Source organism: Cydia splendana, chromosome 7 (assembly GCF_910591565.1).
Source record: "Cydia splendana chromosome 7, ilCydSple1.2, whole genome shotgun sequence".
NCBI lineage: Eukaryota > Metazoa > Arthropoda > Insecta > Lepidoptera > Tortricidae > Cydia > Cydia splendana.
Genome location: NC_085966.1, coordinates 12,964,857 through 13,036,945, shown reverse-complemented (window position 1 = coordinate 13,036,945; position 72,089 = coordinate 12,964,857). Strand labels below are relative to the sequence as shown.

The following is a 72,089-nucleotide window of genomic DNA, read 5'->3' as shown; positions in this document are numbered from 1 at the left end:
TCTTGAAAACCAAGGTTTGTCAAACTACTATTAGTGTCTCGTGTGCTCGTAATTCTAGTAAGTCATCATGGGCAATGCAAATGATAATAATCGACCGAAACCATATAAACACCCAACACCCGTCAACCTTTTACGAAAAGTTTTTAAAGAAATTCAATAAGCTACTTAGGTCAGGCAACGAATGCTCCAAAAGTTGTAGAGGGAAATGCTCGGAACACAATTTTTGACTCCGTAACTCGGTTTGACAAGTTAGGAGGTGAACATATCAAAAGTCCCCGGCCGTAGCCCTTGAGCGGGGGGGAGAGAGGGGGCTTTGAAGGTCCCATTTTCCCGTTTTTCGATTATATTTCGGAAACTATGCATCTCAGCGACATGGCCACTTATACAAAATGAAAGTTAATTTAATTTGTTACAAGTTTATTCAGTCAATTTTTTCGATATGTTGAATCGTTTTTGAGATATCCGCTCTTGAAAGTTTATTTAGGGCTCTCAATTTTATCTTGATATATCTATATCAGTGAAGGTGCTAGGCCGTGTTTGGTATCGTTTTCGTATAAATCTGGGGTGCTGAATCCATTTAAGATATCACATTGACACCATTCCACAAAATAAAAATAAATCTTTTTAGGGTTCCGTACCTCAAAAGGAAAAAACGGAACCCTTATAGGATCACTCGTGCGTCTGTATGTATGTCCGTCTGAATACACAAAATAGTTCTTTACCTATAGATGACAGGAAAACCTATTAGAAATGTGCAGTCAAGCGCGAGTCGGACTTAATGTACGGAACCCTTAATACGCGAGTCCGACTCGCACTTGGCCGGTTTTTTTGAAACTCTTTTTGACGCTTAACCGCTGAACCGATTTCGTTGAAATTTGGTATAGAAATAGTTTGCGTCCCGGAACAGGACATAGGATAGATCTTATAACCAAAATCATCTTTTGAAGGTGTGAAAAGTGGCGTGGAAATTTGTACGGGAAATCAATAACCGCTGAACCGATTTATATGAAATTTGGGATGGTCTACATCTTTGATTTAGTTAAAAATTATGAAAAAACATGACTTCAAACCTAAACTTAAACAGTATTAACTTCAAGAAGTCAATTCTGAATTCCCCCTACACCTCATTTCACACCTTTAAAGGATGATTTTTGAGATAACTTATTATATCCTGTCTCGGGACTCAAAATATATGTGTACCAAATTTAAATTAAAACTGTTCAGCAGTTTAAGCGTGAAGAGGAGTTTAAAAGAAAGTATTTTAATAAGTTTATATGTTTTTACTTCGGAATGGTGTCAATGTGATACCTTAACTAAATTTGGTACTGCGGATTTATACGAAAACGATACCAAACATGGCCTCGTAGCTTTACTGTTGTAGAAGTCAAAATAAAATTGAGAGCCCTAAATTCTTATTACTTGGCCAAACTTGTGTAGAAGGAAAAGGTAAAATAAAAGTCTTCGGCAGGAATATATTTAAGACACAAATATATTTTTTTTTGCGTTACTATTTCATTCATCAAATATAAACATACCTTGATTATACTATTCTAGTGAGATCCTCATAGATAAACAAAAACATTTACTTAAAAAATTACAAGGTCGAAATGTCACGGAACTTGTGAGAGTAATATGTGAAAAATAAAAACTTTTATGACAAAAAAAATCTGGACACAATTTAAGAATCACCCAATTGCGTCGAGGAATCATCTGTATTTTTGCTTGTTTCATTACCTCCTCGCTTCTTTTTTGTCCTTTGTATTCTGTAGCAATTTGTTAGATCTGAAAATAAAGATAACTTGCGTCGTCACGGATGTCGATTTATAGGTTTTAGGGAGTGCAGAATTCGAAAACGATGATAATTTTATAATCCAAGATGGCGGCTACGTATTTTGTCATAAAATTGGAATCCAAAATAGTCATCATTTTCGAAATCTGCGCCCCCTAAAACCTATAAAACGATATCCATGACGACTTTTATGACATAGTGCATTGCCGCCATTTTGAAATTGAAAATGTTATCATTTTCGAAATCTGCGCCCCCTAAAACCTATAAAACGACATCCATGACGACTTTTATGACATAGTGCATGGCCGCCATCTTGGAATCCAAAATAGTCATCATTTTCGAAATCTGCGCCCCCTAAAACCTATAAAACGATATCCATGACGACTTTTATGACATAGTGCATTGCCGCCATTTTTAAATTGAAAATCTTATCATTTTCGAAATCTGCGCCCCCCAAAACCTATAAAACGACACCCATGACGACTTTTATGACATAGTGCATGGCCGCCATTTTGGATTCCAAAATGGTCATCATTTTCGAAAGCGGGGCCCCCTAAAACCTATAAAACGACATACATGACGACTTTTATGACATAGTGCATGGCCGCCATCTTGGAATCCAAAATGGTTATCATTTTCGAAATCTGCGCCCCCTAAAACCTATAAAACGACACCCATGACGACTTTTATGGCATAGTGCATGGCCGCCATTTTGGATTCCAAAATGGTCATCATTTTCAAAATTGGGGCCCCCTAAAACGTATAAAACGACATCCATGACGACTTTTATGACACAGTGCATGGCCGCCATTTCGGATTCCAAAATGGTCATTATTTTCGAAATCGGCACTCTAAAACCTATATATCGACACCCATCTCGACTTTTATGACAAAGTGTTTTGCTACCATCTGCATGCAAGACATTTCTATTATTTTTACGTACAAAAATGGCCCCCTGTCAACTTTCAATCGAGATTTAATCGATAATTTATTCGATTAATATTCAGATTAATTCAATTTCAATCTATGTTAGGTCGACTAAACTAATCGCGATTAAAATTTGAGAATTAACTTTTTTTATTCCATTAATTAGTCGAATAAACAGTTAACACATTCAACACCAAGAACCCGACTGTCGGGTACACTGTTCGTAGCGACTACGCGCTACATACGACGAAACCGTGGCTACGCGCTACGAGCGTAACCCGTAGCACTTAGTGGTATTGAATGTGTTAATCGATTAATGCCCATCTCTGACCACGGCATTTTTACACTTTGAGAATATCTGAAAACAAATCAACACAAGGAGCCATTTTGCAAATCCAGTAACATACCAGTAACTTTGTTATTACTTTTGACAGCGCGTGTCATGTGTCAACACAGAGTCGACACAAAGTCGAAACATTGCAACTACTTTGTGACTGCAATATTTCTCAGCCTTAAACCATATTTATACATCATAATTAACAAGTTTCGTAGTATGTAAAGCGTTATTTCTGTTATTTAAGTATATTATACGCATCGAAGTACTAAAAATGCTTCAAATAATATAGTTATGAACACAGGCACTGAGAAGTAAACAATTTCATTTCCGGCTAAACTAAAACAATGTGGTGGCGCGTTGATTATATTACACTTAGTTTATCAAATCACTCGAGCAGTTTAATTCCCCATAATAATTTAAGTCCTATTGTAATATAAATGCAAACAATATATAATTACGTCTTGTAATCCGTATTAGAGATGACGTATTAATGTCACTTATTTTTATTTAAGTATTTTTCCATCTGACAGTTTCCATTTGACAGGAACAAAATGAACGAATGAACGAATGATTTTGGCATAAAGTAGTCGCAAACCCGAAACAATGTGTGCACACGGCGACCACACTTTATGTCACTTTGTGTCATGTGTCGACCCTTCCCCATTTCTGGTAACTGTGTCGACACGGCGACGACTCTGCGACTGGAATTGTGACCGAAACAGACGGTGTCGACACAAGATGTGTCAACACCGCGTCGTAACGGCGACTGGAAATGGTTGTATGGGGGCGGACTGGTAATCAGTGGGCCCCTTAAGTAAGTGTCATACAAGGTTGCTCAGTTGCAGCATGTCAAAGGTAAATCGCAATAAATAACACACGGATTAATTAAATAAATTTAATGTACTGATAAATTACTAATTGAGCGAAGAAAATGCAAAATACTCACGTAATTATTTGTTAGGTACTTGTTTATTAACAGTATCATGGGCATAGTTTATCTAAAACGTATTATTGTGAAGTAAAAAATAAAATAAAAAATAAAAAACTCTGGATAGTGGTGACAATGCAACCTGAGGGCCTGCCGCGAAAATCGAAATTTCGTTATCGGCTTCTATATCGCTCTTACATATTCGAGCGACAAAGAGACGCATGCCTACATATATTCAGACCATCATTAAATACCTTATCTATGTTGCTGAGGCGGTTGGTAAGAAGTTTATGGTCAGCTACGGACTGGAGCCGATTTTTAGGGTTCCGTAGCCAAATGGCAAAAAACGGAACCCTTATGGATTCGTCATGTCTGTCTTTCTGTCTGTCTGTCTGTCCGTCCGTCCGTATGTCACAGCCACTCTTTTCCGAAACTATAAGAACTATACTGTTGAAACTTGGTAAGTAGATGTATTCTGTAAACCGCATTAAGATTTTCACACATAAATAGAAAAAAAACAATAAATTTTGGGGGTTCCCCATACTTAGAACTAAAACGCATATTTTTTTGCATCAAACCCATACGTGTGGGATTTCTATGGATAGGTCTGCCAAGGGGGCCATCTAATAGGGGTTAACTTCATCAGTAACCGAAATTTTTTTTTAATTATTTTATTCGCTGTACATTTAAATAACAAGTTTTTAAAACGATAATCGTTTTTATTCTTTTAATTTTCTTTCCTAAGCAGTTTTGGGTTATAAAATTACTAATATTTATATCGTCAAAAATATTTTGATAAAATATTAATAATACTTAGGTACTTACTTAATTCGATTTGGCGATTTCGTAGAAAAAATGTGACGTCACACTAGGGGAGGGTTTGCCAAATGTGACCAAATGTGACAAGGGGGGGGAGGTGTCAAAAAACCTAGAAATTCGTGTGACGTAATTAATGGATGACCCCTAATATAATTTTTTTCTAAACTGAATAGTTTGTGCGAGAGACACTACCAAACAGTGTTGGCCGAAAGTTAATCCAAATTGAAAATGCTGGCCAATAACCATTATAAATTGAACCGTAAACTGTAATCGTCCGTTACGGTTTAAGGTTCAATTTATAATGGTTAATGGCCAACATTTTCAATTCGCATTAACTTTCGGCCAACACTGCTACCAAAGCGGTAAAACGTGTCCCCCCCCCCCCTGTAACTTCTAAAATACGAGAATGATAAAACTAAAAAAAATATATGATGTACATTAACCATGCAAACTTCCACCGAAAATTGGTTTGAACGAGATCTAGTAAGTATTTTTTTTAATACGTCATAAATCGTAAACCGCAATTTTATTATGTTACTTGCTGCTACGGAACCCTTCATGGGCGAGTCCGACTCGCACTTGGCCGCTTTTTTAATTTAGGGCGCTCGATTTCGTGCGACTCCCTTCAATACTAGGCATTTTCTAGATTCCCGATTTCCATCACTCGGATTTCAAAAATAGTATTTCGCCGTTTTTCACAGATTTTCGAGTGACGTAATCGAGCGCTTGAAATTAAAAACTCAGCCGCCTGGTTAACGACTTTGTTTCATTAAGCTGGTTTGTATTATGTCAAATACTTAAATCAAAATGTAAAAGATATAATTGACTAGTTTTAGTCCTAACATCAGCTATCTTTTACTAGAAAATCACCACACAACTTCTTTACCAACCGTCTGAGATAAGCAATAGACATACTAAATTCGTAGGTACCCACAATTAACGTAATTTTAAAATCTGAATAAGAACACTTGGAACATCTACTGAATGAGCCTTTTTCAACATTGCAAGTTATGAAGCAACTGTAACTTAACTTAACATTAACCTATAGATAATCGCTATATCCTCTGCGTGACCGCACCGTCTTCCCCGGTGTAGTGGTGATGATACCATGAATCCGTCGGACGCGGGCTTCGTCAGCGTGCAGCCGTCGGTCGTCGATACGTGAAACGTCTGCATAGCCCGTGAACACTTGGACAGTACATGACTGAATGAGCCTTCTTCAACTTTGCAAGTTATCTAGCAGTTCTTAACCTAACATAACCTATAAATGCTATATCCTCGGCGTGACCCGCACCCAGCCTTCCGGTATAGTGGTGATGATGCCCTGAATCCGTCGGGCGGGCTTCGTCAGCGGGCGGCCGTCGGCCGTTGATACGTCGAACGCCTGCATGAAGCTCGCGAACACTTGGAACATGCACTGCCGCGCGTACGTCTCTCCGGCGCACATCCGTCGACCTGGGATAAACGCACGTTTAAGGCATAGATATAATCAAAATATAATATACTTAAAGATGACGTCTAAGCGAGCTGTCACTGTTACCACTTTTGTTTAGTGTACGATTAACAATGTGACTCCACCTTGCTGTAGCCATGTCGATAAAGTCATATCGATAAACTATCGACATTTCTTGCAATTTTAATTTTACTTCATAGGTTTAACGATAACTAAAATGAACAAAAACGCTTTTATTCTTTATTGTGGTTATCAGATCACAATTTTATCGTCACGCCCCAGCAGGGAACGAAGGGAAAGTTCAGATATTTAATTAAAATATTTAAATACCTAATAAAATATGTTTTCCGCAAAAATTTAATTATTTTATTATATTATAATATAGATGGTCAAGCAAATCTTGTCAGTAGAAAAAGGCGCGAAATTCAAATTTTCTATGAGACGATATTCCTTCGCGCCTACATTTTTCAAAATTGCCGCCTTTTTCTACTGACAAGATCTGCTTGACCAACTTTATATTAATTATCCATTAGCATTTCAATTATGTTTATATGTTTAACGAAGATATTGAAGCTTCAATTAATCGCTATTTCGTTCCGCTGTGCATGTAGCGTTTATTGATATATAAGCTAGTGATCGTTATCAACGTGCAGTTTTCGTAGCAAAGGGTATGGTTGGCAGAAAAATCAAATACATTTGAATATTCACTTTTGTTCTTAACTGTAAAATAAATACTTATCTTAGGATTACACCTCTAGATATAACTCTTTACGGTACAAAACCTTTTCCGCCCTAATATTTAAAACAATGTACGTCAAATGACATTAAATGTCATAAAAATACAACTATAGTTGCGTGCAATATTTTAGAGACTTAAATTAACCTTCCTGTTACTTCTGCTAACGTAGAAAGGTCATTTAGCTATTTAAAATGGATTTTTTCCAATTGACGTGAACAACTGACAGCCAAATCTGTTGAGCAAGTTTTAGTCGTTTATTCAGTGTAATTTGGATAAGTGATTATAAATATATATATAAATCTCATATTTGTGAAATATATAATGTTTAAAATACTTGCGTATTTGTTTTTTGTCAACCATACTTTGCTACCAATACAGCACGTTGATAACGATCACTATATAATTATAACATTATTAAAATCGACTTTTCACATCCCTAAAAGAGCACACATATACGTTTTTACGCACACATACACAACTTGGAACCACCTAAAACGGTAACACCTTGATTTGAAGTCCATCTTGTTAACAGTATGGTTGTCCTTTTTTGACGAACGGCATTTTTAAAAGAGCGAGGAGAGAGAAACGATACTAGTTGCTGCGCCGTCAAAGAGAACAGACAACGTTGGGGCCTTGGTTTAAGGATTTTAAATGATTAAACACACATTTAGGTTGCCTATTTGTCAGAAAGCCTGCCCTGACACGCATATTAGCCGTAACAGCCATTAGAAAATTTAATACCTAAATATTGTTTACCGTATTCACGCGCAACAGATTCCTAATTCAAAATGGCATTCAATTAGGTACTGTTACGACTGTTAGTCTGTGTGAAAAGAGAAAAGTCATGGAATGTATTGGTTCCCTTATATTCCACGACTCTTCTCTTTCCGCACAGACTCTATGCGAGGTGGAGTAGACTCTACTCATAGATGGATGCTGTTAAGCAATAATGTGTCAACCCACATAATTTTTAGGGTTCCGTACCCAAAGGGTAAAACGGGACCCTATTACTAAGACTTCGCTGTCCGTCCGTCCGTCCGTCCGTCTGTCACCAGGCTGTATCTCACGAACCGTGATAGCTAGACAGTTGAAATTTTCACAGATGATGTATTTCTGTTGCCGCTATAACAACAAATACTAAAAACAGAATAAAATAAAGATTTAAATGGGGCTCCCATACAACAAACGTGATTTTTGACCAAAGTTAAGCAACGTCGGGAGTGGTCAGTATTTGGATGGGTGACCGTTTTTTTTTTTGCTTTTTTTTTTGTTTTTTTTTTTTTTGCATTATGGTACGGAACCCTTCGTGCGCGAGTCCGACTCGCACTTGCCCGGTTTTTTCAATAAGATGTCAACTCAAAAAATTGACGCTTAAAGTTGACATTTTATTGCAAAATGGATGTGGGATGACACATTATTGCTTAACAGCATCCAGATACCGTGAGTAGGTTACTCAGTAGAGTGATCTATCCCCATCTATGCAAACCTTTGACAGTTGCCAACCCCATTGGCAACGTCACGGCCTAGAATTATATATGTAATTCGTAGAATAGAATCTGAATAACATTTATTTAAAAATCTAATTAACAAAATGTAATACTTAAAAAATAATAATTTGAAGGTTGTAAAAGTTGTCATAAGCTCATAATATAGTAACCACATCATATTGTGTCAATTTCTTGAGTTAAATAGGCCCCCAGATCTTTTAAAATTACGCTCTATTGTGTCTGGTCAATTTTGACGGAATCACTGCATCTAAGAGTCTAGGAACTGGGACACATACAGTATGTATACATTTTTACACGTAAGGTAGGAAACCGCGTAGTAAGTAATTGACATGTAATTGAAAAAAAAAGTGGAACGTGAATCGAACGATTCAGAGGGGCTACCGCGAAAACTGAAATTCGCAAATTGCGGGGATCTTTCTCTTTTACTCCAATGAGGGCGTAATTAGAGTGACAGAGAAAAATGCCCGCAATTTGCGAACTTCGATTTTCGCGGTTATAGCCCAGATACCTACAATATAAGATTATTCAGTCTAAAAGTATTTTGCCCATCCTTGCGTAATAGTGGTTAACCATGTACTTTACTGAGACTGAGATATTCATTAAGATGATCCTGTCAGTTAAATTGTATTTAATTAAGATTCTACTGATATTTACGTCATAAGGAAAAAAATTGCAGCTTAGACTTGAAACTGGGACAAGGATTACCTATCAATTTGTATAGCAATAATTAAATTAAATTATATGTAATCTACTAATCTACATAAGAGTGGCATGTTTGCATAAGAGTGGCATATAACTATAATAGATGCACCAGATGATATCAAAACTTGAAATGCACCTTGGCATACAAAGGTGAGCACCGAGCTTAAATAAAATGCACATTAATTAATAGAGTCAGGTGTTACATTGCATAAATCCATTAATTAACACAAACATATTACTTTCTAATAAATAAATAATAATAATGTGTCGCAGTTTAGCAAGGTAATATTTATGTCTTACGAAATTTAAATGCACATTATCTAACCTCAAATCTAAAATGTAGAATTTAGCTTGCATTTGTGTTACTATACCAGGGTGTCCCATAAGTGACACTGGAGGTAGACCACGCCAAAAGGACCCAAACCAACTTAACATGACCCCAGTAAAAGTGGCACGGTTTTCGAGTTATTGCCAAATTAAGGCCTATTTATATACCTATATATATGATATAGTTTTAAGCTGTAGAATATAGTTTTAAGAATAATTTGCATGCTGTCATGAGATAGCGGATTAAGGTGGATCATTACTAACCTAAAGTTAAGACCTGTAACTAACCCTTTTTCTGCAAATAAATATGAATCTGAATCTGAATCTGAAGGTTTTTCATGAATTTTGACCGATTTTAACATTGTTAGTGCCAGTGTGCACTCGGAAAGGTCTCGAAGTTAGTTTTTTTTTATGTGTACGGCATCATGAATAGTTAATTAAGATAACAAAATAGGTATTTTATCGATAAACAATGTAAAATACAAAAAAATACTGGTTTAATCTTGAATTAAATTCACAGCGAAACATCAGTTTCGAATTTGACCACCTGTTGTGAAAAAAAAAATACTAGAAAAGTAATGAGCAAATTGTATGTGAACACGTTTGTATGGAAAAAATTCAAACTCTAGCTAGAAGAAGCGGCACCCCCTCATTTTGTTACATTTATTATGTAGACAAAATACGCCAAGTTTTGTAATCTTATCTCAACTACAAGGGGGTGCTCAAACACTTTGAAAATTTTCAAAGTTGTATGAAATCGAAAAAAATCAAGTTATTATTTTTTAGACTTTTATGTAAGTAGTAGTTTTCACATTATTTGAAAATGTGATTTAAAAGTTATTAAGTAAAAAAACATTTTTATTTCTATTTTTTATGATTTTATAGGTGAAATTCTTACATTTAAAAAATTATGTAAAATAAAAATAAAAATGTTTTTCTACTTCAAAACTTATTAATCACATGTGCAAATAGTGTTAATCCAGATACTTAAATAAAATTCTGAATAATAAATACTTTTTTTTTTGGTTTCATACAACTTTGATAAATTTCAAAGTGGTTGAGCATCCCCTTGTAGTTGAGATAAAATTACGAAACTTGGTGTATTTTACCAGCATAATAAGTGTAGGTAACAAAATAAGGGGGTGCCCCGCCGAAAAAAAAAAAAAGATTTTTGAACCACCCTAATACCAATTCAATTATTCATTGTAATAATATGTAATGTATCCACTGAGATAAAGTGTTCTAAGTTAGTTAAACTCGTGTGTACTTTAGCTTAGTGAATTTTCCATTTTTAGTAGAAAGCCCTTACTAGTATGTAGGTACACTTACACCCAAATAAAAGCGGAATCAATATGAGTAAGTCGTAAGTAGTCGTATTCCTACAGATCTTCTAATTCATTGAATTTCCCAAGAATTAACGTAACCCAACGTAGCAACTATCTATATACCGTTTATCTTACCGTAACCGAAGAGCAGGAGGTACCTAAGTACTTTGTAATGAATGACTCTTACTTATTCTTTTTTTGAAACATCCCACTACGCTCGGCACGGCACGTATTCAATGACAGACATGACCAACAGCAAATGGGCCCTATAAACGAAGAGTTATTATTTATAAAAGATGTGTAAGTAAGTAAAACCTAAAAAAAATCGTGCCCCCAATTTTGACACCTGAATTAGGTAGATATCGACGCTGGAAAGGAGAAATTGGATAAGCGACACGCAGCTAACTTTACAGAGGAGCCCAAAAACTGCAACCCTTTGTAAAATAAAATCATTAAAATTCATTATGATGACGAATTTCTTAAATAAGAAACTTTATATGGTTATAGTGATGTATTCTACATTATCCTATTATTATTTTACCTTCAAATGAGTTATGTTAGAATTTAGTGTCGCTTAAGCAAAATGATCGTAAAAATAAATTTTGGTAAATTTATCTTACCAACATGTTTCACAAGAAATTATTCAGGTAAAAAAGTCCAAGCTTAATTTGTCGTCAGAATTGATCGAGTAAAAACTACCTTATTGTAAAATATGCTTATTTTATAGTCAAGCAAAAGAGTATATACGTAAAATTTTACATGAAACAAATCAAGATAAATTATCGAATCACTTTTTAAGGAGCAATTTCAAACTCGATAAGCAGCTTATGCGACACATTCAACCTATGATACATCTACATTCTATGAGTTTTATAGTTATCGAACACAAGGAAATGGTTGTCATACCTACGCATGATAAAATATACCCTTTAAGTAATTTGTATAGCTTTATTTCAAATAAGAAGTTATGTAACGAGTCTTAAGATAACAAGTGCCAACTTAATTACAAGGTACCAGTAAGAATGGGAAATTTGTATTTGAAACCAAAATAGGAATAAAATATTATCTCGTGTATAGCTTAAATTAAACTATGTAATGTTATTTCATTTATTTATTTCCCTAACCTGGCATTTTCTGATAGTATGAAAAATAATAAGAAAAAGAAAGTAAGTAAAAAATGTACTAGGTAACTTCCAACAAAATTTAGGTAAAATGGAATAAACGACAAAAGTTTTATATCTTAAATTAGGTAAATGATCATAAACGCCAATAGTTCACATTTGACAGTCAAGTAAATTTATCTATATGACATTAAAACCTATTATTCGGCCAAGTAAAAATAGTTAACCGACAGTGAAAGGTTAGTTGTCATAAGGCAAAATTATCCAAGTTTAGGTTAAGCTGAACTGGCAAATAAGTAAAAAACTCTAAGGTTCATTACATTGAATAACTTTTCATCTAATCTCCACTTTTCAAAAAAATGTTGAAAACCAAGTCGTTTAGTAACTTAAATGTACCAGTGATTCTCCAAATCACCGACTGGATAAGCGACACTAAAATCGTCAGATTGGTACGAAACCTAGTCCATTCGATGCAGAAAAATTTGGCGATTCCAACGATGTATATAACTCAATATCTCTGAAAATGTCGCTTATCCAATTTCTCCTTTCCAGCGTCGATATGTAGATAGCTATTAATAACATAATTATGGCTGTTTAGTGTTCAAATACAACTTTATTTAAATATTTAGTTATTTAAACTTTATTGCGCAAAATGTATACAACAATGTACAAATGGCGGACTTAATGCCAAATGGCATTCTCTACCAGTCAACCATAGGGCCAAACAGAGATACCTACCATTGGTGCAGAGAGAGAAATATATTGAGTGAATAAAAAAAAGCAAACTATAATTATAAACTAGATAAATAAATAAAAGACTAATCCCAATAAAGCCTAGTATACCCTCTGGGTTGAAAGGTCAGATGGCAGTCGCTTTCGTAAAAACTAGTGCCTACGCCAATTCTTGGGATTAGTTGCCAAGCGGACCCCAGGCTCCCATGAGCCGTGGCAAAATGCCGGGACAGCGCGAGGAAGATGATGATGATGATGAAATAAAATATAGGTATATAAAGTACCACATATTTATGAAATACATATCGACGCTGGAAAGGAGAAATTGGATAAGCGACATTTTCAGAGATATTGAGTTATATACATCGTTGGAATCGCCAAATTTTTCTGCATCGAATGGACTAGGTTTCGTACCAATCTGACGATTTTAGTGTCGCTTATCCAGTCGGTGATTTGGAGAATCACTGGTACATTTAAGTTACTAAACGACTTGGTTTTCAACATTTTTTTGAAAAGTGGAGATTAGATGAAAAGTTATTCAATGTAATGAACCTTAGAGTTTTTTACTTATTTGCCAGTTCAGCTTAACCTAAACTTGGATAATTTTGCCTTATGACAACTAACCTTTCACTGTCGGTTAACTATTTTTACTTGGCCGAATAATAGGTTTTAATGTCATATAGATAAATTTACTTGACTGTCAAATGTGAACTATTGGCGTTTATGATCATTTACCTAATTTCAGATATAAAACTTTTGTCGTTTATTCCATTTTACCTAAATTTTGTTGGAAGTTACCTAGTACATTTTTTACTTACTTTCTTTTTCTTATTATTTTTCATACTATCAGAAAATGCCAGGTTAGGGAAATAAATAAATGAAATAACATTACATAGTTTAATTTAAGCTATACACGAGATAATATTTTATTCCTATTTTGGTTTCAAATACAAATTTCCCATTCTTACTGGTACCTTGTAATTAAGTTGGCACTTGTTATCTTAAGACTCGTTACATAACTTCTTATTTGAAATAAAGCTATACAAATTACTTAAAGGGTATATTTTATCATGCGTAGGTATGACAACCATTTCCTTGTGGTCGATAACTATAAAACTCATAGAATGTAGATGTATCATAGGTTGAATGTGTCGCATAAGCTGCTTATCGAGTTTGAAATTGCTCCTTAAAAAGTGATTCGATAATTTATCTTGATTTGTTTCATGTAAAATTTTACGTATATACTCTTTTGCTTGACTATAAAATAAGCATATTTTACAATAAGGTAGTTTTTACTCGATCAATTCTGACGACAAATTAAGCTTGGACTTTTTTACCTGAATAATTTCTTGTGAAACATGTTGGTAAGATAAATTTACCAAAATTTATTTTTACGATCATTTTGCTTAAGCGACACTAAATTCTAACATAACTCATTTGAAGGTAAAATAATAATAGGATAATGTAGAATACATCACTATAACCATATAAAGTTTCTTATTTAAGAAATTCGTCATCATAATGAATTTTAATGATTTTATTTTACAAAGGGTTGCAGTTTTTGGGCTCCTCTGTAAAGTTAGCTGCGTGTCGCTTATCCAATTTCTCCTTTCCAGCGTCGATATATATGATTCGGTTAAGTTGTGTTCTAATGTATGGGGAAGACAAACAAATTATAGCCAGTCTTTTATGAATGTAGTATGATACCTTTGGGTATGGTGCTTTACCCACGCCAGCGTCCCCTTCCCTTCCCCTGCCGCAACCCCCCCTTTTTGCATGAAATATGTCCCGGTTGACGGTTTTTATTAATTTTTGAGAAAAGTATTAGAATTAGGAATAAAGTGTCAAGGTAAGAAATAATCCTTAATAAATTCTAAACAAAAAAGGTTATATGCAACTTTTTGGTAAGACTCACCATATTCATGTATTTTTTAGTTTTAGTTAGTTCAATATAACATAGTACGTGATAGTACTGAAAGAAATCTTATACGGAGAATAAGCTTGCAAGGTTATTCTCCGTGTAGGATTTCTTTCAGTACTATTTACGTACAATGTTATATTGAACTTCAACAAGTTTTTCAACGGTTAAATTTTGTCGAAGTTCATCTAGCCATAACATGAATATGGTGCGTCATATCAAAAAAATGAATAAACCTTTTTTGTTAAGAATTGAATAGGGATTATTTCTTTCATTGACACTTTTTTCCTATATTGTATACTTTCGCCAAAAAATTAAAAAAACTGAACCGGGACATATTTCATGCAAAAAGGGGTGGTTGCGGCAGGGGGAGGGAAGGGGACGCTAGCGTGCGTAAAGCACCATACCCAAAGGTATCGTACTACGTTCATAAAAGGCTGGCTATAATTAGTTTTTCAAAAAACACAATTTGACCGAATCAATAACTATAAATATAATAGTGATGGATATTATTCAAACTCTTGTTTTAGCAAATGCTTACGTAACATCCGGTTGAAAGAACACTTACTTGGAACTTGTCTAACTAGGTACTACCTACTACTACCTAGGTACTTGTACTAACTTTGGGTACAGCGTCACCTTCAGCTGCTGTTAATTTCGAGGCACGATTTTTTCTTCGACCATAAGTACACCTCTTCTACAATCAGTAACTCTTCAGTATCACTTAATGCGACGATTTCGTCACAATCACCACCGAACATTGAGAAAGAAAATGCCGTAGAATTACCTGCTCCAAAAGGCAATGACTTGTCGCTGGCGACATCGAGGCGGCCATTTTTGATAAACCGCTCCGGTCTAAAAACTTCTGGGTCGCCCCATAAGTCCTTGTCTATGTGTAGACTCGTTAGATTCACTCCCACTGCAGTGTTCTGTGGAAATGGTTGCGAGGTTATCGTTAATCATCAGAGAAAATTAAGCAATAAAACATACGTAATGGCATGTAAATACGTAATAAAAGTGAATGTTTGGATATTATATGTTTTTAGTCAACGCAAATGTAGCGTGAGGAAACCGGACTAATCCCAATAACGCCTAGTTTACCCTCTGGGTTGGAAGGTCAGATGGCAGTCGCTTTCGTAAAAACTAGTGCCTACGTCAATTCTTGCGATTAGTCGCCAAAGGGGAGCCGTGGCAAAAAATGCCGGGACAACGCGAGCAAGAAGAGATCAACGCAAATGTGGCTGTCTGCACAGTACGACGACGCACCAGCACCATATCGGATATCCGTGTAGATGTGGTGTGGATTCTGTGATATAAACACTAAAAATCCGACCATGCTAAGTATGCATACGAAGTGTTACCTCAAATATGGCGATATGTATCACTGCTAAGCCAAGTCAGGGCTTAGCGTAATCGGAGCGGCTAAGGCGCTCACAAATATCTGAACACGCCTCTATTGTCAGGGCGTTGGAGTGTGTGTTCAGATATTGTGAACACCTTGGCCGCTCCGATATATCTGATGGCGACTGTAGGTACCTAGCTAAGTATATAAGTACCTCCGCAATATGGTAGCCGTCCAGCGTGGTGTCGACGACGCATCGGTGCGGTACTGCGAGTGGTACTGTTGTCTCAAACCGCAGCATTTCGCGCAGGCTCGCTTCTGTATACGGCATGCTGTGAATAATTAAATTTCCTAATAATGACCTATTAAATAAAAACCAAATTAGTAAAAGGAGCGAAATCTATTATAGTAGAACAGTTGTAGACTCCTTCAATAACGCCTACGTCCTTACGTAGGCGTTATTGAAGGAGTGAAGTGCGCTGTTAATGATTTGAATTATTTTATGAAATATTCTAGGTATTGTAGCGCCACCTATTTAAGGTTTTTGACGGACAATTTTTGCTACATGGAGATTGTTTTCCTTAACTTTACCTTCCATATTTGAGTAGGTACTTATTAGGGATGTACCGACTAGTCGCCGACTAGTCGGGAAAGCCGAATATCCGGCCACATTTGTAGTCGGCGATTAGTCGGCGACTAGTCGGCAAAAATGGCCGATTAGTCGGCACTTTATTACTGAAAGAAAAACAGAAAAAATAAATCAACAGTCATTATTTACCATATGTATTATGTTTATTTTACTAAAATACCTATTCAGGGTGCAAACGAAAATTATTGTTCATATAATTGACCGTTTCATCGTTATCGTATGTTGGTGGGCTGGTGTTTTCCTCTACAGGTCGATCTCAACTGATTCTCGTGTAATTTCATGTGCAAGTTCGATTTTTTTTTTATTATTATTCAGTTTTTGTTTTTTTTTAAATGGTGGAGCCATGAGGAACTTTTAACGTTATTGCAAAATTTAGGGACTTAGACAGGGCACGTTTTACGTACAGACGCTGACCACAGGGGATAGGTTCTTAACTGGCGACTACGTACGGGAAATAGGGCTTTAGAAATACCTCCTACAAGCTGTACTGACGGTCTGCACAGGGTAGCAAAATAAAAGAACTAAAGACAGAAATTGAACGAGGATTCTTGTGATAGGTCTTTGAACCTGATGTAGAGAACACCTTTTAGCCAAGCTAATATGACGAATAGCGCAACCAAAGGAGCAAAACTATTGTTTTTCACCTGATGATACGAAACTAATGATCTGGCCGACTAGCCGACTAGTCGGCCGACTAATCGGCCATTCGAGCGCCGATTAGTCGGCTAGTCGGCTAGTCGGCCAAATCAATAGTCGGTACATCACTAGTACTTATACTATACTTTATCAAAGCGCGTTCCACTATTTTAGCGATTCGCGCGCGAAAAATACGGGAGCGATATACTACCTATTCCGATATTTATAATATTTATATTCATATTCCAAAAGTTATTATTTTCTATAATGTTAATATCCAGAGAGGAAAATGGGGACCACGTTTGTATGGAGATGCGGTCACGTGACGTCATCCCATCCGGCGGGCCCCTTTCCTCTTAACGCACGAACAAATTTAACCAAGGGTAATTGCAGTCGTTGACTGGTTAGGTAATCTATTTTTAGAACAAATTTCACCATAAAATTGCGGTCGTTGACCTGTTAATCCCTTTTGGTTGGTCTATTATTCCTATTTTACAAGCTCTTTTACTCTTATTTAACTTGCAATTTTTGTTTGTTTAGGTATCTTAGGTAAGTATGTTAGTCCAGGTCAAATCTTGCGAGCTAAATTAGACCCATTTCCCATTATTCAATTGATCCGAAACTTCACATAAATAGGTGACAATGACAATGCAATATTATGGTACCATCTAGCTAATCTGATGAAGTGATGATGGAGACAGGAGGTGGTAATGGAAACTCTGTGGTAAAACAACGCAACCAAATGTTTGGGTTTGTTAGACTAGTATAAGTTGCCGAAAGAAAAGTACAATCAGCGATTTAAAAGCAAGCTTTTACAAGTATCAAAAATGAATTTTTTGACAAAAAACTTATTTAGCTTTAGACAAAAGACCACCGCCGCTAAATTCAAGGTTCACAACATGTCATATCTGCGAGACTTTATTACTTACTTTATACAGATAAATTACCTACTTTACAATGAAAATATAAAGAAAACCTCATCCCCAGCGGGCTCAGCACGGTTCCATTTTTATCGACTATCACTATGCGCGTCCCTTTCGCACTTACATACTTGTTAGAACGTGACAGGCATGGTGACAAGGGATGAAAACGCGACCGTGCTAAGCCGCCAGGTGTTAAGAGCGGGTATTGTGTGGGATTATTACATCACCTTGACATGGGTTATGATGTATGAATATTATGTTTGTCGTTACTTGTCTGTTTACAGGTAGGTAAATAGGTAATCGTAATTTACCGTCTATTAGCTTAACTGTTTCGCTTACTTAACATCAAAGAAAGTACCTACTATCTACTAATTAACCATTCAAATACACGCAATAGGTATGTGAGTATGTCGCTTTGCAAAATTTTGTTCTAGTTCTATTCGCTAAGGCGTTGCAAAAATGTCTCGGTCGCAAAATGTGCTCCTTATCAAAAGGTCTGTGATTTAGGAATACGTAGATAAAAATCGAATCGAAAATTTTACAACATAAACCTAAACTAAGTACCTAAACAAGAAAAACCATTTTGCAATAAGTACCTATTAAGTGATTCACAAATCAGACGACAAAATAATTGTAGCTAAGTATATACTAGACAATTTTGTAGAGAAAATTGGCCAAAGCAAGCCAAAAGCCATACATAACCAAAAAGGCTACATACTTTTTCCTGTCGTCCAGATTGGGCATGCGATCGCAGCCGACGACTCGGTCGATCTCCTCGTGGATCTTATCCTGGATCTCAGGATGCAGGAACATTTGTTCAACCAGGAGCTGGATAACGGACTCGCCGGCCGTCGCGCTCGGGAACATGTAGTCCGTGCAGATCAGGATCAATTGATCCACTGAAATGTAAAGGTTGGTATAGATAAGCTGGATTTTTAACTGTCCGAATTTTAGGAAAAGCTCTTAAGGTCTCTGCCCACTACACCGTATCATACCATGACCGTAGTAGGAACGTGTCAGGCAAAAAAATATTCTTTGTATTAAAAAGTATGAGACTAAGCCCACTCTAGCCCGTTCCGTCACCGACCATACCCGTCCCATACCATGCACGGACCGTCAAAAATTGTCGGCGAGGTTAACCCTTTGCTCACTAAAGATGTTTAGAAACGCGCACGGTACAGTTTTCGAGCGTTCCAATAGATAAAGACTATGGCACGTTATTACGCGTGTCGTTAAAATTCGGACACCTTGAAAAATTTCAACTATAATAAGTACTGGAACGAAGTCCTTTTCAGATTAAGGGGCGTATTCAGAATTGTGGACACCAGTGTTGCGTACGAACGTTACTGTTTTGAATTTTGTTTGACACCATTTGCTAATGCTATGCCATGATACCATGACATGGAATACCATCGGACCAAAAATCTGCTTCGTGCAAGTAAAAATCTGGTGGTATGTATGTTCAAAAGTGAAGTGATTTCAATAACGATGCGTCGCGCTCGGCGCATATACCTACGCATTTGCAAGGTGGCACGTGAGCAAGTGCGACTAACTGATACGAGTAGCTATGCCAAATTCACACGTTTCTGGCCCCGTTAGTTATCTTGACACGTTTTTATACCATGCTTCATAAAAAATTGGCTAAAGTGTAAACAAACCAAATTATAAGTTACCTATCTTATCTACTCCGTAATTATGCACTTTTAAAGTATGGACATTGGCCTATCAACAATATATTACCTAATATACATTGTAATTACTTACATTTGTTTATACTGTTTATAGTTTATACATCTGTTAATTATTCAAATTGGAGTGAAAACATTTCGTTCAAAAATATTAGCCTACCTATTTGCAAAAGCTAACCAAGCCATATTGCTTTACCTTTTTCATAGACACCATACTATAGAATAGAATTAAGTGAGTATGTTACCCATTGAAGGATGATTATACGCTAATTAAATTATAGAGATATTGTATAGCAGGTATTTATTTGCCAGAATGCAGGTTATGAATAGTTACCTATAGTGTGAATCAAACGATCTGATCTAGTTTACTCAAAGAGTCTTAAGAATACAATACCATTGAGTGGTAAACCACAAATTAGGATAATCACCTCGTAGTAAAAGCAGATTATAACCGCCTTGAAATGTTAGTATAGATTAACGACTCTATTTCTTTAAACAATAGACTACAAAATACACTAACTAAATAATGGCTAACCTAACTTTTTTTGCATTTAACAACCATCGACACTCAAAAAGAACACACTCAGTAGAAAAACAGCTATGAGATATCATAAAATTCCATTATATTTTCGGCTCTATAGTCTTACCATAAGGATAAAAATGCTTTGAAGGTAAGAATAACATTCACACGTTTTGCATTTAGAGATAACAGATGTGCCGCCAGGGTCGTACTCGCATTGTTGCAATTGATAAGCACGTGGTTTATCTGTTTATGTCGGAATGTTATTTAGTGGTATTTTTTTCTGACCTATACCTAACTACAATTGTAATAAAAGAGCGAGCGAGACACCAATAAAAAAAAATACCTGGCCTGTTATCAAATTGTGGGACACATTATGATATGATTGTAGTTTTAAATCTTAGTGTCTAACTGGCTTTCGCTCGTTCAGTACATGTGTTCTTATTCAATTCCTACTGATCTTTTACGCAACTTGGCTAAGTTTTACCGGACATTCCCTGCTTTCGATTGGATTTTGTACCTTGTGATTTTAACGACTCTGGCTACGTTTTACTGGACTTGATAATAATTATGTGGCGACCGTGGGTCAATGCGAGTGCAAGTGGACATTAACTAATATGTATTATAATTTATTATTAATAATTATACATTTTTATCTTTCTACACATTTTATTTAACACCAGAATACGTCCCTGTCGTGGCTAAGGTGCATGTGACTTTCCAAAAGATTGAATATGATATTATCTTTTTAGACCATTTTAACCCCATTTAACAAGAAATAAGGTTTAGAATTCAATATACATGCAATGTACTTCTAACTTATTTTGTAAGTAAATTGGTTGGCGCCTACGAGAACAAAAGCAGATAATAGGATTGTAATAGAACAATGCCATTGTTAGTACAGGTAAGTGAACAAGATCAGTTCAAAAAATTTTACCTATACCTACAAGTTGGGTACATTATGTTCCAAGTACATACCTAAATTCCGCCTCATAATGGCATGAAAACGGTACTTTGAAAATTGGTTTGTTTAGTCGACGTCTAAGTCCCTGCGTCTAACCTATTATTACATTTTTGCACGTTACTTACTCCTTTATTAACTGTCGATATCTATTCTCGTGATTCCACGCGGAAAGCAAGAAACGCCGTTTTATGTTACGAGCAAATGTTATATGTGTGTCATGTGGGATTCTATTTCATTTGATTACCTATCGCGGGTCATGATCCCTAATGAAAAATCGATAAAAATGGTATTAATTAACACCTTTCTCCATGGGCCCAAATATGAAAATCGCTCGGCCCCTTGGTTTCGGCTACCAACATAAAGCTTTCAAAGTTTTCTATGGAATAGCTGATGTTTTTTCGCGATTTTGTGGTTGGTCTCATTGGAACAGTTGTCCAGTATAACCGTCTTTATAACGCCCCTTAATTTCCCGGTAGAACCGTCACGTCCCGAAGTTGCTTTCCTAATAGCTTCCTAGGTACTTACCAGAGAACGTAGTGCGTTCGGTGTCTCGAATCTCCTCCTTCATTTTTCTGATGTACATGTCTAAGAAGTGCCGGTTCTGGTTATCATCATGCGTCGCCATCGCGTGCTCAATTAGTTTCTAGAACAGATATAATTTACTTTTGAAATTTAGCTTAGGTCTCAATATTAGCTAGAGGTAGGTATAAACAGCAATTACGCTCTCTTGTTAAACAAATAACTATAGTTTGGCCCAGGACTGTCTCATTTCAAACATAGACGTTGGTGCCCCAACTTAAGTAATTGTATAGAAAAATGGATATTACCTACTTATGTTAGGGAACCGACTGTACGAGCACCCAAAAAAAACCGGACAAGTGCGAGTCAGACTCGCCCACCGAGGGTTTCGTACTTTTTAGTATTTGTTGTTATAGCGGCAACAGAAATACATCATCTGTGAAAAGTTCAACTGTCTAGCTATCACGGTTCGTGAGATACAGCCTGGTGACAGACGGTCCGTCCGTAAGACGGACAGCGGAGTCTTAGTAATAGGGTCCCGTTTTACCCTTTGGGTACGGAACCCTAAAAAAGGATGCGTATAGTTTTCCTGGTTCTTACTGACTGACAAGTTGTATTTGCCACACTATACCTATTGCATAGCTACGTACCCTGAAAAAGTCAGTTAGATACTTGTTCCCTTCATACAAGTCTTGATAGCCGCTCCATTTGGGGAATAGTTCCTTGAGCCACGGCGTTAAGGAAATAGCTCCGCCGAGGTCGTTGCTGCCGCGCTGGAACCTGTCAATACAACGAGTCATACAGTTCATCTATGATACATATACTTGGTCAAGCGAATCATGTCAGTAGCAAACCGCGGCAAATTTGAAAAATCACGGGTTAGCAACACTGTTCATGTTCACTGTTCAACAATGGACTATGGTGGTTTTCACCGCACGCCGCTCCAGCACAAACAATGCACTGTCTCGCTTAGACATCGAAGCGGCGTGATCCTCATCAGTGTCATTAACCGCGTATGCCATAAACGTGGTGTGTTTCCATTTGTCCCCGCCGGGCACAGAAGGGAATAGGTGCTTCATGTACTTACCTAATTCATTCCCTCTTGTCCCCGCCTCATGTCGACGACGGTCACGTGGGGCGGGGAGAAATGGGAATACACCTTTGACGTAACACGGTTAGGTAATGCGATAGCTATATTAACTCACCTGAGGGTATTTCTGGCCAAGTCCCAGAGCGCAGGGTAGTCTTCACGGGGCAGGGTTATTCCGCTGAACACGTGCAGCATACCGTTGATAAAAGGCACGGAGAGATAGTGCGGCAGGTAAACCAGGTCACCGTTCACAAGTTTCTGGAATTTTAAATAATACCAAGTGGTAAAAAAATAACCAGCGGGCTCAGCACGGTTCCATTTTTATCGACAATCACTATGCGCGTCCCTTTCGCACTTACATACTTGTTAGAACGTGACAGGCATGGTGACAAGGGATAAAAACGCGACCGTGCTAAGCCGCCAGGCCAGTCAAATTTGGATATTTCTTGGAATTAATTCCCAGCAAGATGGAAATCGTCTTAATACCTTCATTTGGTTCTAAATTAGTGTAATCCGAGTTTGCTTCATTCCAAGAGTTGTGGAATAAAAATTGCTCTTTTTCAGTTTTTTGCTTGTAGTTCAAAAACGATACGTTCGACGACGGAAAATTTGCTCTAATTATGATAAAAATTGACATTTGAGGATCCGAAAGATACCAATATGAATTCGTAACTAGTCAAAGATTGTATAAATGGCCGCCATCACTTTGAATTTCTTTTTTTTGGTAGAATCGTGTTAAAATCCGAATTTTTTTTTCACCAGTTTTTGATTCATAACAACCTTGCTGGTAGTAATTGTAATTTGTAATTGATGGTGGGTTCCTTCTACATCGAGTGGTTTTGTCAATCCAAGGTAAAATTTAGGTACTTATCTCTATCTCCCAAGGCTCCCAAAATTTATCCACACCTCCAGGGATGGAGCAAACTCGGATTATACGGTAATGATTTCCTGCTTGGTGGGAATTAATTCCTCAAAACGCTTTTGGGTCATTCTCGCATTTCGTGCAAATCGGTATTATTTGCAATTTACCAAAAATTAGTGTCCGACCGAAACATGTTTTTTTGCCGAAACCGAAACCGAAACCGAATGTTCGGCTTTGGCTCTAGTTTCGGCCGAAACCGAAACCGAAACCGAACCTTTTGTAGACTTGTTAAAATCGTTAAAAAAATGTCATAAAACCGCTTTTGCACACATATTATGGAACTGTCAACACCCAATGTCCTTGAAATTGACGTTACTTAAGCAGTTTTTTAAGAAAATTACTAGAGTTAGACCAAGATAATTCTGCAACGATTTTGACAACACACGCAGTGCAAGTGTTATTTTAAACGTCAAAACTTCTATGAAATTATGACGTATAAATAACATTTGCACTAGTTGCACTGCGTATGCTATCAAAATAATTGCAGAATTTTCTTAGTCTAACTCTATTCATTCACCAGTCAAGTTAACATGTAGATACAGGGTCAACCAAAACAAAAACGCGAGCGCAGCGAGCGCGAAATTTTTTGTTAAAATATCGCAAGGCCGAGTACCGATCTTCACCTGGGCCTAAAAGTCCGAAGTACCCCAGTGAGGCGAACTTTCATGCGAAGTCAAAGCCGTGCTTCAGGCTTCAGGATAAGTAGTTGAGCACAAACTCCTACCAACGTCCATTGTATTAAAAAGCGAGATATTTCCTTGAGCGCTGGTGGCCTAGCGGTAAGAGCGTGCGACTTTCAATCCGAAGGTCGCAGGTATAAACCCCGGCTCGTACCAATGAGTTTTTCGGAACTTATAGGTATACGAAATATCATTTGATATTTACTATTTGCTTTTCGGTGAAGGAAAAACATCGTGAGGAAGCCGGACTAGTAGTAGTAGTAGTACTAGTAGTAGTAGTAGAGTAAGAGTTTACTACTACTAGTCCCGATAAGGCCTAGTTTACTCTCTGGGTTCGAGGGTCAGTCTGATGGCAGTGGCTTTCGTAAAAACTAGTGCCTACGCCAATTCTTGGGATTAGTTGTCAATTGGACCCCAGGCTCCCATGAGCCGTGGCAAAAAATCCGGGATTACGCGAGGAAGATGATGAGTTTTCTTATTATTCCTTTGCCCAGGCCCAGTAACATGCGACAGTGCTATTTCATTTACTCCGATACAATTAGACAGTGTGCGCGTTATATGTATTAACAGCCTCTTAAGACTGCGTCTAGTGGCGCCCTCATTAGTGGAATTGTTTTGATAATAAACCAATTAATTACTGTACCTATACATGAATCAGTATATTATGTAGGTACATATTAATATTGTTGTCCTACTTATTCCCCAACTTTTCGTCTTTGTCACATAGTTTAGTTTCATAGTACGAAGTACCATTTTGTAAGTTTCGGCCCGGCCGAAAGGTTCGGCCGTTTTTTGGCCGAAACCGAAACTACAGCCGAAACATGATTTTGTGGCCGAAACTGGCCGAAACCGAACCTTCGGTCGGACACTACCAAAAATGTGATGGTGTTTTCGAATATCTGTTAATGCAAGGTTGTAACATAGGACCTAAAGTATATTGGCCCGCCATGGACAATTCTAAAAAGGTGGTTATTTTCTTTAAATATACAATTAACCCCCACTATTTTCATTCCTCTCTGCATGTATAGCGTGAAGTTAAACTTTGACCTCCATTTGAACCTTAAGATACTAAAAATAGAAAACTTGTTGTTGGTTCAGTAAACAAGTAATTTATTTATGTTTTATATCCTATAATATTATACGCTAAGAAATTAACAATAAAACTATACAGCCTTATAAGTGATGGTCCAAGCAATTTCTTCATTACCGACGCGAGAAATGGATTAGCTATATTTTGCTATATAGCAAGGGTATATAGCACTTCCCGCGGATACAACACATTGTTCGTCAGTCAGCTGGCCGCGTGCTACCACAGCGGTCGTCCGTATGTTGCTTTTGACGAAAATACCTACGCTCTCTCGTGTCGGGAAGGACTGTGGTTCAGATAAATCTTCATCGCCATCTAGTGATTTATACAGTAAGTACCAAGTGTACATTATTAAAATTATACCTAATTGATGTGTTTTAGGGTTGCCTTTCGTGTGGCTTATTCTGTGAAATCAAGGTCTGATATCAACCGACCTAGGCGACGAAAACTTCCAAAACTTCATTCATATCTGTTTCATTCATTTCTTTTCCTTCCAATTTTGCCAGGGAAGGTAATGAACGAATTTAGAAGGTAATGATAGTGTATTTGAGGCAGTGCATTTAATGGAAAGAGGGTTAAGTTATTATAAATAGAATGTTGGTATAAGCATTTAAAACTGTATGTAATAATATATAGGGGAGCCCAACGTGATTTTTTGGATTTAACTAGAGCGCAGTAGATTAACATAATCTGCCGCTCTACATATAATACCAGACCGCACTCAAGGACTGTGCTGAGAAATTTGACACGTTACTAAGAGACTAAGTGAGTTGGAATCATCTGATACCTGTCGACGATAAGGTAGAGAACGGGGCAAATGTTTGGAATAAAGGGCAGAAACTACAGAAACATAAACACAGGCCGATAAGCAATAATAGTGCCTCCGCCGTCAAAAGCGACAATTCCCAATCCGTGCGTGATAAATCTCAGAAAACTGATACCAGCAGTAAAAAGCGGTGTAAAATCCCTCTCAGGGCGGTGGACTATCGCAAGTTCATCCATCTGTGGAATATAGCTTGAGGATCGGAGGACATACAGGCATATCTGCTGTTATTCATGGTGCACTGTCGATGAACTTAAGCTCAAAGGGGACTCCAAGACTTTCAAAATAGGAGTACCCTCGACAATGTATGAATCCTGTTTATTTCCAACTATGTAGCCCAATAATCGTGGTCATGTCGTAAATCCAACGTCAATGGGAGTCAGACAAAAACCAACCAGTAATACTTAGTTCGGAATCCTGATTTGAAACCTTCACTGGATCTAATTTACCAAAATGTAAGGGGTCTTAACACCAAAGTAAGTTTTTCGGGCTTCTATGCTGTTGGTCCAGACTACTTAGGTACCTGCATATATCTTAAAGGGGTGTTTAGAGCATTTGAATGGTCCAATACACTCCATGCTTCATCTGGTACGTAGGTACCACCACCAATCTCCACCAGTACATATCCTCACCATTGGAAGATTTCACGGGTAAGACCGATCCCAAAGTCAAGGTATTCTTTTCTTTCAGCTTTAGCAAAGCTTTTTGAGTCCATACTCCATGGCACGTTGTCGAAACAAGTGAAACCATTATTCCTGTGCAACACTCAGCATGGTTTCAGAGCGAAACGGTCTGTGAAAACTAACCTGACCTTGGTTGACACCATCTCAGAGCATCTGGATATGGGTATCCTGATAGACGTCCTGTATTATGATTTCCGAAAAGCCTTCAATCGTGTGGGTAACGATGTACTCCTACACAAACTAGACGCTATTGGGTTCAATCCACATTTGCTTAACATTTTTGCCAGTTATCTGCGTGATCAACCGCAGTACGCAACGACCAGCATGGCCACTTCGTACCAGATCCGTACCATACTCGTTCTGGTGACAGCCAAGATTCAATCTTGGGGCCTTTCCTATTTGGAATAATGGTCATTGACCTGCCCTCGGTTATCCATAACGCTCGTTGTCTACTCTACGCCGACGATATTAAATTGGTATATTGAGTTGAGAAGGAGGAGAATTGTAAGTTGCTGCAGGAGGATGTTTCATTTCTGTTCCAATGGAGTCGGGATAACAAACTGATTTTCAATGCGGCTAAGTGTCAAGTGTGTAGTTTTAATCAAGCCCTATTTCCTACACTTGCTCAATTTTTTCCTGGACCTGAGCCAATAGACTCTTAGATCAATAGACTCTTGTAATAACAAGAGTCGTCTCAGTAAAGGATCTTGCGGTCATATTCGATACGCGGCTAACATTTCACGACCATATCAAAGCACTTGGTACTGTAGCTTCAGTAGATTAGGCTTTGTCACTAGCAACGTCAGAGAATTCCATGAACCTTGCCCCATAAAAGTTTTTTACAATGTTCTGGTCAGAAGCAAGTCGGAGGTGTCAGCATTAGCCTGGATCCCTTACGAGTCAACGTACATTCTACTATTGGAAAAGGTCCAAAAGAATTTCCTTAGGATGTATTACCAAAAAATATTTATTTTAGGAACCCTGGGCTTCATTTCTTTGGAGGTGAGGCACAACTTAAGCCTATACTACTTTTAGCTTGTTGGGCTTTTCGTGGAGACTCTGGCTGCCTTGAACTAGTAGAGAGGCTTGTAAGACTTTTTGTACCGGACATTAGAAATATAACCCTTAGGCTTCATATTCATATTCTTTATTTGTATCGATCATACATTGTCACTGATGCGTAATTTACATTATTATTATACAATAGGTATGTCAGAAATATATACAATTAAAAGTAGGTATCATTGTAAACATTGGGAAATAATAATTAAATTGACAATAAAATAGTTGTACCCCGTTCCAATACGTTGGAATAATAATAATAGCTTTCCATTAAACATTCGTTAGCCTTCTAGGAATTCCTTGACCGAATAAAACGCCTTTTGGATCAGGAAATACTTGAGTTTTTTTTATAAAAATGAGATCTGAAGCAACATCCTTTATATCGGTCGGTAACCTGTTATAGATGCGTGGACCTATAATTTGGAAGAAGTTACCTGTTTTTGCAAGTCTGTGTCTAGGTATTACTAGTACCTGCGTTCGTCTTGACGACTCACGCGTAGTAGAGGTGGAAAAGTGTCTCCTACTCCGCCGGGTTAGTTTTCCTACCTCGAATATAAAGAGCGAGGGAACCGTTAGGACGCGTTCGTCGGGCGGTACTCGGCACATAGACCGGACGACTTATTTTGGATTATAAAAGGGCGATCACGGTCTGCAGCTAAACCCCAAAGATCGGTTCCATAGGTTGCATAGGTTTCTTCTCCTGGTGCATCTCCTGTTGACTCATGAGTGCTTGAGATTTTGTGAGTTTATGGAGCTACGGTGGATGGATTGGCAGTCGAGTGTATTTGGATGTTAATTTTAAATTAAAGTATGTAGTTTCTCAGTGTGTTGGTGACAAGACTGATGTAGTGCTGTGTAATCATTAAATAAATAAACAATACGAAATACGTCTTCAATCACGTAAATTGTGCATGACAATCGCTACAAGCTAGGTGGTAAATCATAAGTCGCGATTGTCAAGCCGGAGTATTTGTTAAGTCGGCTTGATCGTCTGCACAGCGCTTAAGACACGTGATTTTAATGTTGTTCATTATATTAATGGTGTTAATTTTCGTTAACTAAAGTTTTTTTATTGCGATTTCATAAGTTTGTTTCATTACCCTCCACTGATAAAATTACCATCCATGCCCATTTCATTACCAGCGCGTAGTTCATTACCATCAGTCTTATTAAATGAAAAGGAATAAGGTTACGAAGGTGCCTTTAGCATAAAAGTGTCAATAAATGAATCCACAATGCATGAAAACCCAAAAATTTACCATTTAAAAGAAAATTTACAAATCGAGAGAACATCACCGATTTGCACGAAATGAGAGAACGACCCTTTTTTGGATTTAATTTGACTGGCCTAACAGTGATTTGCCGTCGAAATCTATCACCACCAAACTGAATAACTTTCAGTTAAGTAAATTGAATGCCAACATCTTCAGATTTTCAAAGTAGTTTTGTAGGCATTATGTTACGATAGGTCATCATATATACATAGGCGAAAGTATTATGTCAAAAATTATAGCAAAAATATAATTCAAATATTTTTTTCATGAGAGTAATAGCGCCCTCTTGACAATGATCATCTGGTCAGGCTTTACCTATTCATGAATTATTCTCTCAGCACCTTGGAAGCATTTCACTTGAGTTGAATTTATATAAAAGTTACATTTTGAGGACGCTGAATGTGCGTCTCCTAGGTCAATGAGGTCTGGGTCGCCGACGTTAAAAACGCAAATGTAAATACTTATAAACGTGCGCAACCTACTGTTTATATTTAATAAATGTTGTTAAACCGATAAGTTATCTAAATTAGTTCATTAAAAACATAAAAATATTAACTATCTTTGATAGTAGGTACCTATATAAGTGAAGTCAACTTTAGCGAGTTAATAACCTACTCCCCGATCTGTTTGCCTACCTGCTTACCTACCTATACATACTTGCTTCTTGCTTATTATTATATTTTTTTGCAATTTTGGTAACTTTGCTAATATCGGCTAATGATCGATCTCTTCAACCTTATGTTAAACTTGTTAAAGCAGCAGTGGTGACTTGCCTATAATAAGCGCCAAGTTGGGTAGGGTAAGGTAGTCTAAGTACATAAGAGCTTTGAACAACGTCAGTTACCTACTTACCTTGTAGAACGTAGGTATATAACTACGAGTAAAGACTGTAGAGTAGAGTGTAGATACACGATAAATTCTGGCCATGCATGATATGGTATTTTTTTAATGAAAGTGTATTTTCAAGCAGCCCTTTTTAATTTGTTGATATCAAATACCTTCATACTTAATAAAAATAAAAACTTTTTTATCACCATCAAAATAAATATCAAGTTCAAAATAACGAGCGCATGTTATTTGCCTTCGAACGTTACCGTTTGGCGAGGCTTGTTGTAAAATGTTTAGCAAAAGTATTCAAAATAAACTTAGTTACCTTCTCATCGTCGTTCCTCGGGCCGTTGATCCTCATATCGATCATCTCCTTGATCTCATGGGTGATGGCATCTTCGAGCTCGACGCAGCGCCGCCCGAACCCAAAATCGCGCATGTAGCGCAGGGAGAACCTCCGCTGAGTATGCCAGAAGTAACCGTCTGTGGAGAATATGCCTGCAATCAAACATACAAGGATTCTAGTACCTCTACTGCAGAGTTCTGTCAAAGCGGGGACACTCCTCCTTTCGGGCTTTCTCGGCTCGCTCCGTTCGGCTCAGCATTGCTCCGAGCACAGAATAAATAATAGTACTAGGTACAGAAGACTCGCTCTCTAACAAAACGCGTCTGTTACAATCAGGACAGGTATGGCCGCTAGGTGGCGACAGCGCCACGCGCGGCTTATGGCTAGCCACCAAAATTGGTGTGGAACGGATGTACTTTTAGCTACCTATAGCAAAGCGACGAAATCGCGGAGTGAGCCACGCCTGCTCCGAGCAATTAAGTATTAGGGTTGGCACAACTTGACGTCCCTTTGCGTGCACGACCACAGATAAGATAATGATTTGAATTTGGGTTCGTCTTTGACGTCTCGAAAAACGTGTCTCGTTTTAATTTTAAACTAATTAACACAAAAGTTATGGCCAGAAAACCAGTATTTTAGCTTAAAATTGTTCAACTTTGATGCCAAATATCTCGAAGAGAATGAACTTTGAACTAAATATGGGATACTATATTGCTTAAAACCGTTGCTGTTAATATGATAAGCTACAAAAAAAAATAGAAAACGAAGGGATTCAGATCGAAGGTCATTGGCGTGGGGAGCCCCTTAACAAGTTACACACCTAAACCTTCCGCAAGAATCACTTTATTGATAGGTTAAAATCATATGAAAATTCGTTTAGTAGTTTTTGAGTTATGGAGTTGTTTTATAAGATGTTGGGTAATTTTTGACGTTTTCCCCTGGAATTTGCAGATGCTAGGTTGTGCGACAGTCGTGCACGTAGCGAATAAGGAGTTGACTTGAGTTGAGGTGATTGAAAATCAGGATAAACGCGTAAAGATTAACGCTGATGGCGCTGCAATCGTTAAAAATATGTCTTTCGATATGCCAAACCCGAAGAAACGTTATGACACAGACTACAGTTTTTTCTTTGGTGGAACTAGGAACCATTATAATCTGTTAATTTTTAACCTTAGGCCCCATTCGCACGACAGCTTAAAAAGCGTTGCGTTAAAACCCGACGTTGGCGCTTTTTTACCGTTTCCAATATTTGTGTTCATATGAACGCTTAAAAATCACTTGCGAGTCGTACTGCCACGTACGCATCTCAGCAAAGCCATACTTTATTTGCTATTACGACGTATTATTTGAATATAGCTTGAATATTTCAGGAATTTGTAAGCAAAAGTTGACATTTTTAAGGTGAAACTAATAATAATCTTGACGATTGACACCAAAAATTGACACTTGACAGCCAACTGACAGCAGCGCCGGCGCTTTTTTAACGCTTGTGAGAACAGATACACGGAGTTCCGTATGCTCTATTCAATTTGACGCCAACGCTCAACGCCGAAAATCGAACAGTGCTCGATAAAAAAGCGCCGCGCTTAAAAACCGCCTTCGTGTGAATACATACATGGTTATCCATTTGCGTCATTCAAACGCTTTTTTAACGCGCGTTGAAAAAGCTGCCGTGCGAACGGGGCCTTATTATTTAGGTAGACTATGGAGTTGACTGAAAGCTGGCCGCTCTCAAACTGTAAGATCTCAACTACTGCAACTAACTGTCCGTGATGAGGACTTTATAAATTACTTAAAAGCCCATTTCTTCGTGAACTAAATATGTAACGTAAGCGTAAGGTACTTAGTTGGATCTTTAGAATAAGTATCCACTACCATGGACTAATCACTGTTTGTATAAGAATCAGGCAATCTGTGTAAGAATCCACTTATAATGCTAGCTCAGATCATATGATCAGAGTTAGCATCGAAATTCGCGCGGGACAAAAAATGCCCAATACCTATCTTGTGCTTGTGACCAATACGTGAAACGTTACGAATGTCGAGATACTAACCCAGCTGTTTCCAGAAAGCCCGCAGCCTCCCAAGAATGATGTCCAGACGCCCATCGAACTCCTCTCTGTTGAGGACTTCTTTGACCAGGGCTGGGCCGTTGGCGATCACCGCCTGGAAAGGCCCCAGGTAACAGCCGACCAGCCGCGTCTTGTACCGGCGGCCAAGCTTGATGAAGGCTCCTGCTAAGTTGTTCGGAGATATGGCGTAGATCAGGAAATACGCTCCATACACTGGGAGGCTTGGCGGGCCTGTGGTAGATGCAGATAAAAATGATAAGATAATATAAGAGGTTCATAACATAACAATCGAATTTATAAAGAGGACAGTTTTTTATTGACTTTTTCCCTTGGTTGACTTTTTTTCAATCCATCAGTACAAATCGAAAAGTTTATCTGATATTAGCTTAAATATATTTAATACACTTTCTTCTATATTATAGAGGATTTCTTCCCTAGGTGTACCCAAGTACCTATTCTACTTTCTGTGTCTTTATTCTCCTATTACATATTCACGTTTTATTTACGATTGTATTTAATCCTACATCACTGTTCAACTTTTAAGGTTTTTTAAATATTTTTTCTCAAAAATGGACGGCAAAGTCGACTTTGCCGTTTAAAAAATAGGTTGCGAAGCGCGTAGTTTATGGTCAGTCAAAAATTAAAAAGTTAAAAACATTGCAGTCTCGATTTTGGGACTGCAATGTTGCATACAAATTCCATTATTTGTCGAGTTCCAAACTTTTTAAAAGTTGAAATGGCCATATCAAATGAAGGCACAGGCCCATTAAACAGCCAAACAGATGATTAGTACCGCGACTATTTAGCTGTCTCAAATAGGTTGGCGTATTTTCGGCAGAAAAATACAGTTCTATTTTTTTTATTAAAAAAATAAAAAGGCGGCAAAGCTAATTTTTTCAATTGTTTCTACTTTTTTCTGTGAAAATATATACGTAAGAACGTTGCTTTTGTAAAATATTTCTATGATATTTATATTTGTTGCACCATTTTTGAGAAAAGCACTATATATGACTCGGCTGGAAGGCTACTTGCTGGCTTCGGATTCAATTAAACGGACTCCCAAGGTCGTCCGTTTAAAACGAATCCTCAGCCTGCAAGTAGCTACTTCCGAGCCTCGACAATAATGTACTATTTACGTTTTATTACGAGAACACCTTTTAGGTAGTATTATTCACTTGTTTGTTTTTTTAGCGATACGTAAAACCATAATGTAACGCATTTTGTTTTTATTAAATAACACGTTGTATAAAACTAGTTTGAATTTAAATATCGTTACAAAATAATACGGTCAACAATTGAATGAGTTTCCTGTGTGGGGGCAGATGTCAACAAACAGTAAATTTTATCCCACCAAAAACATTTCATGTAAAGTGTTGCCAAGACTAGGCAACCATTCCCAAAATTACGTTACGATTGGTTTACTTTAGGAGGAGGAAAATGTTTCTTCGCCTAAGCTTCAGTTGTCCTTTTCGCACTAATTTTAGTAGCCATCCCCGTCAGCGTGACAGAGATATTTACCTAAAATTCTCAAATCTGAGAAGGGGCTCAGCTAATATATCCTCTTAAGCTATATTTTGGTGGTGATTGACTATTTTTGGGTGACTCTGGACACTCTGGTGTATCTGGTGATCAGTTAAATACCAGCCAAATAAAAATACTGCAGGCTCTCTATTGGGATGTAAATCGTATTACATGCAATATTTTGGGAAAGGTTAATTATGCCTAACGTTACATTTGACTAAATAATTTAAGGGCGCTCGCGTTTAAACTTGAATTGAATGAAGAGAAGATGGTAGCGGTAGAGCCTAGAATGCAGATTGTGAAGCCCATTAAACTACCTACATAAAGTGTTCTTAGATTATCTTACCGGGTGGAAAATTATCAGGCTTCTTAAACGCGCTTTTGTACATATAAAACAGAACGAGCGGGAATAGCACAGCGGCCACGATTTCCGCGAACATCTTGAGGCGCGCGCGGTGCGACTTTGAGTCTGCTCGACTGATTACTTGTGAACTATCTCGCATTTATCAAAATTATCTGTATCAAGTCGTTACCGTAAAATGGGGTGAGTAGGGTCAAAACTGAAATTCAAACCTCGATAACATTTTATTTTTACATATGAAAACTGAATGGTGTATATAATAAGTGTTCCGGACGTTTGTATTTTAGTTTTTATTTTATTTTGGGTAGTTCCATTTCATAACTTTGACGATAAAGAGGAAACCCCACCTCACCACGTAGTGCCTCGTATTTGGGGTGAGAGGGGTTTTCATACAAAGGTGATTTTGGAAGATTGTTGGATCGTTTTTTTAGTGTTCCGTACTAAACTTTGTTCACGGAACATTTATGGGATCACTTCGGTCTTGAAAATCAGTTAAATGCGTTTTTCTCAGATACCGTTTGACGTAGATACCTAAAATTTGGAACAGTTATAGCAATTATCACCACTCATATTATAAATAAGTCAAAACTGCTTATTTCTTATTTAAGGGGCAAATTTAGGGGGTTGAGAGGGGTAGGATAAATTCTTTTTTATTTGTAAGAATCGTGTGGGGTACCATTAGAAAGCTTGCAAAAAATTGAGTCGATGGACTGATTTTGACTTCATTTTAGAGTGCAATAGTTTCCATAAAAAATGCATTTAAAGTTGCAAGTTTTTATACAAAAATTTTCACCTCTGTCCTGGCGATTTTCGCGAAAACTATAGCTAACAGGCAGCTGACCAGGGGGCCTAGCCAAAACGCATTTCGAAAAAAGATATCGCTAACGAATCGATAAAAAATGTATGGGAATGACAGGTACCGTAGATGAGTCTGTCGAAAAATATTAACGAATACAAAATGTTAGCCAAGTTGCAATGTTGTAACGAAACGCAAAACTTTCGTTACCGGGATTCGACATCTGTCATACATTGTCTAGCCAAGTGACACTTTTGACAAGCGTTATCGCCTCCTAGGTGTCGATACGTAGCGCGAGCTATCCCCTTGCAGATAACTTACCGAAGCACAAGAAAATACCGAATAATAGTGTTTGTAAATTAGAATTTGTAATAAAAAGCATACTTCAACATTATTGTGGGCGGCGAACAACGCGGAAGTGTCGCTTAGACGCAGGCGTCGTCTGAAAAATCGCCTCTATTGAAACTTGAAACTGCTTAGGAAAGGACTGCCCTTAGCTGGTGATCTTATCATGTATGCTACGATCAAAGGATTGTGGGCCGTACGCAGCATTTCACCCAAAGGATCCAATGTGACCGAGGCGCTGAATATCTACCTATCTATAGTGACAGTGTCATGGAAAAATGGATTATGCACCCACAAATGCAACACGAAACAATGTCCCTACAAAGGTAAGAGTGAGTCAATAACTTATCCCTACTATACCTACTAATAAGTATATAAAATATGTTATTAATGCTAAAATAACTAATGTGTTCCTGTTACGTCATCAAATATAAACCGATGAACGGTGTAGATTAAATTTGGTACCCATATGCGCAATGGCAAGCACTTGTTTTTCAATAGGAAAGTGAATTGAATGTGTAAAGGCAAAGGTATATAGGTAAAGGCTTTACAAATATAGATAAAGACTCGGGAACAAAAGTTCTTCACACAAATAAATGCCCTTCCCGGGAAGCAAAACCATCACCTTCATAGGCAAGGTCACTATTGTCACTAACAACTAGCAATATTGTAGTGTCATCCCATTTTCTTAAATTGATTTGAAAGGGATGAGACTACAGTGTTGCTACTTTTTAATTTCTACAATTTCTAGTCAGACTCTACAGTAAGCTCAAGAAGACTTGTGTTGTGGGTACTTAGGGTGCTTAGATAACTATATATAGATGGTGAAACCAATTTGTCAGTCAGTAAGAACCAGGAAAACTATACTCATACTTATCTTTTGGGTGCTAGTACTGGTATATGACAAAGCTAGTATGATTCTCTCTGTCTTTGTTTGAAATGAGACAGTCCTTTGACAAACTATACTTAAATACATAGACAACACCCATGACTCAGGTACAAAATATCTGTGCTCATTACACAAACAAATTTCCTTACCGGGGATTCAAACTCAGGATTATCAGCTTAACCGGCAGGGTCACTAGTCACTACCAACTAGGCCAGACGGGCTGTTGTCATACATATACATTATCAACCATATTAATGAAACTTTTTCATATTATGAAACATTGTATATGACTTCTTTTGGCAGGCGCAGATACAGTCAGCTGCAGAGAAAAGGTCCCACCCCTGCATACAAACTTCTATGTAGTGGTGGTACCTTTTCTCTGCAGCTGACTGTACCTACACACTATATAAAAACTAGGCGGGCCCGCGGCTCCGCTCGCGTAAATGAAATAAAGAGTTTGTCTTATGTTTCGTTAATTACCGACATTATTATGTACCTATTCAACCCTGCCAGTGTTCATAACTCTGTGATAGGGACTTCTTATTTGTAACCGTTATTTGGATAAATTAATTCGCAAATTTCTCAATAAACGATGTCATTTGATAAGATAAAATGATGGCAAGATTGTATTTTTAAAATTATTATTTATTTTTATAAGCCCAGTCCAGTCAGCAAAAATGTTCATTAGATTAATTTCCGCCTTAAGACGAATTCGGACGACCACCGCCCATATATCGCCTTTTCATACAAACATAGGTAGTCCCCATTTTCCTTTCTGGACATAACAATACTTACTACGGTGACGCAACGATCCAAAAAGAGTCCTGGGCTCCGATACCAGATCACGCCATGTTTCTCGGTCTTGCGATAGCTCTCGCCAGTCGCTATGGCCGAGGTTGAGCAGGTCTTGAGCAACGACGTCGTTTCTGCGGTACCTAGGACGTCCAATCGGGTGTCTCCCGTTTCGTTGTCCCAAGTACGCTCTCTTCACGGCAAGATCCTCTCCCATTCTCTCTGTGTCCGAGCCACTGAAGCTAAGCCGCTTTGGTCTCTCCAATACCCAAATATATCGGAACACATCCTTATTTCTATGGCAACAAAGTTATATTACGATATATTTGGCTACTTTAGCCTGATCTATTTCATACTGACTTTACATTGGCTTCATGAATGTGTAGTTGCCATTAGATATACATCGTAGCCACCAAGGTCGCTCAAAAATATCTGAACATGCACTTTAAAGTTACATTATAATTTACATTGTTCAGACTTCAGATATTTGTGAATACCTCATCCACTCCGATATATCTGTGGCCTATTTTATAAAGCTACAAGTTACAATTTACAAGCGGAAGTCTCTTTCTAACCCTATGTGTTAGAACGAGACTTCCGCTTGTAAATTGTAACTTGTAGCTTTATAAAATAGGCCACTGATGGTGACTTTCAGCAAGAAGAAAAATCTTACCTGGTCGAGTCGTATCGTATTACGCGAGAAAACAGTTTCCAAATTGATTAAGTATACCTATCTCTAAAGTCATCCCTTGAACTGATGGACTTCATATTAACGTATCCACTTTGTATTTCTGGCCTATCTCGGCAGCCCGTTCCCCGGACGAATGGCAATGTTTGCCGAAGTCGAATTTCTTTTTGACTTGATTGACTGTGAATTCAAATTGACTCCGAATAATATAACTCAAAATAAATTTAAAACAACAAAATACAAATTATTAATAATATGATAATATTAATTTGATTGATGTCATATTTGGCATAAGTCACTCGTATGGGCGTACACTAAGGTTGAGGTTGACATCACTTTTTATATTACTTCGTATAAAAACACGTAGGAATAACTGTATACCGACATGACAAACATAATTTAGATTACTTTACACCGAAACGAAACGAACCGAGAGTTGCCGAGAAATAGCCGATGTTCATACAATAAAGATTGTTATGAAAATTTCTTTTCCTTTTTGTAAATTAAATACGCGTCGAAAGCGGTAGTTTTTACGTTCTAGTTCTATTGCCATATTTAGATAATTGATTTGAACAGTTTTTTCTTATCATACGTGCGTCGTATTCGAGAAACGTGTCAAAAACTTTTTTAGAAATTTGTAAGGCGCCATCTCGCTTCTTCCCTCGTTTTTTATCCCGTACTGGTTTTTCAATTTTATATATATGATAATCATAACATGTACTTACACAAAACATTTGGTTTTTTTTTGTCATATGACTGGTAGAGAATAAGTATTATAACCAAATGTTACAGAGTTTGTTGAAAAACTAAGCATTCATTTTGTTTCAGGTGACTTGGATATTCATTGCAGCCTTGGCATATGAACCAATACTTTATGGTGCTCCAAAGTCAGGGTCAAGGGAAGAAACTATGTCACATGTACAACCACAAAAATATATTGAGTGTTGTTTTACTATTTTAATACACTGTACATAATATATGTACAAACAAGAAAAGAATGCTTGGCTACTGATTTCATGCTGCTGGCAAAAAGTACCTGCTGCATCTTTCATTAATAGATTTTCAATAAAATAAATTAACTTTTTAACCCAATCATTGTGTCATTTATTTATGGTGGTTACCACCTTAACTTTTGGTATGCTTAGGAGCAGATCTGCTCCCATGTACTTACCTATATTCAACTTTAAAAAATGCATTAATTTTTAAAAGTTGTCTTTGTAAAACGACCGGTCTGGCCTAGTGAGTAGTGACCCTGCCTGCTAAGCCGATGGTCCTGGGTTCGAATCCCAGTAAGGGCATTTATTTGTGTGATGAACACTAATATTTGTTCCTGAGTTATGGGTGTTTTCTATGTATATAAGTTTGTATTTGTCTATATAAGTATGTGTATCGTCGCCTAGCACCCATAGTACAAGCTTTGGTTAGTTTGGGGCTAGGTTGATCTGTGTAAGATGTCCCCAATATTTATTTATTTATTTATTTTATTTTATTCAATTATGATTGATATATAAATTACAAATTTTTGACAGGAGCATACAAAAGGTTAAATATGAACAGCCAGTAGCTTAGCGGGTGAGATTACCTTCCCAAATTTCCATTGACTATAAATAATAAAGATGTGTTTAATTCATTTTTAACGCCTCACTCACTTAGGTATTTCTATTACTGAGTAAACAAAAATCAAAGACAGGTAGGTAATAAAAAAATAATATTAAGTAACAATATGATTTATTAGTTTTGGTTTCACAGGCAGCTTTTATCTTATCTAATGCATCTTCTTAGTCGGCATCTTCATTGCTGAAGGTCGTGTCTAGTTTGAAGAGTTTCCTGCGCGATGTACCATGCTTTTCCAAGTGTTCCTGTCCTCGGCGATCTTAATAGATAAATCTAATGCATAACATCTATGTATTCAATGTCCGCTTGACTTTTGTTAATTTCGAAAATGTTTGAAGTCTATGAAGTAAATGAATTCACTGAGGTTACACTGATTCGGGCAAACCTGTCCACAATTTCACTTCACGGTTTGAATCAATACTAACGCTTAAAGTATTGTCTCTTCTGGTCAAGTAAGCCAGCAGTGCACGTCCTTAGCACTGGTAACTGCCATGAAGGCGTCATTGCAGCGGCAGCTCTGACTGTACGTGCCAACTTGGCGAGGACTTCTCAGCGTGGAAGAAGAGCCCGCGGAGCCGCTCTTGCCCGCTCTGGCTGCGTCGCCGCCTTGGTTGGGGCTGCGGGGACGACGGCTGTCTGAAATTGTTAAACTTTAGGTCAAAATTATATGCAATTAACAACGCACTCTTCAAATATTACACTATATAGAGTTATTTTATCACGGAATTGTGATAAACTAAGTTAAACAAATACCAACATATTTAATTTGCTTACCGATAAAACAATTATTTTCTCCAAAATTAGATTCGCTGTTCACTTGACACTCTTGACAGCTGACAGATGATGTTTCTTGACGGTTTTGAACGAGAACCACAGACAAAAATTAATTTTTACCGACTTGGCGCATAGAATGAGCGAAAACTAAAAAGATTGCCTCTTGGCTAGGTTATTATAAACATTATCGACCAGTCGCTCGCGAACGTAGAGATCGAATCGATAAGGAGCGAATGTAATTTGGCTACGGGCCCAGTCTATGCCCAACTTAAACAAGCATGGAGACGGCGGGAGATCTCTAGATTATTATATTGCAATAAGTTTAAATTTCGAACGGGCTTTCCAACCAATGGACAGCTCAATGTGCTCAGTAAGAATCATATTTATTGTTGCAGATTATCTGAAAATTTTAAATTAAGAATTCCGTTCTTCACTGTCGCTGTGTTTTTTTTTCAAATAGGACACATAGAGTTAGTAAGGCGTATAGAGATAATAAAGTCATTTAATATTTATTAACAGCTATGGCCTCATCTATAGATGTTATTGAGAGTATCTGATTCGTCGAAACAATATACACAAGATTCCTATTCATTAAGTACCATTTTATGTATTAATTGTATAGAATTAATATGTATTAATTGCATATAGAGTCTGGCTAGCCAAAAATTGTTGACAGATATTTCGTTGTTGTATCACCAATTGTCTATGATTTTTAAAAAAAGCTAAAATTCAGTTGTCAATTTATGTCATTCATTCAAATTGTTTGCGGTTTATAAGGGGTTTATTTTAAATTATTAATAATGTCTATACTGAGTGAGGTTCGCAAACTATTATTTAAGCTCGTAAATAATTACGACAATGTGCGAAGTCGATGTGTAGCGTTTTATAACGAAAAACTGCAATGTTTACAACTCCTCAACAAATGTAAACAAATTAGGAGGTTGGTGCTCTATAAATATATTGATACTTAGCATTTAGCATATTTGGCAATAGTACTTATGTTTTTTTTTGTGATGGATGAATATTACGGTATCATCGAGCTAGGTTTTATTTACACTACATTTCATTTTTCGCCTTGTTACAATGGTATATGGTGAGAAAGTGTTAACATTATGTGTTTATCGTTGACTGTACTATACATAGTGGTAGAAATTATGTGAGCTGACTTTGAATGCACGTCAACGTATATTTAACTTATATCCTTAGGTACCTTACGTGTGCACAGAAAATCAAAAATATTTTCTAGTATCAAAACTATAATTCCTACTACACAAAGTGTGACCAGCTCAAGATTTTTTGAATTTCCCGCCAAACATTTGTGTAATATTTCAGTAGCCAGACTCTAATTATAAGTATTAATTGCATTCAGTACTTATGTATATTTTTGAACGGATCGGTGACCAACCAGTAGGGCTACCGCCAATACCGAAAATCGTCAATTGCGGGCATTTTTCTCTGTCACTCTAATTACGCCTTCATTGGAGTAAAAGAGTAAGATCCCCGCAATTTGCGAATTTCGGTTTTCGCGGTAGCCCCTCTGATCCCGTCCTGTTACGAGAAAATAATTTTGGAAGACGTTTATAGCAAATGACAGTTAGAATTCAGTTTTTGGAAACAAAGGTAAAGTTGACGAAATATAAAGTAAGCCGATTGAGACTTGTTTGAGAGATCGGCTAAGTTTATATTTCGTCAACCTTGCAGCCAGCGCAGATACGTCAGTTAAGATTTGGTACTCATGAATCCCAGTTCTACTAAAATATTTTTTCTTTTAAATACAGTAATCGAAAAGATTTTCTTTTTTAAATTCTTTACACGTTTCTTCGGCCAAAATTCAAGACGTGTAGAAAATATTAATAACTGACTCATAACTTATATTTTTTTGTCAGCTAAAGTAGAGAAATAACACTAATAACCTATTAATGCGGTTTATATTGCATTAGAAGTACATTAAAAAAACTTAGAGTTTGACCAAGAAAACTCTGCAGCGATTCGATTTTGAAAGCCCACGCAGTGCAAGTGTTATTTATACGTGATAATTTCATAGAAGTTTGATGTTTAAAATAACGCTTGCATTGTGAGTGCTATCAAAATCGCTGCAGACTTTTCTTGGTCTAACTCTAATTATATATTTCGGACTGAGTTTAGTATCAATTGAACGTAGTTTAGCGAAAAGGATTCATCCATAAACTATGTCATTTAAATTAATGGCTTTTGTTTTTGAATTTTTATTTAACAGATTATCGTGGGTTAAGTATATCCTTTTCCCTAAACTACGTACAATTATTGATAGAATCGGACCAAGCTAACTCTGTATGGAATTTCCAATGACAAAGTGTGACTGTGTCATCATTAATGTCAAGTTTCTATGAAAATATGACGTTTATCTCACTCTCACTTTGTTAGCTTAGACGGACTCTACGTTTTTTAGCAGTTCTAAATAATATTAAAGTCTATATATATGGCATGGAATAGCTTGCAGGCCGCTGGCATTAAAATACGCTCTTATGTTAGCTCCTGCGGCGCCATTTACTTACACTAACAGGTCGGGCGAAGTCCGACATTCAGTGCGCTCCGCGCGCTGTTATTTACAGGGCGCCTGCGGCGCCCTTCACAGGAACAGATCGGGCGAAGTCCGACATTCATCGCGCTCGGCGCGCTGTTACTTACAGGGCGCCTGCGGCGACCATCACACTAACAGGTCAGGCGAAGCCCGACATTCAGCGCGCTTCGCGCGCTGTTACGCACAGGGCGCCTGCGGCGCGCTGCACACTAACAGGTCGGGCTGCTAAGCCCGACATTCAGCGCTGTTATTTACAGGGCGCCTGCAGCGCCCATCACATTAACAGGTCGGATTCAGCGCGCTTAGAGCGCTGTTACTTACAGGGCGCCTGCGGCGCCCTTCGCACTGACAGGTCGAGCGAAAATATATTACTCAAAATTATTATAATACATCAAGCATTCCGAAGATGCGCGACTTCGGTATTCAAACACAAAGTAATAGTACAAGAGTCTAACTAAATGTGAAGGCCGAAGGCTGAGCTCTGCGTAGGACCGATTCAAAGGTCCGAAGCGTCCGACAACCTTATTGTAAAGAGGCATGAATTAAATATATTATTTTGGAACGGTGGGACCTGTTGGGTTGTTAAGATGTTTGATAACTCGACTGTACAAGACGGAGGGCTAGCTCCGGAAAAATATACGAAATTTATAGAGAAACGAAACCGCTTTATTTTAGTCACAATTATTATGAAAACTGTTCGCCAACAAAGCACAACGTTTGCTAAGATAGGTATATTTTTTGTTGAACAGAATTATCTAATGTTGTTAGAGTCACTATTTAGTAGAATAAAATATTTTGTAATCAACAAATACTCATTGAGAAGGGTCTTCGTATTTAACAACTCTCCAAGAATAAAATATACATTTTAAATATTAAATATACCTAATTTTTGGTAGTATTATGTGTAATTTTTCTTTTTAGGTAGGTGCAACAGATATTCGGCATTCGGCCGAATACCGAATATTCGGCAAAGTGGCCGAATAGGCCGAATACTGAACAGTTGCCGAATATTCGTGGCATCTCTAATTGTAAGTGACGGATACCGTTTTATCACGCTGTCGCGTAGACAAGAACGACCATCATATCCGTACTGATTAAGCCCATTTGCTAAGTTGCAGAAAATTCCTTGGAAGTCATTTTGTACTATCTTGTATTGTTTAATAGAAAATAGATAAATCTGTGTACTACCATTATTTATTCTCTGTGACCCAACTCTACCTTGAAATGTCAAACAGTTTAGAATCACTTGATACTGCAACTAGTTTGCATGTGCATAATCGCTTAATCGCTTGTAGTGGTACAATCAATCAAATCAAATCTTAATTAAGCTATTGGTAAGTGTCCTACAAGGTTGCTCATTTGCAGCAGGTCAAAGGTAAAACGGAATAAATAACACACGGTTTATTTTAATAAATTTAATTTACTGATAAATTACTAATTGAGCGAAAGAAATACAAAATACTCACGTAATTATTTGTTAGGTACTTGTTTATTAACAGTATCATGGGCATAGTTTATCTAAAACTTATTATTGTGAAGCGCACTAATAAAAAACTCTGGATAGTGGTGACAATGCCCTGAGGGCCTACCGCGAAAATCGAATTTTCGTTATCTGCCTCTATATCGCTCTTACATATTCGAGCGATAAAGAGACGCATGCCTACATAAATTCAGACCAACATTCAATACTTAATCTATGTTTCTGAGGCGGTTGGTAAGAAGTTTATGGTTAGCTACGGACTGGGAGCCGATTTTCTAATTTAGAGCGCTCGATTTCGTGCGACTCCCTTCAATACTATCTCCACTACTAGGCATTTTCTCGATTCCTGATTTCCATCACTCGGATTTCAAAAATAGCAATTCGCTGTGTTTCACAGATTTTCGAGTGGCGTAATCGAGAGCTCGAAATTAAAAAATCAGCCCCCTGTTTAACGACTTTGTTTCATTAAGCTGGTTTGTATTATGTCAAGTAAGTACTTAAATGAAAATGTAAAAGATATAATTGACTTGTTTTAGTCCTAACATCAGCTATCTTTTACTAGAAAATAACCGCACAACGTCTTTACCAACCGTCTGAGATAAGCAATAGACATACTAAATTTGTAGGTAAGTACCCACAATTAACGTAAGTAATTTTAAAATCTGAATAAGAACACTTGGAACATGCACTGAATGAGCCTTTTTCAACATTGCAAGTTATGATGCAACTGTAACTTAACATTAACCTATAGATAATCGCTATATCCTCTGCGTGACCCGCACCGTCTTCCCCGATATAGTAGTGATGATATCCTGAATCCGTCGGACGCGGACTTCGTCAGCGGGCAGCCGTTGGCCGTCGATACGTGAAACGTCTGCATAGCCCGCGAACACTTGGAATATGTACTGAATGAGCCTTCTTCAACTTTACAAGTTATCTAGCAGTTCTTAACCTAACATAACCTATAAATGCTATATCCTCGGCGTGACCCGCACCCAGCCCTCCGGTATAGTAGTGATGATGCCCTGAATCCGTCGGGCGGGCTTCGTCAACGGGCGGCCGTCGGCCGTTGATACGTCGAACGCCTGCATGAAGCTCGCGAACACTTGGAACATGCACTGCCGCGCGTACGTCTCTCCGGCGCACAACCGTCGACCTGGGGAAAACGCACACGGTTAAGTGCTTTAAATTATTAAACACACATTTAGGTTGCCTATTTGACTCGAGTGTTTGACAGAAAGCCTGCCCTGACACGCATATCATGGTCTAATAAAACATGGTCTTCTATTCCCAGAGTGACACGGGCCTACGTCACAATAACATTGCCACTTTATTTCAACATAACATGTTACATGGGTACATTATACCTATGGTTAATAAGTTTCAATATTTCTGTATAATTTTATAATTTTCATTTATATGTATTTTATCTTAAATTTTACAATAACACGTCATTTTTAATTATTCGTTAGCAATATCTTTCGATTCACGAAAGAAATTTCAGACGTTCGGGTAATTCTATTTACATTACTGGCAACACAGGATAGCGCTGTCACATTTGACAATTCGGATCTAGAAAACTTCATGCCCTGACCGTCATCCTTGTCGAACGCGTGTTAATTGTTATTTCCTTCTCGCTCAGTGTCAGCAGTCGCAGTATTTTCCAAACTTTTCACGTCGTAAGCTTGGTTATTAATCTGTAACTGTGAATTAGTTTTTCAAACGTTTGTCTTGTATTATAGATAAATAAAGTTTAATTTAATACATTAGATTTGTTTTATTTTACTATGTTTCTACATGAATAACTTAAAATTAATGCCGTTAAAATAATTTTCACCGTTGGTTAAAATTCTCCCACATTTTAAAGTTTGAGAACCTGTAAACAGCATGATGACGTAGGCCCGTGTCAGTTAGGTCATACGCGAATCTCGGAATAGAGTACCAGGCGGAGTATATTATTATACCATGACGCATATTAGCCGTAACTAGGGTTGCCAACCGTACTATATTATATAGTATTGTACTATATTTTGACTCTCTGTACTATACACTTTTGGAAAAATATATATACTGGGTCAAGCAAATCTTGTCAGTAGCAAACGGCGGCAAATTTGAAAAATCGCGGGTTAGCAACACTGTGTTCGAATAATTCGAAAATAGCGTGTCATCTGTGTTTTATCTGTGGAATGTGGATCGCGAATGACAGCCATCATCTTTGTTTACATTCTGAATCGATTTTATTTCAAGAGATATTTCTGCTGTGTAACCATTAAATACCAATATATTAAATAAGATTGTGCTTAATCAAAGCTAAGATGCCTACAATGCCTACAGTGCCAACTGAGAAATCTAATAAAATATTAAAATCCAGTAGGACATCTACCTGCTGAAGCAATGATTTTATTCATACATTCTTGTTTAACGGCACAGTCCACTTCTAATTTTATTTTGAGATCTTCAAATTAGTTAATCATTTTTATGAACATCACACACCGCTTTTAAATTGTCCGTCCATACCTATTAATAACAATTTCAAACATTTTCAATAGAGAATCCGCGAGTGACAATTTGAATTGACGGGCGCGCTCAGCGGAAAAAAAAGTTTTGGTTCGATGTACATTGTACATTGCTGCTTTTCTTAGCGCAATACTATTCTTTGAGTGTTGCCCTACTTTAGTTTGCTTTACATTGCTACTGACAAGATTTGCTTGACGCACTATAGTACGCTAAAATACTATATTTCCGATTAAACGTATATTACACTCATGTTTAGTATTTTATCTGAAAGTACTATATTTTTTTGGAATGTACTATATTTTTATTCCTTATTCTGGAAAATACCATATTCCACCAAAAAAAGTTGGCAACCCTAGCCGTAACAGACATTAGAAAATTTAATACTTATTGTTTACCGTATTTTCGCTAAAAGATTCCTGATTCAAAATGGCATTCGATTACTGTTACGGCTGTTAGTCTGTGCGAAAAGAGAAGAATCATGGATTGTATGTGGGTCAAACAGATCACTGTGTTATGTCTTTCCTGTAGACATACACAAGAGTTAAGGGCTATAAAGGTTAATTTTCTTATTTAACCCTTATCCACGTGAAAAGGTCCTCCTTTTATTTAGAGAACTATGATAAAATCATTGCTTACATGCCCACAAGCTGTTAACTATTGCCCACAGGAGAGAAAAATGTGCTGTTCGCGATAACACACTAGTTTTCTCTCCTGTGGGCAATAGTTAACAGCTTGTGGGCATGTAAGCAATGATTTTATCATAGTTCTCTAAATAAAAGGAGGACCTTTTCACGTGGATAAGGGTTAAATAAGAAAATTAACCTTTATAGCCCTTAACTCTTGTGTATGTCTACAGGAAAGACATAACACAGTGATCTGTTTGACCCATGTATTGGTTTGGTACCCTTATATTCCACGACACTTCTCTTTCATGAGCTAAATTATCACATACCTACTCTATGCGAGGTGGAGTAGACTCTAGCTGTACTCATAGATCCAGTGACTCCAGTGAGTAGGTACCCAGTAGAGTAGAACCCCATCTATGCAAACCTTTGACAGGTGCCAACTCCATTGGCAACGTCACGGCCTAGGTGGCAAATTATGTACCTAATTCGTACAATAGAATAACATTTATTTGAAAAAAATATAAAATTAATTTAAAATTTGATGGTTGTAAAAGTATTCATAATATTAGTAGCGACATCACATTGTGTCAATTTCTTGAGTCAAATAGGCCCCCAGATCTTTTTAATTTACGCTCTATTGTGTCTGGTCAATTTTGATGGAATCAGTGAATCACGATGCTGCATCTAAGAGTCTAGGAACTGGGACACACACAGTATGTTTACATTTTTAGACGTAAAGGAGGTAAACCACTTTATTAGTAAGTAATTGAAAAAAAAAGTGGAACGTGATACGAACGATTCAGATAGGTCTAGGTACTAAGATAGTCTACAAGTTTTTGCCCACCCTTGCGTAATAGCGGTTGACCATGTACTTTACTGAGACTGAGATATTCATTAAGATGATCCTGCCAGTTAAATTGTCTTTAATCCTACTGATATAAGACTTATATTTACGTAAAAGGGAAAAAATAACAGCTTTGACTTGAAACTGGGACAAGGATTAAGTATCACTTTTTATAGCAATAACAAAATTAAAATATGTCAGATTATGTTTGCATAAGAGTTGCATAGAACTAGATGCACCAGTTGATGGCAAAACTTGAAATCCACCTTGGCATACAAAGGTGAGCATATCTTAAATTAAATTCACATTAATTAATAGAATCAGGTGTTACATTACGTAAATCCATTAATTAAAACCAAAATATGTATTACTTTCTAATAAATAAATAATAATAATATTTCGCAGTTTAACAAGGTAATATTCATGTTTTACGAAATTAAAATGCACATTACTTAAGCTCAAATCTAAAATGTAGAATTTACCTTGCATTTGTGTTACTACATAATATACAGCCTGTGGCCTGTAATACCTACGAACAAAAAATTAAACTGTAGGCTTTACTCCTCATACTGACCAACATTTGTTCAGCAACTTTTAAAAATAACTTGTGGTTTGATTTTTAATACACTTTAAAGTTCCTTTATTCTAAGACGCAATGTATTGCGAATTTTGTTATGTTTAAGGCGTGACAATAGCAACGTCAATCACAATGATATGACGTGGCGATGGCGTCCATTGAAGATAATTTTTATTTTGTATGAAAAATAGGGACTCTAAATACTTCATAATTTTTAAAAGTTGTTGAACAAAAGTGTCACCGTTTGAGGAGTACAATCTATGTTTTAATTATTTGCTCGTGTTACAGGCCCCACCCGGTAGGTATATAAAAACAAGCTCGAGCTATGGGCTCTCTGGAATTACATAGGATGTTCATTGTAATATAATAATATACTGTACTGTAATATATCCACTGAGATATATAGTGTTCTAAAGTGGTATCCAGACGGGACTGATCAAATCAGTCGATTTGATCAGTAATGAAATTAGCGTCAATCTCCAATTTTAGATTTATGGTGATATTAGAGCCCTCTAAATTGGAAAAATGCCCCAGAACGAAAATACTGGCCTCACAAATTGGTATTCTTGCGTCCGCACCTCATTTTATCGGTAATATCGGTCATTATCGGCGGTTGAATTCGGCCAGCCAAATTGGTATTTGCGTCCGCACCTCCTGATTCGACCTGGCAATTGAATCAGATTGGCGAAAATTTGACTAATCTGGATACGCCTTAGTTTGTTAAGCTCGTGTGTACTTAGCTTCAAATATAGTCCCATCCGGCATACATACGGCATAACACTTGGCACTTGGCTTAGCAAATTTGGCATTTTTAAAGAGCCTTTACTAGTAGGTAGGTATTCTTAGACACAAATAAAAGCGGAACCAACACGAGTAAGTCGTAAGTAGTCGTATTCCTATAGATCTTCTAATTCATTGAATTTCCCAAGAATTTACGTAACCCAACGTAGCAACTATAGATGGTCAAGCAAATCTTGTCAGTAGAAAAAGGCGCGAAATTCAAATTTTCTATGAGACGATATCCTTTCGCGCCTACATTTTTCAAATTTGCCGCCTTTTTCTACTGACAAGATCTGCTTGACCCAGTATAGTTATCTATATTCCATTTATCTTACCGTTACCGAAGTAGCATGCCTTTGGTATTTTGTAATAAGTACTTTTTTTTAATTTCCCACTACTCTCGACACGTATTCAATGACAGACATGACCAACGGCAAATGAGGCAAATGGGCCGTACCACAGAAGAGAGTTATTCATAAAAGAGGTGTAAGTAAAACCTAAAAAAAATCGTGCCTTCGATTTTGACACCTGAACTATAAGTAGTCTGTATCATTATTCATTAGGTATTTGAATAAAAGTAAACAAACAATTTGTACATTTTCGGGTAGTTATAACATTTATTGGTTAACCAACCAAATACAAAACCGCCTGAATGAGTACTGAACGACCTGCCTTAACCTACATTATTTGGGTTACATATCAGAATACCGAAAACTGATTTACCTAATGTTGAATCACCTATGCTTGATTCACCTATTTTTAAATTACCTATCGATCATTCTACCTAAACATTGACTGACCTAAGTTTATAATACTTAAGCTCAAATAACCTAATGGACGAAACACCTAATGCACGATATACCTAATGCACGTTTTACCTACTGCACGTTTCAACTAAAGCTATTATACCTAATGCACGAAACACCTATAGCTGATATACCTAATGGACGATACACCTAAAGCTGATATACCTAATGAACGATGTACCTAAACTTATTTACCTAATGGAAGAAATACCTAAAACTGTTAAACCTATCGCACGAAATACCTAAAGTTGATATACTTCCTGAACGAATTACCTAATGTCGATATGCCTAATGCACGGAATACCTAAAGTCTATATACCTAGTACAACGTTCATATAATTTTGCCGAATGATCAAGTGGCAACTCCACCCAATAAATCGTATGATTTCCCAACCTTACAGTAGATACAAAACTTATTTTTTGTAAGTTAACATCATGACGATGAAATAAAAGTCGGTTTTGGCACTGTTTGGTCGCAGTTAACCTAACACGCTCCTCCTGGCTTTGCTCGTCGTCGCACATATCTCGACTCTGGCAAATGACTAGACCTTATATTATAATAAAAAATAGTAAGCCAATTGAATGATTTGGCTAAAAAATATACCAAATGTATGTCCTAATATAGTTTTGATTTTAGATGTTTCGTTCATTAAATGCATCGACTTCAGGTATTTCGTGCATTAGGTGTATCGAATTTAGGTATTTCGTTCATTAGGTATGTTACCTTTAGGTAATTCGATCATTAGGTATACCGACTTTAGGTAATTCGTGCAGTAGGTTTGTTAACTTTAGGCAATTCGATCATTAGGTATACCGAGTTTAGGTATTTCCTGCATTAGGTATATCAACATTAGGTGTTTCGTGTATTATGTATATTAGATTTAGGTATTTCGAGTATTAGGTGTTTCAACTTTAGGTAAATCGGGCATAGGTATTCTGAGCTTAGGTAAACCAATTGTAGGTGAAACGTGCAATAGGTAATTCGTTCATTAGGTGTCATGAGCTTAGGTTAATTGATCATTAGGTATTTAAAAAAATAGGTGAAACGAGCATAGGTGATTCAACATTAGGTAAATCGATTTTCGGTATTCTGATATGTAACCATTATTTGATCATGTAATGTTTCATTTACCCTCAACTAGCCATTTGAGGGTAGATTTTGTTTACTTTTATTTAAATACCTAAAGATACAGAGTGAACTATAATAGACGCCATTTATGTTTTGTGTTCAAAGTCAACTTTAGGTACAGCGTCACCTTCAGCTGCTGTTAATTTCGAGGCACGATTTTTTCTTCGACTTTACTCCTCTTCTACAATCAGTAACTCTTTGGTATAACTTAATACGACGATTTCGTCATAATCTCCACCGGACATGCACTTGCAGGTATTGAGAAAGCAAATGCCGTAAAATTACCTGCTCCAAAAGGCAATGACTTGTCGCTGGCGACATCGAGGCGGCCATTTTTGATAAACCGCTCCGGTCTAAAAACTTCTGGGTCGCCCCATAAGTCCTTGTCTATGTGTAGACTCGTTAGATTCACTCCCACTGCAGTGTTCTGTGGAAATGGTTGCGAGGTTATCGTTAATCGTCAGAGAAAATTAAGCAATAAAACATACATAATGGCAAGTAGGTAAATACAATGTAATAAAAATGTATTTCATCAACGCAAATGTAGCGTGAGGAAACCGGACTAATTCCAATAAGGCCTAGTTTACTCTCTGGGTTGGAAGGGCAGATAGCAGTCGCTTTCGTAAAAAGTAGTGCCTACACCAATTCTTGGGATTAGTTGCCAAGCCAACCCCAGGCTCCCATGAGCCGTGGCAAAAAATGCCGGGACAACGCAAGGAAGAACAGATCAACGCAAATTTAGCGCCTGCACAGTACGACCGACGCACCTGCATCATATCGGATCTCCGTGTGGATGTGGAGTGGATTCTGTGATATGAACACTAGAAATGCGACCATGCTAAGTATGCATACGAAGTGTTACCTCAAATATGGCGATATGTATCACTGCTAAGCTAAGTCCGGGCTAGCGTAATCGGATCTATATGTAATGTACATGTACAGTCGCCATCAGATATATCGGAGCGGCTAAGGCGCTCACAAATATCTGAACACGCCTCTATCTCTATTGCCAGGGCCGTTAGAGTGTGCGCGTTCAGATATTGTGAACACCTTGGCCGCTCCGATATATCTGATGGCGACTGTAGGCACCTAGCTAAGTATATAAGTACCTCCGCAATATGGTAGCCGTCCAGCGTGGTGTCGACGACGCATCGGTGCGGTACTGCGAGTGGTACTGTTGTCTCAAACCGCAGCATTTCGCGCAGGCACGCTTCTGTATACGGCATGCTGTGAATAATTAAATTCCCTAATACATATGGAATACCCAAAAACCAAATTTATGAAATGAAAAGAAACTATTTTAGCGATTCGCGCGCGAAACATACGGGAGCGACGAGCGACATACTCATATTTTAATTTATTATATCTCATGTTTTGTAGGTAATAGTTTTAATATTAGGTTAGGTACTTTTTACTGTAAGCATAGAATAAATAATAGTACCAGGTACAGAAGACTCACTCTCTAACAAAACGCGTCTGTTACGATCAGGACAGATATGGCCGCTAGGTGGCGACAGCCCCACGCGCGGCTTATGGCTAGCCACCAAAATTGGTGTGGAACGGATGTACTTTTAGCTAGGTACCTGTAGCAAAGCGACGAAATCGCGGAGTGAGCCACGTTTGCTGTAAGCTTGGTATTAGGTAATTATGTTTATGGTTTTAATAAATTCCTTATACCTAATTTATATTTATTTTGTATTTATTAATATCCCGTAAGGAAAATGGGGACTGCGGGTTGTATGAAGAAGCGGTCACGTGACGTTATCTCATCCGGGCCCCTTTCCTCTTAACGCACGAACGAACTTAATCATGGGTAATTGCAGTCGTTGACCGGTTAGGTAATCTCTTTTTAGAACAAATTTCACCATAAAATTGCGGTCGTTGACCTGTTAATCCCTTTTGGTTGGTCCATTATTCCTATTTGACAAGCTGCTACCTATTTAATTTGCAATATTTGTTTGTACATACATAATAGGTATAGGTTTGTTCAGGTCAAATCTTGCGAGCTAAATTAGACTCATTAGTCATTTCCCATTATTCAATTGAGCCGAAACTTCACATATGTAGGTACATAGGTAAGTTGGGTGACAATGCAATATATTGGCACAATCGCCTGCGCTGGCGGTGTTCCAGTTAAGAAAACTTTGCCTAAATCGTTACTATGTACTTGCTACCTGCAAGGCGTTCAAACGAGTATCGCCCTAAGGGTGGAACACCGCGAGCGCAGGTGATTGTTCCATCAAATGGAACTGGTCTGATGAAGCCGATGAAGGAGACAGGAGGTGGTCATGGAAACTCTGTAAAACAACGTAACCTTATTTGGGTTTGTTTGAATTGTCTCGACAAGTATTAGTTGCCGAAAAAAAAGTAAGTAGGTACAAGTATAAGCAATAAAAACTTGTATCAAAAATGAAATTTTGACAAAAAACTTATTTATTATTTTACCCCCTTATTTATAAACGTCTACTAAAGTTGACAAGCCGATAATAATCGTTTGTCCCTTTCCGACGTATTGGTATGATGGAAAGGGACAAACGATTATTATCGACTTGTCAATTTTATAGCAGACGTTTATGAATAAGAGGGTTAGACGACAGACCACCGCCGCTAAACAGTTATAGGTAATGCAAGGTTAACAACATGTAATATCTGCGAGACTTTGTTTACAATGAAAATATAAAGAAAACCTTATCCCGAAGTGTTAAGAGCGGGTATTGTATGGGATTATTACACCACCTTGGCATGGGTTATGATGTATGACTATTATGTTTATCGTTGCTTGTCTGTTTACAGGTAGGTAAATAGGTAATCGTAATTTACCGTCTATTAGCTTAACTGTTTCGCTTACTTAACATCAAAGAACGTACCGTACTATCTATACTAATTAATCATTCAAATATACGCAATAGGTAGGTAAGTATGACGTTTTGCAAAATTTTGTACTAGTTCTATTCGCTCGGGCTCTTTAGAACATTCCTTTCGCTTTAAGTAAGTCGCATTGCGAAAATGTCTCGGTCGTAAAATGTGCTCCTTAGCAAAACCTCTCTAATTTAGGAATACCTAATAAACACCAAAGAGGAGTAGGTACCTAAACTAAGTAGGTAAACAAGGAAAAACATTTTACGAAAACAGATTTGCAAATCAGACGATATTTTAACCCTTTACCAGGTTAAGGGATACATATTTCCCACGTACGGCACTTTCAAACATGTGTTCTATTTTCGATGAGTAAGACTGACATTCGATTGTCATTTTTGAACTGTCAGCCTGGTAAAGGGTAAAAGATAATTGTAGCGACAAGCCAAAAGCCATACATAACCAAAAAGGCTTCATACTTTTTCCTGTCGTCCAGATTGGGCATGCGATCGCGGCCGACGACTCGATCGATCTCCTCGTGGATCTTATCCTGGATCTCAGGATGCAAGAACATTTGTTCAACCAGGATCTGGATAACGGACTCGCCGGCTGTCGCGCTCGGGAACATGTAGTCCGTGCAGATCAGGATCAATTGATCCACTGAAATGTAAAGGTTGGTATAGGTAAGCTGGATTTTTAACTGTCCGAATTTTAGGAAGAGCTCTAAACCCTTTGCTCACTAAAGACGTTTACAAACGCGCACAGTACAGTTTTCGAGCGTTCCAATAGATAGATAAAGACTATGGCACGTTATTATTACGCGTGTCGTTAAAATTCGGACACCTTGAAAATTTTCAACTATAATACTGGAAAGTCCTTTTCAGATTAAGGGGCGTATTCAGAATTGTGGAAACCAGAGTGTTGCGTACGAACGTTACGTTTTTTAATTTTGTTTGACACCATTTCTATGCTATGCCATGATACCATGACATGGAATACCATCGGACCAAAAATCTGCTTCGTGCAAGTAAAAATCTGGTGGTATGTATGTTCCAAAATAACAAAATGAAGTGATTTCGATAACGATGCTTCGCGCTCGGCGCATACGCACTTGCAAGAGTTGCAAGTGCGACTAACTGATACGAGTAGTTATGCCAAATTCGCACGTTTCTTGCCCCGTTAGTTATCTTGACACGTTTTAATACCATGCTTCATTAAAAATTGCCTAAAGTGTAGTAAACAAACCAAATTATAAGTTACCTTATCTACTCCGTAATTATGCACTTTTAAAGTATGGACATTGGACTCTATATGTTATCTATTATCTACACTTTAAAACATTGTATTTACATTTGTTTATAGTTTAAATATTATATAATTAATAAAGGTATTCATATAGGATTGAAAACGCCCTTCTTTTCAAAGTATTAGGTAATTGTAAAAGCTGCTTATTTATGTTTTACCTTTTTCTAGATACCGTACAATTAAGTATACCCATCAGAGGATGATTATTCGCTAAATTATGAAGATATTGGTGGGATTCTATTTCATATTTATACTGGGTGATTTGATTACCAGGTATACCATGCCATGATACCTAAAGATAAATACGATAAAAATGTAATTAGGTCCTTATAAACTATCCCCATTGGCCAAATATGAAAATCGCTTGGCCCCTTGGTTTCGTCTACCCACTACAAGCTTCTCAAAGTTTTCTATGGAATAGGTAATAAATAGCTGGTGTTTTTTTTTGTGATTTTGTAATTGGTCTCACTGGGATAGTTTTAGAGTAGGTATGACCTCTTTCTTGATCACGTTCCCCAACCTCCCGTTAGAACCGTTACGCCCTGAAGTTGCTTTTTTTAGCTTCCTAGGTAGATACTTACCAGAGAACGTAGTCCGTCCAGTGTCTCGAATCTCCTCCTTCATTTTTCTGATGTACATGTCTAAGAAATGCCGGTCATGGCTATCCTCATGCGTCGCCATCGCGTGCTCAATTAGTTTCTAGAACAGATATAATTTTACTTTGTGAGGTTGCAAATAGACACCTATTTATCTTTTAGGTACTTACCACAGCAGCAGCACCTTGCAAATTCTCTCTTTAATATTTTAGAGTGCAAAGTGATTTCACTCAAATTATTGTCGTTTCCTCACGTTTATTGGTAGGATTGACTTTTAAGAGCCAACAGGAGTGGTCATTCCTCCATACAAACGTAGTCCTCGTTTTCCTCCGTGGTTTTTGAAGCTAGAGCAATGATTTTTTCAACACAGATTAATATTGTCAATATCTGTGTCGGACCGTTTTGCTTTTTTTGATATTTTTGTTTTTTAAGGCGCTAGAGCCCTTCAAAAACGGCCAAAATGGCCTAATAGACTATGCCGCAATGAGAGGCGTGGTATTCAAAACTGATATCAATTAGCCAAAAAAGCAAAACGGTCCGACACAGATAATTTCATAATCATTTAGATTTCCAAATTTGGTTACGATTGGTTAAGTTTTGGGGGAGGAAAAAGAGGACTACGAAACCTCGATTTTTGTCATTTTTACGCAGGATTTTTCGCCTCAGCTGCAGTTGTCCCTATCGCACTAATTTTAGGGGCGGAGTCAAGTTTCTAAATACGTACACAGCCAGAAAAGTGATGGGCAATAGTCGACATTTAATGTCGATAATCTAGTGATGTAAGAAGTTATCGATAAACCGTCTTGTGTGAAAATATCTAGATCCTAAGATACAAGGGGTTTTGGGTTGAGAGTAGGGAACACATTTTTGTAGTTATGATATACAATCTATTATGAACTTTTTGATTCTAATATTTCAAATTAGAAATCAAAATCAAAAATATTTTATTGCATGGTTAAAATGGGTTAACAAAATTTTTAGGTACCTACAGGCACGCTTCGTATAATTGTCGAGCAATTTAGGGTCCTAGCTGAATTGGTTGTTCCATACTTACTCGTGCTCTATGGAATGTCCAATTTAGCTAGAACCCTAAATGGCTCAACAATCACGGAGCGTGACAGTACAAATGATTCATGTTCTGTATATCCTGCCCTACAAACAATGGCGTTAATATTTGGTTGTCATGTCTATACTTCGTTTTTAAGCATTATTGAAAAAAAAAATAGTAAATACTAATATTAACCACTAAGTACATAACTATTACAAAAAAAGCTAAATAATTATACGATTGCATGCTTAAAAAAGACACGTCACCTTCACTCTAATGCTAAACAAACGAAGAATAAGAACTAACAGCGATAAGACCGCCTGTTGCTACCTTTATCTACATTGTAAATCGGTTTTAGGGTTCCGTACCCAAAGGGTAAAACACGGGACCCTATTACTAAGATTCCGCTGTCCGTCCGTCCGTCTGTCACCAGGCTGTATCTCACGAACCGTGATAGCTAGACAGTTGAAATTTTCACAGATGATTTATTTCTGTTGCCGCTATAACAACAAATACTAAAAACAGGATAAAATAAAAATTTTAGTGGGGCCTCCCATACAACAAACGTGATTTTTGACCGAAGTTAAGCAACGTCGGGCGGGGTCAGTACTTGGATGGGTGACCGTTTTTATAAATAATGGTACGGAACCCTTCGTGTGCGAGTCCGACTTGCACTTCGCCGGTTTTTTTTAAATTTGTTTTTATGTTTGTGGTGTAATAAAGAATATTTTAGAGTCAGACCAAGAAAAGTCTACAGCAATTTTGATAGCACACGCAGTGCAAGTGTTATTTATATGTCATAATTTCATAGAAGCGACGTTTGAAATAATACTTGCACTGCGTGTTCTATCAAAATCGCTATAGATTTTTCTTGGCCTAACTCTACTTTAAATTACAAAGTAAGGCCTAAATTATAAAATAAGGCCCATCAATGTTTTGTTTTTTGTGTTTATTAAACTTGATATTTTGTCTATAGTATTAGCGGACATGGCCTCAAAATTTAAACCCGCTTAAGAATCGGGCCTTATTTCGTGCATTATATACAATACTACCCATTTTTGTGTAGTCATTATTTATACTATAGAAGCATTGTTTGAGTAGCCAATTATTTAAACAGTATTTTTTTAAAGGGCAACGGTGGCAATATTTTAAGGTCTGGATAATAAGATACAGATCTTAATAAGGATATCAATGTAAGTGAATGTTACCATGACTACCAAACAAACAAATGTGATAGAATTTGCCAGCTGGCATTGTAACATTCAGACAGTTACCTATGTACCTAATCTGAAATATGAATAAATTAGTAATATTTTAAACAGGAAAGTAAACCGAATTTTGGCCTGTTGCTGGACACAATCACAATAGTAATTTGTTTTACAAGAGGGCAAAGTTTATCGCCACCGGTTGATGCATTTGCAGCACCAATGGTAGAAAATGCAAGCTCATCATCAACTGCATAATCGACGTTTGATATGACTATTGAATCCGAGCTTTTTGATCATGAATCATGATAAAACAAAATTTTAGAAGGTCGCAGAATAGTGGATTTAAAATATTTATTTTCTGTGATCTCAAATATCAGGCACGATCATACAAATTGTACATTTGCTGATCTTGCCTTTGTCATTGAAAGACGTAAGGGTTTACACAGAGAATATATATTTAAGTGTAATATGTGCAAAAAAAAGGAAACGATACACTCTGAAGACCCAAAAAGAAAATGTTAGTAAATACTGCTCCTCCCCATGGTTACTTGGTTCCTTATTCAACCTACCTGAAATTAAACGAGTAGGTTAGTAAATTATATCATTTTACATTATAAAGTTAAATGTTTAGGTATCTCAATCACTTACTCACTGGTGGACATGGACGCAAAATTTTTGCCCATCTACTTATACTATCTTATAAAAAATGAAATTTTGAAAGTTAGCACGCTTAAAGTTCGTTTTTTTTGCATTAAGGTAACAGATTTTGACATGTCTTATTAAAAATTACCATTGAAAAATAAGTCATAGCAAATATGTTAGAATTATAAATCATATTAATCATATTAATGAGCAAGAGCACCCTAAACCGGCGAGCGTGTATGAGGAATGTTATGAATGTGAAGGAAGCGAAAGTGGTATGTCAGGATCGTAGCAAGTGGAAATCCGTGGTCTCTGCCTACCCCTCCGGGAAATAGGCGTGATTGTATGTATGTATGTATGTATGTATTAATCATATACTTTTTTATATTCTAATTTTTGAAAGCGTTTTTCAATAATTATTAATAAAAAGACACGTCATGATTGTTTACCTTCTTTCTAATGCTAAAAAATAACGAACTATAATAACCGGGCCTTATTTGGTACAGAACCTTGATTTGATAGGTACATCGGATATTCTGGGCCCCTGAGTTTATTACGTAAAGGACAAAATGGTGACATGTGGTTAGAGCTGATACTGTTAAACTAGTGGTTCTGTGCGCTAAGTATAAAAAATAAGCTTCAGCGAACTCATTAAGCCTAGAAAAAACCCTACACCCTACTGCCACTTAAGTCAGTCTTGAGTCTTTGAATCAATTTCCGTAGTAGTACTACTACTACTAAGGTACTAGGAGGTAATAAGGCCTATAGTAGGTATAATAAGGCCTACCTGAAAAATAATGTTCTTACAACAGTGTAACCGTGTTAGTTATTTGAGTAACATATATGTAAAGTGATACAATTAAAAGCTAACAGCAAACCAGTACATAAATTATATCTTATGTACTTCTTATGAATTACACTCTTATAAAGGTTTCGGCTAATTACGCTTAATTACTTGAATAAAGGTAGATGAATTGCGTGCGGTCCAATAGGTAACCACAACTCACGGAGTCCAAAACAATAAGCTGATCAGCAAAGTCAAGTAAACAAAGCCAAGTCACAGTAGTAGAAAGATTATCGAGTTCCGTAAACGTAAGCCGGGTCAAAAAATTCAATCGCAACACAGTAAGTAATAAGTGAACGCCTCGTGGCAGTAACGCACGAAAAATAACATTGCAAATTGTCGGCAATGAGGCGCGCGCGGGTGCAAGCGTACGCATCTGTGTGCGTGCATTACACACACAAATACAGTCTCTCACGCCCCGTCAGAGCGACGGGTATATTCAGCTTGAAATCTCAAAATTTACTTTTAGCTCAGCTCCCGTTTCGTCTTAATGTTTTTCACTCGGCAGCCAAGTTTGTTCGTGCTTCGAAATCATCGCAACTCTCGGGATAAGACTTTTTGAAATTAGCTTGGGTCTCAATATTAGCTAGAGGTGTAAAGAGCAACTTTGCTCTCTTGTTAAACAAATAACTACTTAAGTTATATTAGACCTATAGCTACGTACCCTGAAAAAGTCCGTTAGAAACTTAGTTCCCTGATACAAGTCTTTATAGCCGCTCCATTTGGGGAATAGTTCCTTGAGCCACGGAGTTAAGGAAATAGCTCCGCCGAGGTCGTTGCTGCCGCGCTGGAACCTTTCAATACAACGAGTCATCAAATAATGCAAATGGACTGACTTCATGGACGTATCTCAGGACTGGCCTTACGGGCAATAAGAATGGGGCATGAATGGGGCCAGTACAGCGGTGTCACATCGCTACAACGCGACTGCTTGATGAGTTCGCATCACGCTTGCGATTGGTCCGAACTACTTCTTTATTCAAACAAACACTAGGTATAAGTTTACAGCTGCAGCAGGATGCCCAGACACTTATACTGTTAATACATAGTCAGTATCATAAACAGTTGCGTTCGACTGCACGATTGGCTCGAATTCGTGAGTGACACCGCTGAACTAGTACTATTTTCAGTGCCCGACTGCTCGTCCTGTGATATACGTCAATTACTTACTTATCATTCCCATTTGTCCCCTCATGTATGGCGGCGGTCACGTGGGGCGGGGATTGAAGTAACACGATTAAGTAATGGCGGTAATGCGGTAGCTTTAACTAACCTGAGGGTATTTCTGGCCAAGTCCCAGAGCGTGGGGTAATCTCCACGGGGCAGGGTCATTCCGCTGAACACGTGCAGCATACCGTTGATAAAAGGCACGGAGAGATAGTGCGGCAGGTAAACCAGCTCACCGTTCACAAGTTTCTGGAATTTTAAACAATACCAAGTGGTAAAAAAATAACAGTGATTTGCCGTCGAAATCTATCACGACCAAACTTCGTACGTATTAGAGTTAGACCAAGAAAAGTCTGCAGCGATTTTGACGTTTAAATCACTGCAAACTACAAAATCAAAAACGCTGCAGACTTTTCTTGGTCTAACTCTATCCATGAGACTAACTTTCAGTTAAATTGAATGGCAACATGTTTAGATTTTCAAATTAGTTTTGTAGGCATTATACGATAGGTGATGGACCTTTATTATGTCAAAAATTATAATAGTCAAATTTTGAGGACGCTGAATGTGCATCTCGTAGGTCCGGGTCGTCGATATTAAAAACGTGAATGTAAATACTTATAAACGTGAGCAACATAATGTTTATATTTGACAATTGTTGTTCAACTGATAAGTTATCTAAATTAGTTAAATAAAATACATAATAAAAATATTAAATATCTTTGAAAGAACCTATAAGTGTAAACTGAAATAAATATTATAATACTAAGAAAAAGTGACCAAATAAAAACAAATTGAAATATTTTCTGAAAATAATTTAATTTGTTCTAATAGTAACCAGTAAGTAACCTATAAGTGAAGTCAACTTTCAAGAGTTAATAACCTCTATAGGTAAATAGCTACTTTGTATATTAAAAAAAATTAGACCCAGTAGTAGGGGGAATGGTCATTTTTTGGCTATTTTCTTAAATAACTTCTAAACTATTTATTTTAAAATTACAAAAAAAATATATTTGACATTTTCTAAATGAGATCTTTTATTTGTTATGTAACACGTTACAGTTTAAAAAACATATTTTTTTAATGTTCTCATTTCCCCCCAAAAGTGGCCTCCATGTTTAAAATTCATTTGTTTACGTAAGATGTCCGTCTTTGGGTCACGAATTTACATATGTGTACCAAATTTCAACTTAATTGGTCCAGTACTTTTGGAGAAAATGGGCTGTGACAGACGGACAGACAGACAGACAGACAGACGCACGAGAGATCCTATAAAAATCGCACGAGTGGTTCGATTTCGTCCTTTTGAGGTACGGAACCCTAAAAACTTAGTTACCTTTTCATCATCGTTCCTCGGACCATTGATCCTCATGTCGATCATCTCCTTGATCTCATGGGTGATGGCATCTTCGAGCTCGACGCAGCGCCGCCCGAACCCAAAATCGCGCATGTAGCGCAGGGAGAACCTCCGCTGAGTATGCCAGAAGTAACCGTCCGTGAAGAATATACCTGCAATCAAACATACAAGTATTCTAGTACCTCTACTGGAGAGTTCGGTATATGAAGTTGCGACACTTGTAACGAGTCACGAGACTACTTAGGTTGCAAATGAGAATAAACGCGCAAAGCTTAAAGCAGATGACACTGCAATCGTTAAAACATGTCTTTCGTGCCAAATCCGAAGAATAATGATTCTTAGTCTTGTTAGCCACAGGCTATTGTTTGATTCTAAGACAGTTGGAATCATTACGTATAATCTGTGAATTTTTTAGCCTTATTATAAATGGAGTTGACTGCAAGCCGACCGCTCTCAAATGTAGATCTCAACTACTGCAACTTATTGTCCGTGATGAGGGCTTGATAAATTACTTAAAAGCCCATTTCTTCGTGAACTAACTTAAGCTATAAAGCTGTAAAACATACATAATTATATGTAACGTAAGCATAAGATAGTTGGATCTTTAGAATAAATATGAATAGGTATCCACTACAATGGACTAATCACTGATCGTATAAGAATTCACTTAGGATGCTAGCTCAGATCATATGATCAGAGTTAGGATCGAAATTCGCGCGGGAAAAAAAATGCCCAATACCTTGTGCTTGTGACCAATACGTGAAACGTTACGAATGTCAAGATACTAACCCAGCTGTTTCCAGAAAGCCCGCAGCCTCCCAAGAATGATATCCAGACGCCCATCGAACTCCTCTCTGTTGAGGACTTCTTTCACCAGGGCTGGGCCGTTGGCGACCACCGCTGGGAAAGGCCCCAGGTAACAGCCGACCAGCCGCGTCTTGTACCGGCGGCCAAGCTTGATGAAGGCCCCTGCTAAGTTGTTAGGAGATATGGCGTGGAGCAGGAAATACGCTCCATACACTGGGAGGCTTGGCGGGCCTGTGGTAGATGCAGATAAAAATGATAAAATAATAAAGATGAGGTTCATAACAATCGAATTTATAAAGAGGACAGTTTTTAATTGACTTTTTCCCTTGGTTGACTTTTTTCAATCCATCAGTACAAATCTAAAAGTTTATCTGATATTAGCTTAAATATCATATATATAAAATTGAAAAACCAGAACGGGATAAAAAACGAGGGAAGAAGCGAGATGGCGCCTTACAAATTTCTAAAAAAGTTTTTGACACGTTTCTCGAATACGACGCACGTATGATAAGAAAAACCTGTTCAAATCAATTATCTACATATGGGAATAGAACTAGACCATAAAAACTATCGCTTCCGATGCGTATTTAATTTACAATAAGGAAAAGAAATTTTCATAACAATCTTCATCGGCCATTTCTCGGCAACTCTCGGTTGCTTTCGTTTGGCGGTGCTACAGATTAGACCAAATAATCCGTAACTTAAAGTAAACTAAATTATGTTTGTTATGTTGGTATACAGGTATTTCTGAGTTTTTTTACACGAAGTAAAATAAAAAGTGCTGCCAACCTCAACCTTAGTCTATAGAGCCCATACGAGTGATTTATGTCATATTACTTATCATTCTTATCTTCTTCTTCTTATGGTGCCATATCCTATCGGATGTCGGCGATCATCATGCGAAAGTTTTCTCTGTTCTTTGCCGTTCTAGAAAGAGTGGCGGCGTCCTTGGTACCGGTCCAATCCCCGATATTTTTACTCCATGATGTTCTAGGTCTTCCTATACCTCTTTTACCCTCTATTTTACCTTCCATTATATTTCTGAGTATGTCGTATTTACTATTTCTGTAGATGTGGCCGAAGTAGGCTGTTTTTCTTCTTTTTATTGTTAACACTACTTCCATTTTCTTTTTCATTTTGTTTAATATTTCTTTATTGGATACTTTGTCTACCCAAGATATTTTTAACATTCTTCTATAAAGCCACATTTCAAAAGCATTTAATTTTTTGATTGCAGACTTATTTAGAGTCCACGCTTCCGACCCATACATCAGGATCGACAGTACATAACATTTGACTAACCTCCATCTCAATTTAATTCTTATGTCTTTGTTTATATATAGTTTATTCATTTTCATAAAGGCACTTCTGGCCACCTCTATTCTAGTACGTATCTCCATTTCTGGGTCCCATCTCTCGTTGAGCCAGTATCCGAGGTATTTGTACTTGTTTACTCGTTCTATTGTGTTCCCGTTTATGCTTAGATGTTCACTATCTACATGGTTTTTGCTTACTATCATATATTTGGTTTTAGAGATATTTATTTTCAGGCCATACTTTTCAAATTTTGAATTTAATCGATTTAGTAGGATATTCAGCTCATTAATGTTATTTGCTAGTATTGCTGTATCATCTGCATATCTTAAATTATTTATTACCATACCGTTACTTTTAATTCCTATGTTTGTATTTTCTAATGCTTCTTGGAATATAAATTCCGAATAGAGATTAAAAAGAGATGGAGACAGTATACACCCTTGCCTTACTCCTTTACGTATGTTTAAGTCTTTGGGGTTTTCTTGACCTACTTTGATATGGGCCGTTTGGTTCCAATACAAATTCTGCAGCAGTCTCTTGTCCTTATCATCGATATCCGTGCGTTGTAAAAGTAGTAGCAGCTTATCATGTTTAACATTGTCAAACGCTTTTTCAAAATCAATGAAACAGACGTAGACATTCTTCTGATGTTCCAGACATTTCTGTATGAGTACTTGGATGGAAACTAACGCCTCTCTAGTCCCGAGACCATTACGGAAGCCAAACTGCGTCGGGCTGATGTTATTGTCGATCCTACTGTATATTCTGCCATGTACTATTTTAAGGAGTATCTTAAGTGCATGACTCATCAAGCTGATTAATCTATAGTCACCGCAGTACTTAGCTGTTATCTTTTTTGGGAGTGGTAGGAACGTGGACATAAGCCAGTCTTTAGGGATTATACCAGTATCATATATATTGTTTAACAACTCAACCAAAATCTTCATATTATCATCATCTACCAATTTTAGAATTTCCGCATATACCCCATCGGGTCCCACCGCTTTGCCATTTTTGAGCCCTTTTACAGCTTTCAGAACCTCAGATTTTAGTATTGATGGACCTTCCAGATTATCACTATTACGATTATCCCGACTATCCATTCTATTGTCATTAAAAAGGGTTTCTATATATTTCTCCCAAGTTGCGCCCTGTTCGTTTTTGTCTAAGATCAATTCATTACGGTCATTATATAGTTTACTTGTAGTGTGTTTTTTATTTGTCTTTGTAAAGTCTTTTATCTTTTTGTGTAAGTTAAGACTGTCATGCTTGACATCTAGTTTTTCAATTTCTTCACATTTTTCTTCTAGATATTTTTCTCTTTCTTTTCTGATTTCAAATCTTATCTTGTTGTTAAGTTCGTGATACTTTTGTTCATTGGTATGTTTATGTTCCCTCCGTTCCTCCATTAACTGTAGTATGTCCTGTGTTATCCACTCGTTTTTACTGCAGGGTTTTTTAGTATAGCCAAGTTGCGTTTCCGCAGTTTTAAGAATAATTTCCTTAATCTTTTCCCACTTGTTTTCTACTTCTATGCTTTCGTAAAAGTCAGGTTCAGTCGTTATCATCTTGCTTATTTCATTGTTTAAATAGCCCTTGGCTCTATCCTTAATATCGTTATCCTTTAGTTGAGTAACATCAAAATTTATTTTCCTTACTTGCACTTTTCGCATTTGTTTTAGTTTCAATTTAATTTTTGCTACAACTGGGTTGTGATCTGACCCTATGTCGGCACCAGGATATGTCTTCACATTACTGATTGAGTTTCTGAATCTGGAGGGTAGCATTATGTAATCTATCTGGTTCCTTACGATTTTTTCTGGATGATGTTTTGGAGAAGTCCAAGTATACAGGCGTCGTGGAGGTTGTTGATACCAAGTATTTGTAATAATTAAGTCATTTTCTTTACAGAACTGTATCAACCTGTCGCCCCGTGAGTTTCTCTTGCCCAACCCGTGTTCACCAACTACTTTCCCTACTGAACCTTTCCCGACTTTTGCGTTAAAGTCACCTATCAATATTAATATTTCTTGTGACTTTATTCTTTTGATTATTTCTTCTAGCTGTCTGTAGAATTCTTCGATCTCTTCTTCACTTTTATCAGCAGTAGGTGCATATGCTTGTAGCACATTTATATTGAAAGGGTGAGCTCTTATTTGTAGTAACATACATCTTTCCGAGTAGGGCAAAAAATTAGTGACATATTTAGTTAGCTCTTTCCTGACAAGTATTCCAACTCCGTGATGATGGTATCTGTCGGAAGCAGGGTCATTCTTATCAATCAAAGTAATTACTATATTATTATTATCAATTTGTATTTTGTTGTTTTAAATTTCTTTATGACTTATTATTATTCAGATTGATTTTCATGGCTCGGCAAATATTGTCATTCGTCCAGGGAAAGGGCTGCCGAGATGAGCCAAAAATACAAAGTTATAGAATGGGAGACGAGCGTACTTGGGACAACAAAATGGGAGACGCCCGATGGCGAGAGCTATCGCAAGATCGCAAGAAACATGACGTGATCTGGTATCGGAGGCCAGGTGAGTCCTTTGGATCGTTGCGTCACCTTAGCCGTAGTAATGTTAAGATCCAGAAAGGGAAATGGGGACTACCTACGTTTGTATGAAAAGGCGATTTATGGGTGGTGGTCGTCCATATTCGTGGCTTAAAGCGGAAAATAAGTAATCTAATGAACGTTTTTGCAACTAGGCTTACAACAATAACTAATAATTTTATGTTAAAACAAGTTTTAAATAAATACCTACGTACGTTATAAGAAATTTTCGAATTAAGTTATCCAAATAACGGCTACCTACTTGACAAATAAGAAATCCTTATCACAGTTATAAACCCTGGCAGGGTTGAATACATAATAATGTCGGTATTTAACTAAACATAAGACAAACTCTTTATTTCATTTACGCGAGCGGAGCTGCGGGCCCGTCTAGTATTTAATAAACTTTCTTCTATATTATAGAGGAATTCTTCCCTAGGTGTACCTAAGTACCTTTTCTACTTTCGGTGTCTTTATTCTCCTATTCAATATTCACGTTTTACTTACGATTGTATTTAATCATAATCCACATCACTGTTCAACTTTTAAGGTTTTTTGAATATTTTTTACGTGTTATTACGACAACACCTTTTAGGTATTATTCACTCGTTTGTTTTTTTAGCGATAAGTAAAACCATAATGTAACGCATTTTGTTTTTAAATAACTCGTTGTACCTATCTATATACATAGTTTGAATTTAGAATTTGTTACACAAGAATACGGTCAACAATTGAATGAGTTGCCTGTGTGGCGGCAGATGTCAACAAACAGTAAATTTTATCTAACAAGGAAGGGTACCCAACTGGCCGGCTCCGATTTGATTAATTTTTATATATGTTATAGAGTAGTCTAAAATAACAGACACGTATTTTTTTGTAGCTGCCCATACTCAACTTCCTGGGAGAAATTGGCCTCCAAAGTACTGAAAAGTGACAAAACGCTCTAACTTCTGTAGAGAGTTTTGCTCAAGCAAATTTCTAGTTAATTCCTGGTTTGAATATATGTTAGAGAACAGAGATGTGAAAAATACTTTATAAAAAGTATTTAAATACAAAATACAAATACTTGCTTAATATAAGTACTATTTCAAATGCAAAATATAAAATAGTTTTTAAATTTGTATTTCAAATTTGAAATACAAATTTAAAAACTATTTTGTATAAATTTTTATACAAAATAGGTATTTTCAAAATACTTTTTAAAAATACAAATACTTTGCGATAAAAGGTACTCTGAACAGTGAATACCTAGTCTGAATTAAAAAGTTTACTCGGAATTTCCGAGTTGAAAAGGCTCTCTTTATTCTTTGAAAACAGTGTGTCAATCAGTCTTCTATCTAAAGTGCAAATTTCTAATTGTTTGCTCATATTAACCGGTAGGATGGATAGATGATGGTTTTTAACGGCCAATTTTTAAAAGCATTAATTTAGATTTGTAATGTTTTACAGCTAGTATAATGCCTCTCGTTGGTGTGATGAAAACGTCTCGTTTGTGTTTCACCAGGGCAGAAAAGTTTGTTCTCCTCTCCTCTCGTACCTTGAAACCCTCGCAACACTCAAGATTCCACTGTTTTAACCACTCGTTACGCTTGTGGCATGACCACAATGCGACGTTACTAAACAGATTCAACAGTTCCATGTTAAAAGAATGAGAGAGTTGCCAGTACTGTATCAGAATAATGTAGGTAGCATGGTATAATAATATACTCCGCCTGGTACTCCATTCCGAGATTCGCGTATGACCTAACTGACACGCGCCTACGTCATCATGCTGTTTACAGGTTCTCAAACTTTGAAATGTGGGAGAATTTTAACCAACGGTGAAAATTATTTTAACGGCATTAATTTTAAGTTATTCATGTAGAAACATAGTAAAATAAAAAAAAACTAATGTATTAAATTAAACTTTATTTATCTATACAAGACAAACGTTTAAAAAACTAATTCACAGTTACACATTAATTACCAAGCTTACGACGTGAAAAGTTTGGAAAACACTGCGACTGCTGACACTGAGCGAGAAGGAAATAACAATTAACACGCGTTCGACAAGGATGACGGTCAGGGCATGAAGTTATCTAGATCCGAATTGTCAAATGTGCACAGCGCTATCCTGTGTTGCCAGTAGTATAAACAGAATTACCCGAAAGTCTGAAATTTCTTTCGTGAATCGGAAGATATTGCTAACGAGTAATTAAAAATGACGTGTTATTGTAAAATTTAAGCTAAAATACATATAAATGAAAATTATAAAATTATAAAGAAATATTTTAAATTATTAACCATAGGTATAATGTACCCATGTAACATGTTATGTTGAAATAAAGTGGCAATGTTATTGTGACGTAGGCGCGTGTCACTCTGGGAATGGAAGACCATGTTTTATTAGACCATGGTAGGTAGGAGTTACATCAGAAGAGATGTATAACTCCTACCTACATTAGCTACTATAAAGTATTTTGTATTTTGAAAATAGAAAATAGGTCCCAAAAACTATTTCAAATAAAATACAAAATAGTTTTCTTCAAAAGGTATTTAAATACAAAATAGGTATTTTGCATTTTAAATACAAGTATTTCAAATAAGTCACATCTCTGTTAGAGAACATGAAAAAATTATGGACACGTGTTTTGTTATTTCGGCTCAAATTTATATTTTACAAAAAAAATACACACTTATTTACCCTAGGCCCCCTAGGGCCATCCGGGCCCTGGCCCGGGGCGCCAACCCCCAAGGGCGGCATATCCGCCCCTGGCGGATTGCATTTTGTTTTTCTTCCTTGACTTCTGGGGCGGCGAAACGTATTGGCCCAGGGCGCCAAATTTCAAAATACGCCCCTGGCCCTTTATCTAAAACTAGGTTGAAATAGGGTCAGACCTGCACTCGAGAGCAATGAGAACAGTAGGTACATACTATTATGTTGTATAGGTGATACCTACTAGGTACCTTTAATTTGAGATGGTATTTATTCAAGGGCCTCGTAGGCTAGTCTGTTCTGTAAGTTTCGGTATGCGATATTTCTAACCAGTTTTCCTATGTTTCGGATGTAACTCGAATTGTATCCGGGTAGAATATCGCTTTTCCCAATTAAGTACATAATTTTTAATAATAGAGGAGTTATTGGCGATAATTCAAAAACCGCTAAATTGATAATTATTAAACTAAAATCCGTTAAAAGTATTGCACGAAGTCTTGACTCTTGATAATTCAGCATAAATACGTCTCACTGCTAGCTGGGCACTGGGCTCACTCCCGACTCTCGAGTCTCTCGACGCTGGCCCAAAGCGGATTGACCCTTGGATTTTCTTCGCGGATGCATGCAGGTTTCTGCAGGGTGTTTTCTTCACCGAAAAGCGACTAGTTATTTATTTAATTTTTTTGTTACCTTTTAAATTCAAAAATCAAAACATATTTATTTCATAGTTTGTTTGGATGTTACATAGGTGAAGTACAATGATCCCCACACTAGGCTTAGCCTGTGACGTGGGGATCTAAGCCAAATACGATGTATTATGAAATCTAGTAAGTACATTAAAATTAAAAACAAAGAATTTTTATTAAATGACTGTGAAGTGAAAGTGTTTATGTGAAGGTATGTGTGTATGTATGTGAGTATGTATGTATTACCTACGACAAACAGAAGAGAAGAAGAGGAGCCATGCATGTTATTCATCTTTTGGGATCTGATGCAAAATAATGTTGAAGTCTATAACTAACTATAGTCATTTCAAAATGTCCTCTGACTCAAATAGGTATTAAATAAATTACTTATTTAAGGTTCACATAAATTTATAATGTTAAATAGTTATAGACATAACACTAGTACCCCTGAGCATATGCTCTATGCTCAGACCTCCAAAAAAATTTTGTGCTTGGGCGCTGGCGTTTAAACTTGAATTGAATGAAGTAGAGGTGGTAGTCGTAGAGCCTACAATTGGAGAATTGGAGATTATGAAGCCCATTAAACTACCTACATAAAGTGTTCTTAGATTATCTTACCGGGTGGAAAATTATCAGGCTTCTTAAACGCGCTTTTGTACATATAAAACAGAACGAGCGGGAATAGGACAGCGGCCACGATTTCCGCGAACATCTTGAGGCGCGCGCGGTGCGACTTTGCGTCTGCTCGGCTGACTTGTTTGTGAACTATCTCGCATTTATCAAAATTGTACTGTATCAAGCCGTTACATTCCTATATGTTAATTAATATAATTAATTGCCCGCGAATTCGCTCGCTTGACGCTCAAGATTCCACTTTTTTAACCAATCTCTCGCTCGTGGCTAATATGCACGTCGTTACTGGATATTTTGCTTACTCGGGTATTAGTAGGTACTACCTAGGTACTGAGAGTTAAAAAAACAACAACCTTGTAAAACAAATAACTACTTATTTCTCAGTTGTTACCACTGGTCACAACTTAGTGGTAACCAGTGGGAATAACCCACATTTTAATGAAACACTGGAATATTGTTTTAAATAGGTATTAAATAAATTACTTATTTAAGGTTCACATAAATTTATAATGTTAAATACGATCATACAAAATATTATA

The 72,089-nt window shown here is 37.1% G+C and overlaps 2 protein-coding genes and 1 long non-coding RNA gene across 3 annotated transcripts; all 3 read right to left on the bottom strand.

Moving 5' to 3' along the window:
• Positions 1-6,009: 6,009 nt before the first annotated feature.
• On the bottom strand, positions 6,010-34,735 carry LOC134792165 (probable cytochrome P450 304a1). The gene is made up of 10 exons (XM_063763399.1): positions 34,601-34,735; positions 32,716-32,964; positions 30,641-30,813; positions 23,072-23,214; positions 22,517-22,646; positions 21,873-21,990; positions 18,894-19,074; positions 16,182-16,299; positions 15,413-15,554; positions 6,010-6,255 (listed from the first exon to the last, which is right to left on the bottom strand). The coding sequence occupies exons 1-10, from the start codon at positions 34,692-34,694 to the stop codon at positions 6,071-6,073; spliced, it is 1,533 nt and encodes a 510-aa protein (XP_063619469.1). The 5' UTR covers positions 34,695-34,735; the 3' UTR covers positions 6,010-6,070.
• A 5,101-nt stretch (positions 34,736-39,836) lies between these two features.
• On the bottom strand, positions 39,837-40,703 carry LOC134792182 (uncharacterized). Its single transcript, XR_010144398.1, has 3 exons — positions 40,514-40,703; positions 40,025-40,375; positions 39,837-39,902 (listed from the first exon to the last, which is right to left on the bottom strand). It is a non-coding gene; the product is annotated as an uncharacterized LOC134792182 (long non-coding RNA).
• Positions 40,704-44,460: 3,757 nt separating this feature from the next.
• Positions 44,461-71,683, bottom strand: LOC134792164 (probable cytochrome P450 304a1). Its single transcript, XM_063763397.1, has 10 exons — positions 71,536-71,683; positions 63,645-63,893; positions 62,835-63,007; positions 61,605-61,747; positions 60,996-61,125; positions 56,575-56,692; positions 55,168-55,348; positions 52,942-53,059; positions 52,118-52,259; positions 44,461-45,709 (listed from the first exon to the last, which is right to left on the bottom strand). Exons 1-10 carry the CDS (start codon positions 71,627-71,629, stop codon positions 45,525-45,527), a joined length of 1,533 nt encoding a protein of 510 aa, XP_063619467.1. The 5' UTR covers positions 71,630-71,683; the 3' UTR covers positions 44,461-45,524.
• Positions 71,684-72,089: the final 406 nt, after the last annotated feature.

What these genes read in the sequence shown, in the direction of transcription:
- LOC134792165 (XM_063763399.1), bottom strand. Translation starts at nt 34,694, where the DNA reads ATGTTCGCGGAAATCGTGGCCGCTGTGCTATTCCCGCTCGTTCTGTTT. An exon ending in ATCTAACTGACTTTTTCAGG is followed by an intron (nt 21,991 to 22,516) that starts GTACGTAGCTAT and finishes TATCTGTTCTAG; the next exon opens with AAACTAATTGAGCACGCGAT. An exon ending in ACGGCTACCATATTGCGGAG is followed by an intron (nt 15,555 to 16,181) that starts GTACTTATATAC and finishes CCATTTCCACAG; the next exon opens with AACACTGCAGTGGGAGTGAA.
- LOC134792164 (XM_063763397.1), bottom strand. Translation starts at nt 71,629, where the DNA reads ATGTTCGCGGAAATCGTGGCCGCTGTCCTATTCCCGCTCGTTCTGTTT. An exon ending in ACGGCTACCATATTGCGGAG is followed by an intron (nt 52,260 to 52,941) that starts GTACTTATATAC and finishes CCATTTCCACAG; the next exon opens with AACACTGCAGTGGGAGTGAA. An exon ending in GTCATTGCCTTTTGGAGCAG is followed by an intron (nt 45,710 to 52,117) that starts GTAATTTTACGG and finishes CGTTTTCCCCAG; the next exon opens with GTCGACGGTTGTGCGCCGGA.